At 53.3% G+C, this 69,347-nt stretch overlaps 2 protein-coding genes across 2 annotated transcripts; one reads left to right on the top strand and one right to left on the bottom strand.

The window, feature by feature from the left end:
- Positions 1 to 31,251: 31,251 nt before the first annotated feature.
- On the bottom strand, positions 31,252 to 39,176 carry TMIE (transmembrane inner ear). The gene is made up of 4 exons (XM_056129646.1): positions 39,065 to 39,176; positions 35,476 to 35,593; positions 31,983 to 32,132; positions 31,252 to 31,716 (listed from the first exon to the last, which is right to left on the bottom strand). Exons 1-4 carry the CDS (start codon positions 39,155 to 39,157, stop codon positions 31,613 to 31,615), a joined length of 465 nt encoding a protein of 154 aa, XP_055985621.1. The 5' UTR covers positions 39,158 to 39,176; the 3' UTR covers positions 31,252 to 31,612.
- A 5,689-nt stretch (positions 39,177 to 44,865) lies between these two features.
- ALS2CL (ALS2 C-terminal like) lies at positions 44,866 to 64,236 on the top strand. The gene is made up of 26 exons (XM_056129517.1): positions 44,866 to 44,925; positions 48,171 to 48,290; positions 49,119 to 49,317; positions 49,567 to 49,632; positions 49,914 to 50,082; positions 50,504 to 50,635; positions 51,577 to 51,696; positions 52,143 to 52,201; positions 52,309 to 52,375; positions 52,764 to 52,960; positions 53,708 to 53,773; positions 53,894 to 53,992; positions 54,073 to 54,234; positions 54,777 to 54,888; positions 55,933 to 56,010; positions 56,615 to 56,745; positions 58,186 to 58,359; positions 58,560 to 58,656; positions 58,793 to 58,950; positions 59,744 to 59,809; positions 60,796 to 60,969; positions 61,778 to 61,820; positions 62,509 to 62,570; positions 62,650 to 62,799; positions 63,477 to 63,573; positions 63,760 to 64,236. The coding sequence occupies exons 2-26, from the start codon at positions 48,188 to 48,190 to the stop codon at positions 63,838 to 63,840; spliced, it is 2,862 nt and encodes a 953-aa protein (XP_055985492.1). The 5' UTR covers positions 44,866 to 44,925; positions 48,171 to 48,187; the 3' UTR covers positions 63,841 to 64,236.
- Positions 64,237 to 69,347: the final 5,111 nt, after the last annotated feature.

Here is a 69,347-nt window from a genome sequence, read left to right as displayed (position 1 = left end):
CTCCATTGTGACACTTGTTACTGAATTTGGCATATCCAATACGTCACGAGTAGCTTGCCAGGGTTTGCTGTGCGGGCGAGATACTCTCAGTAGCTTGTTCGGGCTCCCCGAGAGGGGCAGAAGAATCGAACCTGGGTCAGCCGGGTCGGCCGCGTATGCTATCGCTCCAGCCCTTATGTATAATATAATATAACTATAATATAATATATGATACAATACAAAATAGAGACAAAATATAATCATATATACATATATGATGAATATATATATATATATATATAATGAAGATCCATGACAACTGCCACCATCTAAACTCATCAGCCCAACTCCACAGCTTCTCCTCTAATCTCTGAAGAGAGCAAGTCCAGCTGCTAAAATTTATGGGTACACTGTTCTTTCTTCTGGTTGAAAACTCTGGGGTGCTCTTGGGAGGAGAGTGAAGTCTCTACCCTACTGAACCCCCCTCTATACTCCCCCCAGAGTCACACCCACATTCCTAGGCATGTAAACTTATCACCCCAGTTTTATAGATCCTGGAGTTTCTGGAGCATGTACATACAGGGCAGTGTGACCCCTCTCATTCCACACTACTGACAGCCCAGTAGCAGCACAACAAATTAGATGGGAAAGTAGCACAGAAGCCAACTAAGCTCAATAAACAAAACGATAGCACAGAAGATTCAACTAGCAACAAACAGCTTAATAAACCCTCAGACAAGGACTTAATGACCCCTGGTGAGATATAAAAATTTTCATAAATTTTCTTTTACTAATGTACTTTTTGATAATTTCATTAGCTGTTTAATTATAAAAAGCTTTTTTTAAAAAAAAAAACGATCATGATCACGATCAGGATCATCCTGTTGTTCATCAGTTGCCTCAAGCAGGCACCAGTAACGTCTCCTTTGTCCTAGCCCTGAGATTCTAAAAAGTGCCACATTCAAGGCTCTTTCAGGGTTAGGAGAATGAGACCCATCATTGTTACTGGTACTTGGCATATTGGGTACGCCACGGGGAGTTTGCCAGACTGCCGTGTGGGCAGGTTATATTCGGTAGCCTGCCAGGTTGTCCAAAGCAAGAATGAGATAATAAGATGTCACGCAGCCACAAATGTGGTCACATGCTTCTGGGAGCTGGGTTTTATAGTCTCTGGGTCTTGGCCATTGATGGGATTACAGAGTCTCCTGCCCCCGCGCCTGGCTGTCCTCACCGGGGCCCCTTGGAGGGGGGTGGGTTGAGTTTCCCTCCCTGCCCCAAGCAGAGCTCCAGCAGCGAAGACCTCCAGAACCAGCCACCACCATGCTGAGACCACTCCACATGCATGACAGTACCGGCAGAGGAAGACAGGCATGCGGTTCCCGGGGCTGAGATCTCTAAGCCTGCTTGGATCAGGGCTGAGCATCCTCCACCCACATCCTCCATCTTCCAGTAGACGGGGGTCACACCCACCAACTGCCCCCTCCCCACCCCGCGCTGTGTAATCCCATAAAAAACCCCCAAGAAATAAAAAATAAATTATTTTGTGGAAATATGGGGACAAAGGGCTATGTGGGAAACTGGGGACAATGGTGGTGAGAAAGTCATACTGGTGGTAGTATTGGTGTTGGAACATTGAATGCCCAGAATAACTGTATTATGAACAAATTTGTAGACCACAGTGTTTAAATAAAGTTAGGAAAAAAAAGATCTCCCCTCAGGCCAGTGGTGCCTCCATCTCTAGAAGTTAATTTCTGCTAATATCCTTAAGTGAAATAACTTTATGATTTTTACAAATAAATAACATCTACACATATAACCAACATTTAGAAAAATCACATGCCTGAAAGCCTCTCTCAGTACCTAGAGCTGTTCCGGAGCATTCATTAGTGCATTGTTCCAGGGGGGGATGTGACATGTGTGTAGCATCTGCTTTGAGGCCGTTTCTGACTTGTCAGCACTGGCATGCACACAGTCCTGCATGCAAGGGTGGATGGGGGAAGACATAGAAGCATTTTGTCAGCTGTCTTTCTGGGAGTGGGCTGAGAAGGAGAGTCCAAAGAAACACAAACAAGCCATTTTTGATGGGTGCTATTAAATTCAGCCCTCCTAAAAGCCGCATCAGTTTACATTTACTCCTACAGTGGACAACAGTGAATGCTTCCTCTTCTGCTGAAATTTATTCATGTTTTAAAAATTTGCCTATCTAATCATATATCATTGTTTTAATTTACTTTTTTTTTCTTTGGGTGGTGGTTGAATTGAACCCAGAGCCCCACATATGCAAGTATTCTATTGCTGAGCCACATCCTCAGCTTTTTTTTTTTTTTTTTTTTTATTTATTTATTTATTGAATCACTGTGGGAAAGGTTACAAAGCTTTCAGGTTTATGTCTCAGTCATGCAAATATCAAACACATTTCCCTTTACCAATACTTATTTTTTCCCATGAAGAACCCCAATAAAACCCCACCCCCCACCCCTCCCCGTCCCTGTGAGGCAGATGAATTCTAGTTAACACTCTATCCGCTTTGATTAGATTGTTTCAATAAAAGATTCACCACTATTATTTAGAGTTTACCCCCCCCCCAAATCAGACATGCTGAAAAAGCATTGTGAAGTGATTTGCTTTCTCCAGCTGGGTTCAAGAATTAAATGTTGGTTTTGGATTTCTGCTATTTTACTTATTGACCCTGGAAGTATTTCTACTGAAAGTCAGATAGTTAAGAAATTGGTTTCTGTGTTCTGGAGTCGTGGCCGTGCTGGAGAGCCGCTCGTGGGGGGCAACTGGTGACCTCGGTAGGGCGTGAAGGACGGACCGGAACGCCCCCCGACCCATGAGGTTTTAGTCGCCCCCACTCCCCCGGCTCATACCTGCTGTCCACAAGGCTCCCATGTGGCCGCCATCTTTCTTTCCAGAGAGGAGAGGGCGAATGGGGCAACACCCTTTCCCCTCCGGCAGACTTGATGGCCTGGATCAATGCATAGTCCGTTCACTTTTCTGCTCCAAGCTGCTGGGTTCTGCATTAAGTCCTTGTGCTTCTGGGGCCGTGGCTGCGCTGGAGAGCCGCTCGTGGGGGGCAACTGGTGACCTCGGTAGGGCGTGAAGGACGGACCGGAACGCCCCCCTTCCCATGAAGTTTTAGTCGCCCCCACACCCCCGGCTCATACCTGCTGTCCACAAGGCTCCCATGTGGCCGCCATCTTTCTTTCCAGAGGGAGGAGGGCGGAAGGGAGCAACACCCTTTCCCCTCTGGGCAGAAATGATTGCCTGGATTAACGCATAGTCCTTTCACTTTTCTGCTCCAAGCTGCTGGGTTCTGCATTAAGCCCTTGTGCTTCTGGGGCTGTGGCCGTGCTGGAGAGCCGCTCGTGGGGGGCAACTGGTGACCTCGGTAGGGCGTGAAGGACGGACCGGAACGCCCCCCTTCCCATGAGGTTTTAGTCGCCCCCACACCCCTGGCTCATACCTGCTGTCCACAAGGCTCCCATGTGGCCGCCATCTTTCTTTCCAGAGAGGAGAGGGCGAATGGGGCAACACCCTTTCCCCTCCGGCAGACTTGATGGCCTGGGTCAATGCATAGTCCGTTCACTTTTCTGCTCCAAGCTGCTGGGTTCTGCATTAAGTCCTTGTGCTTCTGGGGCCGTGGCTGTGCTGGAGAGCCGCTCGTGGGGGGTGACTGGGCCACATCCTCAGCTTTAATTAATTTTTTTCTTTTCCTTTTTGTTTTTTGGGCCACATCCAACTGTGCTCAGGGTTGACCCCTGGCTCTGTGCTCGTGGATCACACTCAGGCCCAGGGGACCATATATGATGCTGGACAATGAAAAATGGTTGTATAACTGGGGTTAGCCACTACACTACCTCTCTGATCCTTACTTTGCATTTTTGATTGAAAATTGTCCTTTCAAGTGTGGTTATTTAAAAAAAAATCTTTTTCTCCAGTAAAAACTATTTGTATTCATTGTCTATTTAAAAAATTGACTTGCCCACATTTTCTGAACACTACGCTTTTGTCGTATTTCCTCTAGTGAACCATATCTCTTTGAGAAATATGTGCATTGGATGGATGATTTTTCCATAAATATTTCAAAAATTATTATAGTCAAAATTACCTGTCTTTCTTTACAGGTTTTGTGCCTTGCTTAAATGGATCTTCTCTATCTCCACATTATTTTTTTAAGTTATCTTCCCACATTTTTATTAATATTTTGATAATTTGTGTGTAATTCTGTAATCCATTTTCAATCTGTCTTTGTGTGGGGTAGGGTTGGAATCTATTTCTGATAGGAGAACTAATTCTGTTGACACCTGAGAGTTTCCAAGAAAATCATGTGGACGCGAGGGGGACTCACATGTTCGGTGGCCAAGAACCATTCCCCTGGCTGGCCCATGGTGACCAATGGACCAGAGGAATGGAGAAACAGGGAAACTGGGTCCCAGGCTGGTCAGTAGTCAATTTATTTCTCTCTCCTCCCTGACATAGTCCTATCTCTCCCCTTACAGCATAATCATAATTGTAGTTTTAATTGTAGTCCCAGTCATCTTTGAGACTTCGGGATTTTGAGGACCAGAAGGAGGACTAGTCTCTTCTTAGACCTCAAAGTCCTCTCTTTTGTTATTTCCTTTCTAGTCTCATGGTAGTCTCATAGTCCTCTACTCCCAGTCACCATGGGATGTGGCCCAAAAAACAAAGGTCATCTAGTCCTCCTTCTGGTCCTCAAAATCCCGAAGTCTCAAAGTCTCAGTTCTCATTTCTCTTTCCCCTTACAGCAATCTTATACAGGAATCATGAAGGGTGAGGGTACTCTTAGGTGGGGTTGAATATTGTCATAACAACAAACAGAGGTAAAACAACTCCTTTAGGAGATTAACTCAAGGACAAAATCTCATCTGAGGGTTCAGCACTCCAGATTAGTAGGAGATCATCTTAAGGGCAGATTCCATCTAGGGTGTATTGCTTCCTACTTTCCTCAACTAGTAATCCATTTAAATTAAGGTAAGGTAAAGGCCCTCCCGTTGATCGTCGATTTGCTGGAGCGGGCCCAGTAACGTCCATTGGAGACTTTGTTGTTACTGTGTCTGGCATATCGAATACTCTTGGTAGTTTGCCGGGCTCTCCGAGAGGGGAGGAGGAATCGAACTCGGGTCGGCCATGTTGGCCGCTTGTAAGGCGAACGCCCTACCCGCTGTGCTGGAGCGATAGCATAGTGGGTAGGGCGTCTGCCTTGCATGGCCGACCCGAGTTCGATTCCTCCTCCCCTCTCGGAGAGCCCGGCAAGCTACTGAGAGTATTCGATATGCCAGACACAGTAACAATCCATTTAAATAACCATAGTAAATTTACTTCTTATAATATTTCTAGTCATTTTGTATGAACACAGTAAGAGATATATTAAGCATAAAGTTTGGCTCTTCCTGGGGACATTTCAGTTTTCAGTCCTCAGGTCAGATTAGTCTTTCTGAATCCCAACAGAGTCCTTATTCAGTTACTACTTTTTGGGTCATGACAGAATTTGTCCATGACCATGCTCTTAACTTATTATACTTAATGGTGCTTAGCTTGTAGCCTGATGGTGCTTTCAGACTTTCTTATACCCTAAAATTGCCACTGTGCCTTTGGCCGAACCCCAACAACTTGAGGCTAAGTTTACCAGGAAATTAAATGGCCAAAAGTTAGGTATGTGGGAGCCACACCCACAAAACACGTCTGGCGCAGCTATACAAGCTCCTTTATTGGCCTTATTTCAGGGATCCATAAATCTCGAAAGAGATCAAAAGCTGCAGTTAGGCCTGGCGCGCTGCTGGCAGGCTAGCGGGCATGCCCTGCAGGGCATATGCCAATAGTATATTTCTCTGGAAAAAAATAGAAACAAGGGCCATGATCCAGAGACACACAAAAGAATCTCCAAACTGAGCAGCTCACTAGAGAGATACCTCCGGACTTTAAGTCAGGCCAACTTCACCAGGGTGCCTCAGACAGGGGGCAGGCGTCATCCTTCCACCTGCACTCTAAAGACCCTGGCAGCCATCAACTTCCAGAACCCAATGACAAGTGCAGGTACACAGGTTCAGTGATGGCAAACTCCAGGCCTCAAGCGATAGGGAATGGGCCGGTCCTTCTCATCCCCTTATCCCCCATGGGACCCTGGAGATCATGCCCACAAGCTGCCTCCAGCTGCTACTTAAGCTCCTTAATGGCCATGATCCAGAGATACACAAAAGAATCTGCAAACTGAGAAACTTGCTGCAGAGATTCTCCAGACCCTAATTATCTAAAATTTTAGAATTCCAGGACATCTTATGCTATTCATAACAAGCAATACAAATGAGAGTATGGGGGAGATTGTCATAGAGGCAGGGGAAGGAGTGAGTTGGTGGGGGAAACTTGGGTGGGAGATGTGTACTGGTGGACGCTTGGGTGATTGATCATTGTATGATTGAAACTCAAATAGGAAAGCCTTGTAACTGTATCTCACAGTGATTAAATAATAATAATAATAAAATTAAATTAACTTTCTGAATAAAAAAAAATAATGTGGAGTTCATGCCCAGTTCAATCAGCTTAATCAATGACTGAATAAATAGCAGTATCCTACATTTAAAAAAAAAGATAAAGAAAAATAAATACCTCAGGATGTCTTTAATTTCTGATATATCTTGAAAGCTCTTGTGGGGAATTAGGAGATACATTAAGTGATTCTTGGGCTGGCTGTGATGACCAATCAGATTCGTGTTCCCACCCAGGAATGTAGTGCTACTCAAGGATCACACCCAAAATTGCTCGGGGGATTGTGGAATACCAGGGATTGAACTCAAAGTCTCTTTGAGCTATCTCCCCATATTTCATAGCTGTATCATTACCATCCTAGCTTGGTGGGTGACTCCTTTTATTCCATTAAAGATCCAAAGCACAGACTTAATTCTTACTTCTGCTGTTGATTATGGTCAACATGTTATGTTGATTTTTGTACTTCTTTTCTAGAGATTTTCCTTGAGAGTTTTTTTCGTACCTTTGTGTTTCCAGATTTGAGTGTTTGATTAGTTTATTTGTATTTTTTGTTATTCAATGTCTTTGTGTTTAAGATCTGCTTGAACATACTCAATATATTATTAATGCATACTCTTAATCATTACCCAGTATTTTCTAAACAGCTTATAGATGTTTTTGTTTCCTTAAAAATATCTTTTTAAGTTTATTTTTAAAAATCCTTTGGTTTAGGGACTGGGAGAGGTAATACAGCAAGTAAGGTGCTTACCTTGCACATGGCCTACCTGGATTTGATCCCTGGCATCCCATGTGGTTCCCAGAGCACTGCCAGGAGTGATTCCCGAGTTCAGTTTATACCGTCTTGTGACTTGACAGTATGTTCCAGAGAGTCATGAGTTGTATTGTCACAGAGGTGTCTGTTTACGCTCTGCTTGATGCCTCCATTCTACCTCTGATGGCCGTGGGCTTGTTTCCAGCCAGGTTTCTGCCCCCAGGTGCTGTCTTTGCTGCTGACCCGCACATGCCCGCCTGACCATTCTAGGGCATACCATGCTGCAGGCGGCCTCTCCTGATTTTACTGAGACATCTCGGGCTGTTTTCCACAATGGAGGCCCCTGGTAGGGTCTGAGCCACACTTTCCTATGTCCACAGCATTGGCATCAAGGTGGAGCAAGATCAAGTTGACTCTGTGGACCGTGTGAAGACCGAGTTGTCTTTGCTTGAGGGAGCATCAGTGAAAATGTAGTTAGCTGGGGGTGGTGGTGTCCCAGGATTCATTTATTTGCTGCATCTTGATGGCTTAGTCGTGTGATGCTTCCTCTTTAGTCCTGTGTGATGCTTCCTCTCAGGAGACTCCCTGCACAGACCAAAATTACCTGGCCTCTCTGCCCAGCAGCTGTTTTCTTAAAAATAAAGACCCTCATGAAATTTATATACAAGTGGTACAACATGGAAAGTATCATGCTAAGCGAAATGAGTCAGAAAGAAAGGGATAGACATAGAAAGATTGCATTCATCTGGGGAATATAAAGAAACAAAATATGAGATTAATACCCAAGAATAGCTGAGATCAACACCAGGAGGATTACTCCATAGCTCAGAGGCCAGCCAGGCATTCTAGGGGAAAGGGCAGCTCAGATAGAGAAGGGAGCACCAAATAAAGGGTGTTTGGAGGATCCTCCCAGGAGGGGAGATGCATGTTGAAAGTAGACTATGGACTGAACATGTTTGCCACTCAAAGCCTCTTTTGCAGACCACAACACTCAAAAGGAGAGAGAGAACACAAGGGATTTCCCTGCCACAGAGGCAGGGTGAGATGGGAGGGATGGGGGTGGGAGGGAAAATATCCATGGTGGTGGAAAATGGGCACTGGTGGAGGGATGGCTATTTGATCATTGTATAATCGAAACTCAAGCACAAAAAATTGTAAATCTACAACTGTACCTCATGGTGTTTCACTAAAAATTAAAAAAAAAATTTAAAAAAATAAAGACTCTATGGGAAAGAGGAAAAACCGCAAGTCTGGTTCACTCACTGACCACAGGGCCTAACCCACTGCTCTCCTACTCCCAGAGGGCCTGGGTTCACGTGAGGGGCTTTGCAAAGGAGCTTGGATTGATATCTGTGCTGTCATTAGTTGGGTTTGGGACAGGGGACACTCTCAAGGCCTAGGCAGCCCAGCCATGGGCCAGACGCGAGTGTTCTCACAGGTTCAGGGCTTGGCACAGGAAAGCCAGACCTGGTGGGTGCCTGGCATTTGTGCCCCCATTGTGACCTAGTGTGGCCTTACTGTGATCACAGTCTCCTCTGCATCCTGCTGCTGCCCTAGCTGGACCAATCCTCAAGTCTAGGTCTGAGGCCCACACTTTCCCGAATAAACAAGTCATTGGTTCTAGAATTCTTACATAGCAGTGACCCCTGGTTTCCACTCTACCCCCCCCCCCACATTCTATTATGAGCACCCCCAAGGCTGGGCTTCTGTTCACCATGGCATGTGGACCACAAGATCTTCATGGCCCTTCACTATTTTTATCTGCCAGAGTTAGGGATTGCCTCTATGTCCACAGTAGGACCAGAAACATGGCAGATTGGGGGGAGAGGTCACTTCAGCTCGAACACCTCTGTCAGCTGTCCTAGTTCTAAGGACCCCCATCTGCCCATATCTGGCTGAGCACATCCACTCCAGGTGGTGCTGTGTCCAGGTCGCTGCAATGTGCAGGGCAACCTTGAATGCGAGCGGAGAGTCATGCCAGGTTGGGGAACACTCTCCCCCAGAGGAGGAGACAAGCCTGCTTATGTGGCCCACACCGCAGAACCAGGACAGTGATGGTGGCGTTGGAGTGGTTGCTCAGCCCGTGAGGCTCTTCCAGGACTGGAGCTTAGCGCCAGGAGCTGGGCTTTCCCGTGGCCTCTCCCTTGCACTCACTGGGAGACAGAGGCCAGAGCACTTCAGTTGGTGGGGTCAAGCTTCAATGCATTTTTCTGGAAAGTGAAAAAAGGGGAAAATTGTGGACCCCATGAAACTGGATGTCTCTGGGTTCCCACTCGGACCCATCTCATATACTCTTTGCTGGCTGCCTGGCTCCATGGGCTGTGTGGTCGAAAACGTGTTGACATGGTGGACAGTGACATCCTTTGTGTGGGGACTGGAGTCTCCCTCTTGGGGCAGTGTCTCCCACAGGTGTGGGTGCATGCGACCTCCTCCTCTCCTTTGCACTGCCCGCCGGCGTCTGTGCTGATTGAGGGTAGTGATTTGGAGCACTGCTATGCCCAGGAGGATGTGTGGGCAGGGCTGTGACCTTAGAGACACAGAGATCATGAGCTGATACTCATCTTCTGTGCCCACATGTGGCTTTAGAGGAGGGTTTGTGGAGCGGGTGCCCTCTGTCTTTGGGACTCCAGGAGTGTGGGTCAAGGCATGTGCAGACCAATCCTTTAAGCCAGGTGCCATGAAATAATGCCCCCGAGTCTACAACAGGGTCGATCTGCAGCACCTCACACCCACAAATCACCCACTTGAGCACCTTCCAAATTTATCTCCTGGACTTGGTGCTGACATCAGCAGGCTGAATCTGGGAAACTCAGACTTGGGTTTTGGAGAAGAACGTTGGAGTCCATTGTCCTGGACGTGAGTTCCAAGGAGTGCTGCTAATCTCTGAGACCCAGGGAACAGAAGCAAAGTCATAACTGAACCCCCCACGTCCGCACCCCAGAGCTGTCACTCTTCTGGGGGAGTGGGAGTGCCAGGGGTTGAATGTGGGGCCTCAGACATAAAAAACTAAAAGAGCTGTCATTTTTTTGTGCATGTGGGGGATTCATGGGGGCTACCAAGTAGTGGTCAGGTAGCCTGGGGGTACTCTTGTTTTTGTTTTATTTTTTAAATTTTTATTAATTGAGTCACCATGAGATACACAGTTATAAACCTGTTCATGATCAGGTTTCAGTCATACAATGATCCACCACCCACCCACCCCTCCACCAGTGTCTGTTTCCCACCATCAATGACCTGTTTCCCTCCCTCTACCCTCACCTCCCCCAGCCTCTATGGCTGTATGGTATTCTCCCTCCCTCCCTCTCATCCTCTCTCCCTCTCTCCTTTTTTCTCTGTCTGTCGCTCTCTGTCTGTCTGTCTGTCTATCTGTCTGTCTCTGTCTCTGTCTCTGTCTCTCTCTTTCTCTCTCTCCCTTCCCCCCAACCCTGGGTGCTATAGTCTGCAACACAGATACTGAGAGGTTATTATGTTTGTCCCTGTACCTACTTTCAGCACGCAGTTCCTGTCAAGGCTGATGGGGGCTACTCTTGGTCATGCCTGGCCAACTTGTCCAGGAGTTCAGTGCTAGAGCCTGAGGTTTCAGTGATGCTCAGGCCCTGAGGTACGGTAGATCACCAGGGCCACCCTGGTAGCGCCTAGAAGCCTCCAGGGCTACACAGACCATGTAGGTCTGAGAATTCAGCATGGGTGGTTGCCTACCTTCCCTAACTCCTGGACCATTTCTTCAGCCCCTAGAGCTATCACTTTTTAAAGTGGTGAAATTAGGGTTGCTAGGAACATTGGTGGTGGAGAATGGGCACTGGTGGAGGGATGGGTACTCAATCATTATATGACTGGAACATAATCACGAAAGTTTGTAAGTCTGTAACTGTATCTCATGGTGATTCATTAAAAAATAATAATAAAAAAATGAAAGAAAAAGTGATGAAATTCTGAACTCTGGCTCAGGGCCTCAGTGTTGTGTGAGAGAGAAAAGCTTCTGGGAGCACTCCTTTCTTCCCAACATGGAGCAGTCCTGAAGGGGACCGGATGTTGCTGACCAGCCTCTCTCCAACCTCCTGGTTAGATGGGCCCCTCGGGGGCCAACAGAAGACCATGAACATCACTATCTATTGTTTTCTGGCACAACTGAAGGGGACCCTCCTCATAACCCCCTCTCCTTGATTGACAACTCAACACTCTGATGACTTTCTCTTTGCTTCACTCCTCTAAACCATTTGCTGTGTGAACAGGGTTAGGGCATGTTTGTATTCTGTGTGATAGTCTGTAACAAACCTCAGAAAGGTTGTCTTCTGCTCCCCATTAATTGGTAGCTCTTTTGGGAGGGGGTTCCTCAGCTCAGAAGGTCAGAGAGCATCTCTGTCAATTCTTGGTCAAACAGGTTAAAGGCTCAATGCAAGAACCTGGGGATTTGATGCTGCTCAGACTTCAAGACACCAGCGATCCCCAGGGCCATGATGATGATGGTGCACAGGTGCTCTAGGGCTACACAGCGATAGTAAGGGGACCAGATGGTGTGGAGGATTGAGCTGAGTAGTTGCCTGCTTTCCCTAACCCCTGTACCATCTCTTTAGCCCCTAGAGCTGTCCCTTTTTAAGAGGTGAAATTCTGCTGAACCATATAGTACTGGGGATGCAGCAGTGCTGGGGTCCTCTAGGACACAAGCCATGATGCTCAGGGGATCATGTGGTGCTTGGAATCGAACCAGGGACAGGTGCATGCTAGGCATCTACCCCAGCCTCCTAGCTCCTTACTGGGTTTCTTGGTAACATGGAGCACCTGCTGCCTTGGGGCCTTTGGTTGTGTTTGGGGCCAGTGGGGAGGCCACATGTACCTGGTCAATTGTACCTGGTCAATTGTGATAGCCGGACAATGACTCTTTCTCTCTCAGCCTCCATGGTTTGCTGTGTGCGGAGCCTGAGAGCTGCTCTCAGCTTGAATGGGGTGATGCAGGTGGAGTTAAAGTTTTAACTGAATGGTGACTTTGGGTGCCCCATATGACTCAGCCTAGCGCAGAGTTCAGAGGCATCTTGACAACTTGCCGATTTCTTTTTATATTTATTTATGAGTCTCTGATCATGGCTGATTAATGATCATGGGTGTGACGGCCAGGCTTCTGGAAGTACAAGGAGATGGGGAGAGGTTGCCCATCTCCGACCCCATGAGAGCCTGGAGACTTCAGTCACAAAACCCACGTACTGGCTGTCAGCATGGCAGTGATTGTGGAGTGTGGAGGTTCTCAACTGCTGGGGCTCTATTTGGGTGGGTGAGCCCACCAATGTTATCACCTGCTCCCTGTTATTTTATTTTTTAATTATTTTTATTTCTTATAACACCATGACATAAGGTTGTTCCTAATACATTTATTTCAGGCAACATTTTGGCACTAATCCCCACCACTAGTGTGACCTTCCCTCCACAGTTTGTCTAGTTTCCCACCTACCACTCAAAACTACCCTTAGCGGGCACAGAATAATTTATTTTGTATTTCTTTTTAAAACAACGTGGTAAATGGAATGATTAAAAGATAGTCCAGGCGTGGCTGGAGCAATAGCACAGCAGGTAGGGCATTTGCCTTGCACGCAGCCAACCCAGTTTCAATTCCCAGCATCCCATATGTTCTCCTGAGCACCGCCAGCGGTAATTTCTGAGCACAGAGCCAGCATAACCTCTGTGCATTGCTTGGTGTGACCCAAAAAGCAAAAAAAAAAAAAAATAATAATAATAATAGTCCAGGAAAAGAAAATTTGTGAAAATTGTTATAAATAGCCATGGAATTAAAAAAAATTAATCACTGTAAACACCTTCCCAATAGCCAAGATCTGGAAACAACTCAAGTGCTGGAGAACAAATTACTGGTTAAGAAACTATGGTACATCTACACAGTGGAATACTATACAGCTGTTAGAAAAAAATGAAGTCATGAAATTTGCGTATAAATGGATGAACATGGAGAGTATCATGCTGAATGAAACGAGTCAGAGGGTCAGACAGAATGATGGCACTCATTTTGGGGATATCAAAAATCACAATGGGATTATTAAAGTCTTTGAGGATTTAGTGAGCTGTTTGTTGCTAGTAGAGCCTTCTGTGCTATTGTTTTGCCAAATGAGCTTAGTGAGCTTCTGTGCTACCTTCCCATCTTATTTGCTGTGCTCCTACTGGGCTGCAATTTTTGTGGAATTTGGAGGTGCGCACTGCAGGAGGTGTATGACTGGGACTCTAGGACTGGGCTTGGAGCCTTGGCTTAGAGCCTCTTGAGATTAGTTGGGAAGCTGTGAAGCTGTGAAGCTGGGCAGTTAATATGCTGGAGACTGTGGGGTGTGGGTGTGGTCGCTGGGACTTCGGCAGAGTGGAGACCCAGCCCACCCTCCTCCTGAGAAGGCCCTAGGGTTTTCAGCCAGTGTACCTGGAAGTTTCATCAGCTTGGGATCTCTTCCAAGATTAGTTGTGTAGCTGTATTATCTTTTGCTAAACAGCAATTTGTATTTATTTATTTATTTATTTATTTATTCTGGGCCACATCCTGGAGCGATAGTACAGCAGGTCAGGCTTTGCTTTGCACGCAGCTGGCCCAGGTTCGATTCCTCTGCCCCTCTGGGAGAGCCCGGCCAGCTACCTAGAGTATCTTGCCCGCATGAGAGAGCCTGGCAAGCTACTCGTTACATATTCGATATGCCAAAAACAGTAACAACAAATCTCACACTTTGTTGTGAGACGCTACTGGTGCCCGCTCGAGCAAATCAATGAACAATGGGAGGACAGCGCTACAGTGCTTTATTTATTTGTTTGTTTGTTTGTTTGTTTTTGTGTGTTTTTGGCCACAACAAGGAATGCTCAGAACTTACTCCAGGCTCTGTATTCAGGGATCACTCTTGGTAGTGCATGGGACCATATGAGGTACTAGGGATCGAACCCAGGTAGGTTGTGTGCAGGGCAAATGCCTTTACCCCTTTGCTATCTCTTTAGCTCCTCAAATGACAATTTAGGTTTTATTTTGCTAAGCATATGCCCACATTTTATTTTCTTATTCATGCTTTTTTTGTGTGTCTTATTTATTAAATCCTTCCTTTTTTCTGAGGATTGAGGTTTTTTTTTCCTTTTGGGTCATACCCAGCGATGCACAGGGGTCACTCCTGGCTCTGCACTCAGGAATTATCCCTGGTGATGCTCAGGGGACCATATGGGATGCTGGGAATCGAACCTGGGTTGGCCGCGTGCAAGGCAAACGCCTTACCCGCTGTGCTATCACTCCAGCCTGAGGATTGAGGATTAAGGATACATTTCTTTTTACTTTTCTAAAAGTTTGGAAATTTTGATTTTCTTTTTGTAAAAGTGTGAGATAAAAACCTTGAGATATATTTTATTTATTTTCCCCTGTGCAGTACCATTTGTACCAACGCCCTTTATAAAAACAACACAAAACAGCCCACCAAAAATATTTGCCGTACTGATTATCTCCAGTGTTCCTATAAAGCAAAACCCCATATGTATGGGGCCGACTTCTGAGTTAGGCAATCATTTTACCCCTTTTTCTTTTCAAACACAAGTATTTTATAGTTTGCATGTTTCTCTCTAGATATTGATTCAAGTTAATGCCACATCTTCTGATAGGTAACATTGTTATTGTTATCCACTTCTAAATATTTTATGTAATTACCATTTTTATTTCATTTTGAATCATGACTTATTTAGAAGGATTTAGTTTTTACATTTCCAAATACATGTTTGTCTCTCTTGGTTATTGATTCCCAGCTCTATTTTCCTATAGTCATAAAATTAGTTCCAGTGTAACACCAGTTATGTGCAACTGTTCTGATGCCAAATTGTTTAATGTTTATTTAATTACTTTCCGTTTCCATTACATTTTCTCTTGCTTCCCTTGGACTTGCTTTTCTTTTTCTTTTTCTTTCTTTTTTTTTTTTTTATGGTGGGGTACACATACTCAGCAATGTTCACCGGATCCTCCTTGCACAGTTTCAGGGGTCAGTTCTAGAGGTGCTTGGTGACCATGTGGTGGTGGGGACTGAAACTGGGCCTCCCGCACTCAAAACATGTGCTCAGCCCGTTGACCTAAATCCCCAGATCCTTGATTTCATTTTTTTTCCTGCCCTTTTGAGCAAAAGAGATGTGTTCATTCTGTTTTTTTTCCTGAAGTTTTAACCCTTTGTAAAATATTTATACTTTTACCCTTTGTTCCCTTTTTAAAATTTTATTTTTTAATAAAGTTATTTAAGATGATTTGGTACATTAAATCTTCCAACACCAATCCTACCACGATTGCATTTTACCACCACTGTTATTTCCAATTTTCCAACCACTCCTCAAGTCTGCCCCTACAGTAGGCCCCTGAAAACTTTATTTTATATTGCTTGTTATAATTAATTTGTTAAAAATGATTAAAGAGTGTTTTGTTAGAAGAAAGTATGTGAAGATTGTTGTATCTCCCCATGAAGCCATTAAGCCTTGTAGAAAGATTATTGACATGTTGTTCCATGTTAAACCTTGTGTGTTTATTTTTTCTTAATTGAGATAGGTTGCCTTCTACTTTACATTCCATCCAATGTGGTGTGCTACTCCTTGTACATTAGTGATATAGAGTTTGAGATGTTGCAAGGCCATGAATGCAGTAGTGTGCTCCAGGAATTCAAAAATTTTGAATGGGGTGATACAACTGATCAAACTTTTAACTGAATGGTGACTTTGGATGCCCCAGATGACTCGGTCTGGTGAAGGGTCTGGAAATTTCTTTACAACTTGTTGATCTCGTCTGTGATTTATATATGAGTCTCTGGATCATGGCTGGTTAATGAAGAGTTAGTGAGCTTATTTGGTGCTGAGGCAGTTCATGGGCATGTCTTCTAGGCTTCTGGAAGTACAGGGAGATGGGGGAGAGGTCCCCATCCTGACTCCATGAAAGCCTGAAGATTTCATTCACAAAGCCTGCATAACTGAGTTTTCCCACAGGTTAATTTCTGGATGAGGCTCATCCGAGCAGTGGGGTCTGGCCATGTGCATGGAGGTGACTATGGAATGTAGAGGTTTTCAGCTGCTGGAGCTCTTTTGTCAAGGTGCTGGGCTCACCTGCCCCTCTCTGGGGTGCCCTGACAACTCTGACTGGTGCAAGTTCTGGAAGCATCTCTTCTCTTTTACCTTATTTATTATCATTTACCTTTTCTTGGTTTGGGTTTTCCCCCTATCGAATTATGTGAAACTTTGATGTGCTCACATTATCATTATTTTTCTTGATCTTTGTAGTGTTTGTGTTGGGTTTAAAAGCATTTTCTCTGTACTGGAGAGATAGCACAACAGATAGGGTGTTTGCCTTGCACACAGCCAACCCGGGTTTGATCCCCGGCATTCCATATGGTCCCCTGAGCACCTTCAGGAGTAATTTCTGAGTGCAGAGCCAGGAGTAACCCCTGAGTATCACTAGGTGTAACCCCAAAAGTAAAGAAAAATAATAAAGTATCTTTTTCTCCCTCAAACCATAAATAATTTGCTTGTTCATGTTCTTAATTATTTACTTTCAATATTTAAATTTTGATTCATCTAGAATTTCATGTTGAGAGAGGGAATCCATTTTATTTTCCCCCAAATGTATCCAGTTATGTAAAAGATCTTTATTGAATACTTACGCTCTTTTTGGCAGTGGATGAGAAATACCCTCCTAATTATATTCTACATTCCCATTTTATTTTGGTCTGTCTCTGCTCTTACATTTCATCCCTTGCCACTACCCTGGTTTTTAAGATTAGTGTAGCTTTATAATTTATTTTTGTATGTTGTAAAGCAAGCTTGTCTCCATTATTCAATTTCTTTTAAGGAATTTACCTGACTCTTCTTCCATTTTGAATTTAATCCATCAATCAGTTTTTTGTTTTGTTTTGTTATCGGCTACACTTGAATATGCTCATGGCATACTCCTGGCTCTATGCTCAGGGATTACTCCTGGTGGGGCTTGGAGAGGGACCATATGAGATGCCGGGGATTGAACCAGGTCAGTGGCCTGCAAGGCAAATGCCTTAACCGCTGTACTATCTCTCTGGTCCTAATTGACTAATCTTAATAAAACAGCAAAAGTAAAATTGTGGCAATTTTTATGGATATTAATAGATTAATTCAGGGAAAATAAACTCTTAGAATTTTCTGTGTTTCTTTCAAGAGTATTTAGAACAGATGTGTGTGGCTTTCTCCAGGTCCATTCTACATTTGACTTCTAAAGTTGATTCCTAAGTGTTTTATTTTGCATCTCTTATGCGTAGTATGTTTCCTTTAACTGAATTTTTTTTCTTTCTTTGGGGGGTGGGGAGGGGTAAACATGGTGGTGTTCAGGGATTACTCCTGGCTCTGTGCTCAGGATCACTCCTGGTAGGGCTTGGGGCCCATGTGGGATCCCAGGGATTAAACTTGGTTGTATTTTCAGTTTGTATAATATATTGATATTTTGTCAGTTGGCTTTGTAATGAGGAAACCTCCAGGATTTAGTTATTTTCTTCAATTCAGTGAGCCCAGAGACAACATCTGCAAGCCAAGACATTTACCTCCTCTTCAAGGTTATGCTTCACATATATTTTTCCGGTTTTTTTCTTTTAATTTTTTTTAATTGAATCACCGTGAAATACATAGTTACAAAGTTGTTCATGATTGGGTTTTAGTCATAAAATGTTCCAACACCCATTCCTCCTTCTTCAGTGCACACATTTTCCACCAGCAATGTCTCAGTGTCTCCAGTTCTCCTCCCCCACTCCCCACCATCAACCATTGATCAGTCCTCCTGGACCCTGTTTCCCCTGGCCTTGGATATTAGTCTCATACTGTTTTTATATGAGGCTGGAGCAATAGCACAGCGGTAGGGCATTTGCTATGCACGTGGCCAGCCGGGCTGATTCCTCTGGCCCTCTCGGAGAGCCTGGCAAGCTACCAAGAGTCTCTCACCCACATGGCAAGCTACCCGTAACGTATTTGATATGCCAAACACAGTAACAACAAGTCTCACAATGGAGACGTTACTGGGCCCGCTAGAGCAAATCGATGAACAACAGGAAGACAGTCTTACAGTGCTACAGTGCTACTGTTTTTATATCTCACACAAATGAATGCAGTATTTCTATGTCTCTCCCTCTCCATCTGACTGATTTCACTCAGCGTGATACTCTCCATGTCCATACATTTATAGGCAAATTTTATGACTTCATGTTTTCCTAAAGCTGCATAGTGTTCCAATGTGTAGATGTACCATAATTTCTGTATCCAGTCGTCTGTTCTTGGGTACTTGGGTTGTTTCCAGATTCTGGCTAAAGTACTGCAACGAACATAGAAGTGCATATGGTGTTTATTTCTGCTGTGTTTTCTTTTTTTGGCCTCCAGAGTATATTCCCAGAAGTGGTATTGCTGGATCAAATGGGATATATATATATATATATATATATATATATATATATATATATATATATTACCTTTGGCAAGGATTCTATCCTCAGCACCTCATATAGTCCCCTGAATCCTCCAGAAGTGGTCCCTTAGTGCAGAACCATGAGTAACCCCTGAGTACCTCAGGGTGTGGCCCAAAAACAAACAAAAAAACTTTCTTTTGTTCACTCATTTTTTGTGTTGATTAGATTTTTCCACTTCACTTCCCTCCGTGGTAGCTTACAAGTCCTAGTTTTCTTTCATTCTGCCATTATGCTTTTTTTCACTCACATGTTAAAACTTGAACACTTTGAATAAATCTGTCTGCATCTTTCCCCTGAGTTGCAATAGATCCTTCTTCTTCCACTGTTGCTTATATCATCCCCTCCTGCCCCCGACACACTGGCTTATTCTCTCACTGAAAATATCTGGAAGCTTACGAAATGTTACTGTTATGTCTAAGAACTTTTATGGCATTCTCTGGGGCTTTGGGAGTCCATTCAAAGGAGCTGCAATTAGTAATCATTTCACTACTTCACTGTCCCTGATTTTTATTGATTTCATTGTTGTAGCTATGCTTCTTTCTCATTCCTTACCTTCAGGGAAGGTCTACTTCCCTTTCGCTCTGACACGTGGTGCTAATTTGGCATGCCAAGCTGTCTCTGACTATCTCGTGTGGCGTTTTATTTCAGGAATGAGTATGGGGCTTCATAAGACTTGCTTCCTAGGAGCTAATAGGTACCTCCGTGCTCCAGCCTGACATCCTCCTGATCTTGGTGTATTTTCATTTCATTCATCACTTGACTTCATATTTGCAATATTATTTTTTCAGAACATGTTTAATTAATTTATTCATCTCACAGACACCCTGTGCTGGGCCTGGAGCCAGGCATGTGACAATGCTGGTGCATGGCCCAAGCTAAGTGTGAGCCCAGACGTGAGCGGGCCTCTGCAGTGTCATCTATGCAGCCAAGCCCACCCAGCCTTTGGACTTAGTTGTTGAGTTCCTCTAGTGAGGCTGGGCTCCATTGTGAAGTCTCCTGGGGAAAGCATCTCCCCTGCCAAATAACAGAGCTAAGATTGTGCTTTGCTTGAAATATACTAGTCCATGTTCTGAAACATCTGAAAGGACATAGATGATTTGCTCCTCAAATATTTGATAGAAATTGCCTATGAAACCAGACCGGTCTGTTTTGCTTAGAGAGTGGCCTTGGGCAATAGTTTGAGTTGTTTTCACCACAATTATTGGATTTATGTGGTTTGCATTTTCTTAGAAATTATTCATTTCACGAGACCAAGAGATAGTACAGTGGGTAGAGTTCTTGCCTTGCATGCCGCAAACCTGGCTTTGATTCCTGACACTCCGTATAGTCCTTGGAATCCTCCAGAAGTTATCTCTAAGTGCAGAGATGGGAGAAAGCTCTGGTGTGGCCAGCACCCCCCTCCAACCATTCATTTTATCCAGAATATAACTCCATAAAGGAAATTAAAAACATTTTCCATGTTCTGAAATGGTCAATTTTTCTTGCATGTCAGTCTCAGTGACTCTTCTGCTTTCACCACCAAGTCTTTCCACTTTCCCTCTTTCCCTTTCCCTTTTCCTTTTCCCAAACTATTTCTATTCCCTTCTTTGGGGATCAGTGGGGCTCTCAGGATGGCCTCCACACATGCAATGGCACTGGGGCTTTTGCTCTGAGCCTCACATGTGCCTGGCAGGTGCTTTAAGTCACTGATCATCTTCCAGGTCCGGATATTTTTAAAGAACCGACCATTGATTTTATTTTCCAGTTCTATGATTTTAGCACAGCGGGTAGGGCATTTGCCTTGCACGCGGCTGACCAGGCCGACCCGAGTTTGATTCCTCCACCTCTCTCAGATAGCTCGGCAAGCTACCGAGAGTATCTCGTCCACACGAGAGAGCCTGGCAAGCTCCCCGTGGCATATTCAATATGCCAAACACAGTAACAACAAGTCTCACAATGGAGATGTTACTGGGCCCGATGAGCAAATCGGTGAACAATGGGAGGACAGTGCTACGGTGCAGTCCTAATGCATGAATTATCCATTTTTGTCTTTACTGATTCCTTTTCAAAAGTTTTAAGTTTAATGTGCAGTAATGGTAGTAATAAATCATTTCTTTTCATTGGCTGGAGAGATAGTACAACAGGCAGAGTGTTTGTCTTGCATGCAACCAACCCTGGCATCCCATAGGGTCCCCCAAGCACCACCAGTAGTGATTCCTGAGTGGAGAGCCAAGAATAATCCCTGAGCATTGCCAGGTGTGGCCCAAAAACCAAAAAACAAAACAAACCAAAAACTATTCAGATCAGTCCCTTTGGTGTACAGTTCAGGCCTACATCTTTGGTCACATGCAGTGTTTTTATCTTACTATATTGCATTAATTGTAGATTTATACTTTGGCTTAACATTTTTGCAAGTTAATTTTTCAATTTTTAATGGGGTCATTTACACATTGTTACTGGAGTCTGGTTTTGTTTCACTGTGGTAAGAGAATTTCCACATACAAGCTCTCTCATTCACTGTCTTTCTCCTCTTTTTTTTCTGGGTCCCAGAGTCCAGTTAATCTTCTCTGAGGCCAAGGGCTCTTATACTATCATAGTGCTAACTTGATCGTCACTGATATAATCTCCCCTTTCAAATCTACTATTTTTTCCCTGCAAAAAGTCATGTATTCAAGTATATGCATCTTTAAAGATGTCTCTTTGGGGGGTGCCGAGAATGGGTAGGGCACTTGCCTTGCATGTAGCCAACTTGGGTTCAATCTCTGTCATCCCATATGGCCCCTTGAACCTGCCAGAAGTGATTTCTGAGTACAGAACTAGGAGTAAGTCCTGAGCACTGCTGGGTGTGGCCTCAACCCATCTCCTCCCCCTGAAAAAGTCTGTATCTTTGGAAAATTTAGAGTTGCTATAATTGTCTAGGAGATATTATGTCATATATACTGACATTCTGTGTTTGTTGAGGAGTTTAAATTTGTCTGCATACCCTATGTCAAACTGCATACCCTATGTCAAATTCTCCTACCTCTTCCAAACATGATCTGGGGCAAGTTATGAAATGTTCTGTCTCACTCTAACAATCAAGCTGGTCAGTGCTAACTGGCAGGGGATACCCTCTAAATGAAATACCCCTTGAAGCTCTTCAACTCTCTCTCTCTCTCTCTCTCTTAACATCTCAGGGTTTCATTGGATGTGTTAGTGACCTTCAGATGCTTTTAGCCACAGCAAATGCCCTATCTTAATTCATCTTCTATCTCTCATGAGATTCAGGGCATTCTTTGAACAGATAGTCCCAACTTTAATGTAATGGCCTAACAGACCTATCAAATTGCAGGTTTGTAGATTTGAATCTTATTTTAAAACATATACTTCATCTCAAGTCATAAAATCGCAGTTCTACACATTTTTCACTTGCTTCTGTTGTCTTTATTTGTGGGGGAAGCAGGGGTTGAGGTTGCACTTGGCAGGGTGCACCAGGCTCAGGGTTTACTCCTGGCTCTGAGCTCAGAGATCACTCCTGCCGGGGACAGAACATATGTAGCGTTGGGGAATCAAACCCAGGTTGGCTGTGTGCAAGGCAAGCGCCCTATCTTGCTGGACTATCTCTGGCCTCTGCTTCTATCTTTTTAATTCTTCACATTCAGAGTTTGAATTCCTGCAGAGATTTGTTATGATAGGAGTCACCTTTATCATGTTTGCATTCTTGCAGACATGACACTTTCTGGAGAAGAGGCTATGCTTCCTCTCATGCAGGCAAGAGGTTGTTTCTCTGCCTCAACCTTTTCTGTTTCTCTTCCCATGCCAGTGCTACCATGTCCGTAATTAAAGTTTTGAACTATTCTGCCTTCTGAACAACTCTCTAGTTTGCTCTTTCTGTCATGGACTTTTACCAACCATTCACTATATTCCAAGAATTCATGGTACTGCAAGAACTCATGGACTATTACCTATCCTTCAGTCTACATTTTAAAATCAAATCGTCAAGGTCCTGAAAAAACCTGGCCAGCGCTTTATTTTGCATAGCCTGAATTTTGGAGATCAATATAAAGATAGTGGACATTATTATAATTTTTGTTTTTACTCTCTGTTGCATGAACAGAAAGGAATCTTTTAAAAACATGTACTGAGAATAAATAAAAATATAAGCAACACCTTTGTCCTTATCACTGACTCCACACACTAATTCCTTGTTAAAAACTTTGAAGCTTGCCTGTGTGAGTTCTTCTATGCTTGGATTCTGTTCTGATATTTTTTTGTTGCTGGCTGGCATTGGCTTGTGGGACATAAACTTCCCTGCATGCTGGGGTGATGTTATAGGATTGAGGACTTCACAGGATTTTCTTATGTTTTGGGTTAGGGGGAGGCCGCACCCAGCAATGCTCAGAAGTTAGTCCTGTGGTGCTCAGGAACCATATAGGATGCTGGGGATTGAACCGGGGTCAGCTGCATGCAAAGCAAGTGTCCTAACCGCTACACTATCTCTCCAGCCCCTTCTTCACAGCATTTTCTATGAGAAACTTCTGTAGCATGGCTCAAAAGATTAGACAGAATCCACCTTTACTTCTTTCTGGGGTCTAAGCTTCTGACCACCTCAGGATCCCTTTCAATACCAGTCATGGGGCAACTCAGGTCTTGGCCCCATGAAGTCCCATGAGGATGGTTTTCCCCAGTTCAGAAGGGAAAAGCTCTTTTGCAGGAGTTTCCCTTTTAGGGTCCCTATCCTGATCAGGTCCTGGGTTTTGTCCTTTGCTTTCTGTTCCCATGAGCGAGACTGTAGAAATCAAAGCTCAGCTTCACTTTGTGGCAAATGCCATCTGTGGACTTTGCCAGCCACTCTTGAGTTTCAGCTCTCTCTTGAGGAGCCCATTTTATTGCCAGATCACGCATACTGTCAGAACAATCCTTTAAAAGCCTCACATAGTGATCATCAGTGAGGTGGAAATGGCTTCTTCCCTATTGCAAAGAACCAAATGCTGCTGATGGACACACATTTAAACCTTACTGTAAGTCACCTCACTATCAACAGTGGCATTGCTACTCTACACTCATATAACATATAAATAGACATTAATATGTAATGTCTTTATTTATGCTCTTCATATAAGTGAACTCTCCCCCCCCCCGCCTTAAATGTCCTATATACTCTTCATGAAATGATATTCTCTTCAAAATAAGCAAAAAAACAAAAAAAACCCAAAGGTAGACACACAAAATGAGATTGTGTGTGAACTGTTTTTCTGACTTAGAACACTTTCCAATAATACAGACACGCCGAGAGAGAATTCTAAAAGACAGAAGAAACCCACCGTCAACAGAAATAAGAGCTCTCGTAGTTTGATGTCTGCTGTTGTAAATATTCTCATACTGCTGCTCTTTGCACAGTACAAAAGACGGAGAAATCTTGGCAATTCAAATAGTTCTCTCTGCAAGCAGGGTTGCAGAAAAAGAAGTAAGGGCATCCTTTAGGTTCCCACCAGGATTTGGGGAGAGGGAGCAGTCCGGAGAGCACAGGAAGTAAGAGAAGAGATTTAGCAGGAGAATGAAGGAGACAGGTGTGGTGCTGGAGCTGGGCCTGGCTCAGAACCTCTGTGATTTGAAGCAGATTCCAGGTCACCCTCGCTGCTGTGGACAGAACTAGACCTAACACAGCTCCTGCTAAGGGGTGGTCCCAATGAGGTCAGTCTGCTTCCTCCCTCATGCCTCCTTCTCTCCACAGGTTAACTCTGGCAGCCCCCTCGTCTGCCAGATGAACAGGACCTGGGTTCAGATGGGGGTGGTGAGCTGGAGCGTTAGCTGCTCCCACAGTAACTTTCCAGGCATCTATACCAGCACCTCCTACTTCACCCAGTAGATCAAGAAGCAGATCGGTGGCCTGGGGTTCATTAGCTGGGCCAGCTCTTCCTTCCTATGCCCTGTCTTCCTCACGAGCTACATCCTTTTGGTCTCGGGCTTCCTGTGACTCTTATGAGAGGTGTCTCCAGGGAGGTAGCATCTTCTCATGTGCCTCAGAGAAGAGTTCAGAGCCATAGGAACATAGTTTCTTTGGGGGAGAGTCCCAGAACCACTAATTTTTTCCCCCTTTCTTTTCAATAAAGACACCTTTAAACTTAGCTCGATCGAAAGCATCATTTTTCTTATTTGTTTTTGTTTGGGGGTCATTCCCGCAGGGCTCAGGGCTTACTCCTGGCTCTGTGCTCAGGGATCACTCTGGCGGGCTCCAGGACCATCTGGGGTGCCGGGGGTTGAATTTGGATCAGCCACAGGCAAGGCAAGCGCCCTACTACTGTACTATTGCTCCAGCCCAAATCATTTCTTCCTTGACTTTGCTCAGATTCTGTCAGAGGCTCCCTGGCATCTCCAAGCCCAGCTGTTCTCTCAGACAGAGCCTCCTGACAGTATTCCTGAGCTTGTTGTATTCCCCTCCTGGAATTCCACTCTCCTCCTTTGCCAAATGTCCCTGCTTGGGACCATCCCAGCACTCCGCCTTGGTCCAGTCCCTTATGCTGCTCCTTGCCCCCAACAGCCTCCTTCAGACCTTCAGTGAGAGTTGGCCTCTTCCCAAGAAACTCTGAAACCAGGCCCTGTTCCAGGACACGAGGGCCTCTGCCAACCTCGCAATCTCCCTAAGGGGGCTGCAGATCCTGACCAGCTGTTCTCCTCTCCTCTGCTGGAGCTGGGAGATGCGGGTGGCTAAAGGAAGAGTACCTACCAGGAGGGGTTGTGAGAAATAACTGCTCCCCCACCCTCTTCACTCCTGAGGTCCCAGTAGACTCAAGGCTGAGCTGTGTCCCTAAGTGGAGCTCATATTGGTCCTCTCAGTGGCTGGGCCTCAGGTTCAGAGTGGCCGCTACCTGCTCTTTCTCTGGGCAATAGATGGTAGCATATGTGATTCACAAGCTTTCTGGAGACTACAGTCCCGAGGGTTTCCCAGGACAGCAAGTTAGTGTCCTGGCTGCATTGCGTGTCCCCTCAACGGTGCTTAGGTTAGAACTTTTCAACAATGTTGAGAAAAAAACTTCTCATGGGTTCTCCCCACATGTCTTTTTTTAGTGTCCAGAGTCATCCCAGTGTCCCCCATTCCAATATAGAAGGTGATCTCTGGCCTTTGGAGAAGCCTAGAGCTTGCACTAGTCACCGTGAGGCAGGACGGCTCCTCTGCAGCATGGTGGCTAAGGGAGACAGTTCAAAGAGGACTGGGACGGTGGGGTCACCCTCCCCTGGGAGCCTGCAGTTTCCAGCTCTTCCTGTCAGGCTCTCAGCTCCCAGAGTTCCTGTCTCCCCAGGGCCTCAGTCATTCCCATGGCTGGGAGCCCAGGTTACTCTTGAGCCCTCAGGCCTAGAGCAGGGCCTGTGGCAGGATTCCCTTGAGCAGATAGGCTTGGAGTGTAGTTGTGGGCTCGGGTCTTCCTTTCCTCTCAGACAAGCTGAGGGGAGCTGGGTCTATGCCTGTAGATGCTCTCAGAAGACCTCACAAGGCAGGCTCAGGGTCGTTTGTACACAAAGCCTGGACTTACTCGGGGGCCCTTCATACCTCCTCCCTGCCCCTCACAGTGCCCACAGTCCTTGTCATCTCAACCCCCAAGAGCAGGAGGGTTGTCCAAGACCCCCTCTATGACTCCATGGCCGTGAAACCCAGGAGTCCCTTCAGGGACCCCCCAGTCCTTTTCCCACAAGAGAGCCGCCCTTCCCTTTGCCTGCATGGAGCCAGTTGGCCTGAAAACACCCACAGGATCTCCAGCTCAAGTGTGAGTGTGAGTGTGTGTGTGAATATGAGTGCGTATGTGAGTATGTGTATGAGTGTGTATGTGTGTGTGAGCATGAATGTGTGTGAGCATGCGTGTGTGACTGTGAATGTGTGAGAGTGTTTGTGTTGAGAGAGAGTATGAGTGTATGTGAGTGTGTATGAGTGTGTATGAGAGTATGTGTGAGCATGCGTCTGTGACTGTATGTGAGTTGTGAGTGTTGTGCTTGTGTGTGAGAGAATATGTGTGTATGAGTGTATGTGTGAGTGTGTATGTGTGAGTGTGTGTGAGCATGTGTTTGTGAGCATGCACATGTGAGTGTGAGTCCCACCATCCCATGGGAGCACTGTGATGACCCCTGTCTATTCTATGGATGTGTCAGGGACCTAGTGGGACATACGAGCATGAGGGTCTCAGCCCTCCAGAGGTAGAGTCCCATGTCTTCCTGCGTCTTTGATCCAGACTGGATCTGTATAAGAGAGAGAGAGAGAGAGAGAGAGAGAGAGCCAGAGAGAGAGAGCCAGAGAGAGAGAGAGAGTATGTGACTGTATGTGTGTGGGGGGTGGATTTTGGTTATCCCTGCTGTGAGGGTCTCCTGTCCTGACCCCAAAGTTTCAGGCTAGGGCTAGGGACCACAGGTGAAGGGGGGATTTGAGAGTAGGAGGGGAGAAAGGAGGGTCCTGGCCTTGAGGAGAGTCACAAGAAAGGAGGCATCTGGGGCGGCCGAGGCCATGGTGCTGAGGTGGGAAGTCTCTCTGGAAAGAAGGCCTCTGTGGCTGTCAGTGCCCAGGATTCCAGAGTGGGGCTCTTGGGGAAGATCAACTGGAGTGGCCAGTGGGCAGAGCCTGGACACTCCCCACGGCTGCTGCGTGGATGAATGGAGAGGAGCAAAGTGAAAACAAAGACCAGGCTGGTGGCAGCAGACACTGGAGCCCGAATCGTGCTGAACACAGTGCCCAGACCCAGCCCGGCATAAGAAAGTGGGCAACCAAATTCAAAAGAACAAAAGCAACCGATGCTGGCGTGGATGTGGCGAGAAAGGGACACTCCTTCACTGTTGGTGGGAATGTCCACTGGTTCAGCCCTTCTGGAAAACAGTATGGACGATTCTCAAAAAATTAGAAATTGGGACTATCTTAAACTAAGAAGCTTCTGCACCTCCAAAGAAACAGTGACCAAAATACAAAGACAGTCTACAGAATGGGAAAGGATATTCACCGAATACACATCTGACAAGGGGTTGATATCCAGGATATACAAAATACTGGTTAAACTCCACAAGAAGAAAACATCCAACCCCATCCAAAAATGGGGCAATGAAATGAACAGAAACTTTCTCAAAGAAGAAATCCGAATGGCAAAAAAGCACATGAGAAAATGCTCTACATCATTAATCATCAGGGACATGCAGATCAAAACCACAATGAGATACCATCTCACACCTCAGAGACTGGCCCAAATTCAAAAGAACAAAAGCAACCGATGCTGGCGTGGATGTGGCGAGAAAGGGACACTCCTTCACTGTTGGTGGGAATGTCCACTGGTTCAGCCCTTCTGGAAAACAGTATGGACGATTCTCAAAAAGTTAGAAATTGAGCTCCCATTTGACCCAGCAATACCACTCCTGGGAATATATCCCAGAGAGGCAAAAATGTATAGTCGAAGTGACATCTGCACTTGTTTGTTCATTGCAGCCCTCTTTACAATAGCCAGAAACTGGAAGAAACCTGAATGCCCAAGAACAGATGACTGGTTAAAGAAACTTTGGTACATCTACACAATGGAGTTCTATGTAGCTCTTAGAAAAGATGAAGTCATGAAATTTACATACAAGTGGTACAATATGGAAAGTATCATGCTAAGCGAAATGAGTCAGAAAGAGAGGGATAGACATAGAAAGATTGCATTCATCTGGGGGATATAAAGTAACAAAGTATGAGATTAATACCCAAGAATAGCTGAGATCAGCACCAGGAGGATTACTCCATAACTTAGAGGCCAGCCGGGTATCCTAGAGGAAAGGGCTATTCAGATAGAGAAGGGAGCACCAAATAAAGGATGTTTGGAGGATCCTCCCAGGAGGGGAGATGCATGTCGAAAGTAGACTATGGACTGAACATGTTTGCCACTCAATGCCTCTTTTGCAGACCACAACACCCAAAAGGAGAGAGAGAACACAGGGGATTGCCCTGCCACAGAGACGGGGGGATGGGGGGATGGGGGTGGGAGGGATATTATCCATGGTGGTGGAAAATGGGCACTGGTGGAGGGATGGGTATCTGATCATTGTATAATTGAAACCAAAGCACAAAAAATTGTAAATCTACAACTTAAAAAAAAATAAAATAAAATAAAGGGGGAAAAAAAAAAAAAAAAAAAAAGAAAGTGGGCAACACCCACAAGAACGAGAAATGGGACCGTTTCTATCACAGGGTCTTCAAAGTGCCCGCTCAGATACGGACCCCCACGCCCCAGGGGATCTGTGGGGGTGGGGTGGGGTGGGAGAGACATCTGCTGTGTCCACACCTCTTCTTGCTCACTCATCTCCAAGGGCACCCGGTCAGAAGTGGGGCAAGGGGACCCCAGGATAGGGACATGTCAGGGTTGCAGGGATAGAGAGGGGGAGATGGGGAGGCTGGGGAATGTGAGAGGGAGCCAGGGAGGAAGAACATGGGGACTGGGGGAGACGGGAATGCGGAGGGAGACTGAGAAGAGAAAGGTGAGGATCACTGACCAAGGGGCAGAGGAAAGCCTGGAGGGTCCCTTTCTGCGATGTCACAGGCTGGGCGTGATGTGGTGGGAGATGTTTGCAGTGTCTGGACTGGGCCATGTCTCCTCTGGCCTCCCTGTCCCCTTCCGCCCCACCCCACCCGATGGGAGCACTGTATTTACCCCCTGTCTATTCTGTGGATGTGTCGGGGACCTGGTGTGATGCACGAGCAGGGTCTCAACCCTGAGGGGTGCAGAGTTCCGCGTCTTCCTACGTCTCTGGTCCACACCGGGTCCAGAGTAGCCCCAAGTGTGGGGGGCTGTCCGCCCTGTCCAGAGCCTATTCCTGCTCCTGCTGCCCCTCAGCCTCCTGGTGTGCTTGGACCCTGACCTGCAGACCATCCTGGGTGTGCCCACCCTTGCCAGGGCCCCTGAGTGCTCTGGCTGCGGCTCCCACAGCCCCCTCACCCCAGGTAGTACCCAGTGAATTGTGCCTCTTTCCCATACCCTCTCATACCTGGGTCTATAGAGTGGAGATGAGTCCATCAGAGGCAGAGCAGGGAACGGGGGTGTTCCAGGAAGTTTATTCTGTAAAGTGTGAACCCCTGGACCTGCCTTTGCAAGGACCATGGCTGCAGGGGAAGGTGGAAGGACAGTGATGGGACTGTTTTGAGATCAGATGATGGGTCTAGAATGTTCCAGCGAGGCTGACCCTGGACCAGCCAGGACCTGGCGGGAGGTGAAGGTGAGGGGATGGTGTTGTGTTTGGGCTGGGGACCTGAGAACGTCCATTGGGGGACACTCTAGAGGGTCAGGTTCTCCTTAACTTTGGCTAGTGACCAGAAAGCTTTGCCCAGAGTGCTGAAGATGTGAATGTGGACCCTCTAGTACTGAGCCAAGAGCAGACAGCATTGGCATGGGACACTGCCCGCACTCAGCAGTCCTGTCGAGGAGAGAGCTGGCGGGGTGGGGTAGCCTGGACCTTGCAGTGACAAGTGACTTTAAGTGGCTCCCCCCACCCTGAGGGTCCCCCTCCCCCGAATGACAAGCCCAGGGGTTGGGCTCACTGTGCCCATCTTGGTGCCGAGTTCCCGGCTCTGTGCTGAGGTTTGGAGCCTGGTCTCCCCTCCTTGGACTATGACGACCTCCAAGAAGCAGAGTAACGAGACGCCTAGGATGGGTCTCCGGGACCAGGTGCCCAGCACTGGGCTGAGGCCACTGAAGGGGGAGGGGAGAGGGGGGAGGTGGAGTGGCCGCTCCCTCCCTGGTCCTCAGCCCACCCCACCACTGGCCGCAGCTGCTTGGCCACTGACTTGCATTCCAACTCATCCCCACTCAGGCTGGGAGGACAAGCCCAAGAGGAACTCAGCCTGGTCAGTGCCACCGGGCACCAGTGGCTGTCATGAAAGCTCTGGGGACGCCTCCTATCTCTGGCACAGGCCGGAGAGGCCCTCGGCTTCACTGATACCCGACTCTAAGATAGTGCCACCATGTCAGCAGCCCCTAGATGGGAGCCCTGGGACCCAGCGTCTCCCCCACCCCAGGACCATCCTCAGGAGTGTGTGTGTGTGTGTGTGTGTGTGTGTGTGTGTGTGTGTGTGTGTGCTGCCTCAGGCGCTGGCCTTGAGGGGGCAGAAGAGGGTTGCCTGTGCCTGGACTGTCTCCAGAGGAATGCTGATTGCTGCCTCTTCCACTTCTAGTCCCCGTGCTGATCCCCTAGGGTCCAGGTACTCCCCACTTCAGCCCAGTGCTCTTCTGGAGGTTCAAGAAGGGGCCCAGTCCCAGTTTCCTTTCTTTCTCTCTCTGGCCTGCTGGCCTCAGCCCTCGGCACCCTGAGCCTCCCTCCCCACCCGACTCTAGCTTCCAGCCCAGAGGCCTCTGTGGAGTCTCCCCACAGGCCCAGCTGCAAATCCATCTTCCAAACGAATGCTCTGCATTGCCCGGAACTGGTTCTGCTGGGCTGTGGGGCCTCCTGCCTAGGGTGTCTCCTTTGCTCACGTTCTTGGACCTGTGCCAGACTGGGGCCAGTCTCCGATCCCCAGGCTGCTGTTTGGCCAGACATGAGCAGCTTCTGCAACCCCAGTGCCCAGTGCCTCCTCCCCGTCATGGCCTGACCCCCGCCTCTGCCAGGACGAGCCTCGCCCTGGTCCCCTCTAGAGCTAAGGCCATTCCTCGAAGAAAGGTGGGGCAGAGGCAGGTCTGGGTGGGCATGGGGATGCTTGCGGGCCACAGAGGGACAGCGGCCGGAGGCCAGCCTTGCTGGGTAGTCACGAGGACAGGGGAAAAGAGGGGCATCTAGGCTGGGAGGCAGGACACGGGATGCAGCAATCTTGTCTCTGACATGACCATGGGCCTCATCCCCCCTCGGAGCAGGAAGATGGTGTAGCACCACCTCTGTGACCCAGGGTCCAGCTTGGAACCAAAGGTGCCTGGACTGTAGTCAGGATGTGTCCAGGGCCTGCCAGTCTGCTGCTGCCTCCAGGAAGCTCTCCTCACTTCTCTCCTTTCTTCTTCTTGGCCTCATTTTTCTCATCCTCCTCCACCTTGATGGCCACTGTGTCCACACTGTCCTTTTTCTTCTTCTTCTTCTTGTCCTCTACGAGGTGGGGGGGAGAGGAAAGAGGCCATGTGAGGTACCGCCCCCAGGGCTGAGGCCAACCTAGAACCTCCTGGAGCCAGCCCAGTTCTAGGCTTCCCTGGGTCCTCCTTCCACAAAGCTCCTTCCCTGCATTCTCCCCTTACACACACACACACACACACACACACACACACACACACACACACACACACACACAGAGCAGCGCCTGGTCTTCTGGCCTCACTCGGACCAATTTCTGGGGTTCTGGTCCCAGGGCCCCTCACCTCCGGGGATCTCTGTCAGTTCGTTGAGGGGTGGTACCGTCTCTAGCTTGTCTGTGTACATCTTGGCTGCCTTTCGCTGCAGATACCGAGCTTCAATCTCCTTACGGGTCCGTGGCACACGGCAGTTGAAGACACAGCACAGAGTGATTACTGCGGGGAGTAGAGAGCAGGCTGGACCAGGGCTGCCCCTCGGACACGCACCCTGCCTCCCCCGGGAGCCCAGCCACCAGCCTCCCTCCGGCAACCTCAGTGTGTGTGTGTGTTAGGGGCAGGAGGCCTGGGTTCAGGGGTTTCCAGAGTGGGGCAGGCCCAGAGGTGTGTAGTGCCCTTCTCTGAGGTGGCACGGGGTTAAGGGCTGTCGTGAATGTCTCAATTGGTTCTGAACAAGAGCCCTCCTCTGTCCACTTGGCACTGGCCCTTTTAGTGCTGTGCCGGACCTGGCCCCGAGGGTGTCCCTGGCTAGGCTGAGAGATCCCAGAGGATAGCGGCCGAGTGCCAAGGGCTGGGCCCGACTCAGTTGCTGTTTTCTGGGGCTGTCCTGTGCTTCATTACGACTCCTAGCCGTCACCTCAAGGCTCCCCAAAGGACCCAGACTGGGGAGCACCTCCCTCAGTCCCCCTGAGGACAAGCTGAACTCTTCCTGGCAGGACAGAGGCTGAGAGGCCCCAGCCTGGCCCAGGGGCATTCACCTCAGGTGGTTTTTGCAGGAGAGGTTTCCGGCGGGAGCAGCTGTGCCCACACGAGCCGGGCTGTGGCATGAAGCTGGCCTGTCCAGTGAGGGGCCGGGCAGGACTTTCAGGACCTGGCTGGACTGGGTTTTATTTTCCTAAGCCCCCACCCCATCACCCAGTCTGACCACTTGGGCTCCAGCCTGTAGGGAGGGGACAGAGCTGCTCCCTATTTTGAATCAGATGACCAGACATGACTTCCTGGCTGGCTTCTAGGGCAGGAGTGACAGGCAGGACAAGTCAAACTCTTTTTTTTTTCTGCTTTTTGGGTCATACAGAGCGATGCTCAGGGGTTCCTCCTGGCTCTGCACTCAGGAATTACTCCTGATGGTTCTTGGGAGACCATATGGAATGTGAAGGATGGTACCTGGGTCAGCAAGGCAAGCATCTTACCTGCTGTACTATTACTCCAGCCCAAGGTTTGGGTCGGGCTGGAGCGATGGCAAAGCAGTAGGGTGTTTGCCTTGCACGCAGCCAACATGGCCGACCCGAGTTCGATTCCTCCGCCCCTCTCGGAGAGCCCGGCAAGCTACCGAGAGTATTCGATATGCCAGACACAGTAACAACAAAGTCTCCAATGGAGACGTTACTGAGCCTGCTCGAGCAAATCGATGAACAACGGGAGGACTGTGACAGCAAGGTTTGGGTCATTTCCTCCAGCCACCTGCTCTGTCCCCACCCCAAGCCCACTTGGGCTCTCTGGCAAGGCTGGTGCCAGGCCCTAGGGGGCAGGACTAGTGAGCTTCCATATCCTGTCCCTCCCCCCACCCCCCGCCCCCGAGCCTAGGCCTGGCTGCTTCTCTCAACGGAGAGAAACGAACTGCTTTTTTTAATTGAGTTCCAGAACCAGGTGGAGCTTGGGATATAGCCCCTGAATTAGAAGGGACCCCTGTCCCCACCCTACCCCATGTTGTTCTTCTCCACAAAGTTTGGAGGTGATGCTTCATGGGAGGCCGGAGTCATCACCTGCCTGCCCAGGGCCTCTGCAGCCCTCTGCTCACGGACCTGGGACGAGCCCTCTTGGGGAGCGAGGCAGATACAGGAGATGATCTGCGTGGGGCTGTCTGGGCACTGCTCTGGGTGTGAGCTGCTGATTTCCTGTGTGCCCCAGGTACTGCCACCATCCAGAGCTGAGGAGAGGCAGAGGGAGGCTGCCGCGTGTCTGGCACCACCTGGTGCCCACCCCTGCTCCCCAGGCCTGACCCCTAGACTGTTCCGTAGGCCCTTGCAGGGTGGATGCCTCCCCCAACCCTGCCTCTCAGTGCTGGGGGTTACTCCCTGTCTGCACACCTGGGCTGGGCTGAATGTGTGTGTGCGCACGTGTGCGTGTATGTGTGTGTGTGCATGCATGTATGAGTGTGTGTATCTGTGTATGTATGTGTGTGCTTGTGTGTGAGTGTGTATGTGTGTATGTGTGTGTGCGTGCACGTGTGTGAGTGTGTGTATTCATGTGCATGCGTGTGTGTGAGTGTGTATGTGTGTATGCGTGTTTGTGTGAGTGTGTGCATGTGTGTATGCGTGTGTGTGAGTGTGTGTATATGTATGTGTGCATGCATGTGTGTATATATATGTGTGTATGCATGTTTGTGTGAGTGTGTGTGTGTGCGTGTTTGTGTGAGTATGTGTGTGAATGTGTGTGTGGTGTGTGTGTGCGTGCGTGTATGTGGGGCCTCTGCCCAGGCTCAGTCTGGCTGACACGCAGCCTCTTGCCCAGCCGTGAGGACATGGTGGCAGTGGTGTGATGTTTTCCTGTGGAGAGGACACTTCTGATGCCAGGAGACACACATGCAAATCAGATGGCCTTGTCCCCTGGGAGCCCCCACATCTGCTTGGCCCTCCCTCTGGGAGCTCATCCTGGAACATCCTGCACCAGGACTGTCATGCTGCTTTATCCCACTCCCCACCTACAAAAGGGTTACCTGAGACCCCTTCCCTCCCATGTCCTGCATTGCTGCCCAGAACTGCCAGCACCCACCCCCCCATCCTCCCACACTCCTCAGTTCCTCTCTGAAGCCCTCTCGGGCAGAATGAGTTTCTTTCCCTTCATTTCTTTCCCTTCACCCGTGCTCCCAACACATACACAAACCCCTTGGGACTCAGGAAGCTCCATCAGACTGTTGGGTGCTCTCAGTCAGCCTATCTCAGCCCCCCTTCCCCATCTCTAGACCCCCCACTCTGGAAGCCAGGAGAAAGGGTGCACATTAAGCTCATTTCTATTTCAACTTTGTGTCAAGCAACTCCCAGTCCCAAGAGAGGAGGGGTCGTCTGCTTTTAATTGAGGTGGGTGTGAGTCATTCCGGAAAAAACGGTATTTGACAAGGCTGAGTTGTAGCCACATCTGCTGGGCATCTGGGGAGCCTCCCGGCTGAGTGGTGGCCAAGGGTGGCCTTGCTGGGGCCCCTGGGTGTGGGTGCTTTAAGCTGGCCAGACTGCAGGAAAAGCATCGGGAGGCCAGAGATAGGGAGAAATGACACGTCCTCGTCCCGGTTCAGTGGTCCCCTGTAATTACCATAATTGCTGTGTGGCTGCGTCCCTGGTCGGCAGAATACTTCAGGTCACCGCCGGCCCGTCAGCCCTCCACAGGGACTCTGTGTGGATCAGGAGGTGCCAGAAACCACAGTGGGCCTCCTGCAGGCGCCTGGCCTGCTTGCACTGCCCGGAATTTGCCGTTCCGAGCCCCTGGGGGTAGTGCTGGGGGCGGGGGTGGGGAGGGTGAGGGGGGCTCCCGCTGCAGCGTGGCAGGGAGGCGGGGAGCAGCTACTCACTGATGGACAACACGAAGAGCGAGAAGATGCCCACCACGTGCCACAGACGCATGTCCCAGAATACCACTGTCTCCTTGGTCAGCGGGGGTGGCTTGGGCTTTGGTGGCGCTGTGCTGGGCTGCGAATCAGGAGAGAGGGAGTGAGCCCGGGCTAGACAGGGCAGAGGGAGGCTCAGGTCCCAGCGCAGAGTCAGTCCAAGAAGTTCAGATCTCTGAGAATCAAGACCGCCTATGACAGTCACTCCCTGCCCTGGACCTGGGGAGGGTCGCCTTGAAGAACATAAGAGGGCCAGAGTGACAGTTCAGGCCAGGTTTGATCTCCAGCGCCCCATAGGGTCCCCTGAGTCCTGCCAGGAGTCACCCCTGAGCGCAGAGTCAGAAGTAAGCCCTGAGCACTATGGGGTGTGGCCACACAAGAAAAACAAAAACAAAAACAAAAAAGAACATGAGATGAGAACAGAGCGCCCGTGCACCAGAGCCAGGGATATAGAGGTTGATGCTGGTGATGCTCGGGAAAGCAGAGCCTGGAAGGGAAACCACAGTGGCACATCCCGCCAGGTCCCGGGCCCTGGGCAGCCTCTCCTCGGGCTTCAGGCCCCTCTCAGGCACCGTGGTCTCTGCACCAAGGCTGGAGATGCGACCAGGCCTCGGGCGGTGTGGACTGTGAAGCTGGAGTCGGGACCGAAGTCGCCTGGCCGGGATCCCGACCAGGTGGCCTCAACAGTCGCTTGTCCTCCAGCGCCACCTCCGCTGACCAGCCATTAGCGAGCAGGACAGATAACCGAGTGTCTACAGGGCCACAGCGACATCTGGAGGCCAAACTCTGGAAGCGCAGCCAGAGCCCAGTCGCTTCCCATTTCCCAGTGGGACCCTAACCCTGGTGTGGAATGGAAGGGACACAAATTGACCTGGGCAAGAGCCACTATACAGCTGGGTGTTTGGCAACTCGGATTTGACCTTCAGCATCCCATACGGTCCCCCAAGCACCGCCAGGAGTGATTCCTGAGCCAGGAGTAACTCCTGAGCATCACCGAGTGTGGCCCCAAATCCAGCCTGCCCCCACCCCCAGTGCTAGCCTGGGTGTCTAGGAACATAGTCCTGCCAAGGGGGACTGCGGAGATGTGGTCCCTTGCCCCAAGGGCTTTGACCAAGTCCTACCCTAACGTGTGGGGCTCTGAGAGATGCTGTCCGCGGTGGACTGAGGTGCAGGGGCAGCTCTTGGTTCTCAGAGGGTCAGAGGACTCTGGCGCATGAGCAGGGAACTGTCCCAACAGTCCCAACCAGCACAGGCATGCAGAGTCCTGATGGTTCTCTGGGAAACAAAGGTAATCACAGTTCACCCCTCCAAGGCCAGCTACCTGCTCATGTGTGAGAGCAGGATGAAGCATTAGGTTCTTGTATGGGGTCAGGGCACATATGGGATCAGCGGACACATGGGGGTCAGGGCACATACGTGTTCAGAACACACATGGGGTCAAGGCACACATGAGGGGTCAGGGCACACACGGGGGCCAAGGCACACACAAGGGTCATTGTACACATGGGGGTCAGGGCACACATAAGGAGTCATCACATACACAGGGTTCAGGGTACACATGAGGGGGCAGGGCACACATGAGGGATCAGAGAACACACGGGGGTCAGGGTACACATGGGGGTAAGAGCACACATGAGGAGGCAGGGCACACCTGGCGGGTCAGGGCACACATGAAGGTCATTGTACACATGGGGGTCAGGGCACACATGGGGGTCAGGGCACACATAAGGAGTCATCACATACACGGGGTTCAGTGTACACATGAAGGGTCAGGGCACACATGAGGAGTCAGGGCACACACGGGGGTTGGGGTATACATGAGGGTCATTGTACATATGGGGGATCAGGGCATACAGAAGGTAAAGGGGACAGATCAGTCAGGGCACCATGGCAGGTCAGGTTGATGGGGGGGCTGAGCTTGTGGCTGGTGGAGGTGACTGAGGGTGTGCTTGGACGAGTGTCGGCAGCTTGGGGGCCAGGATCTGGGCAGAGGCGGGGTTCCCTGATTCTCTGGTTCAGCCCATTGACCCAGCCAGGGCCTTCTACACAGTAAAGGGCTGGGCAATGTGAGCTCATATCCCCATATTTGTGTTCCCACCTTCACCGAGGTGGCTGGTGGGGGTCTTCGGGGTCTGAAGCGGTCAGTGATGGGGAACGGTCCAGCTTCTCAGAGTGGGGACCTGGAGCCGCCAACCCGAGGAGAGGGGTGCTGCCTGAGGGGCAGTGGGGAAACTGCCCTGCACCCCAGCTCTGCCCTTCGCGGAGCCCCTGGGCTTGGCCAGGGCCTTGCTCGGCTGCCAGCTATGCTCCTCACGCAACCCCCTGCTGAACTATGGAGATACGCTCCTGGGAGTTGGGAGGAGAGTTTCTTGGCTCAGAACTGCCTCAGCGGCTCAGTTTCTGTGCCTGAGGGGTGCAGGCACACCCCAAGGTGCCAGCCTGGCTTCCCTTACAGGGACACCGGAGCTGACATCTGACTCCCGCCCAGCCTCCGGGCCCACGCCCTGGGCAGCAGCAGGCCCTGGCCTAGCACAGATGCTGGGCCTCGGACCCTGCGCGAATGGCTCTGTCCTCCCTCCTCCCTCACCCGCTGTGCTCCCTGCCTGGAGCACCGGCCCCCTGAAGGCCCTCACTGCTCTTGTGCCTGTCCCAGCTCCGGCCACTCGGCCTCTGTCCCCTCAGCGCCATCTTTTCCTTACTCCCGTCCAGAGCCCTGTCTACCTCCTGGGCCTCAGGATCTGAAACCTGGGTCTGGGCTGCCTCTTCACCTCTCCTTCCTGGACAGTAGGAAGAGGGCGTAGGCTGAGGGTGCCTTGGTCCTCCTCCACCCTAACACTTCCACATCCCAGACCCCCTCCTGACCATCCTGAACTCTCTCTACAGCAGCCCAGCTTCGCCCAACAGTCCCATCTTCTCATTATTCTCCTCCGGGTGCTGGACACAGCCCCACGCCCCTGCTCTGAAACCTTGTTTAGTGCCTCTTTGTTGCGCCAGGATGAAGGAAGACCCCGAGAGAAGGGGTGTGGGGTGGGGGAGGGGAGGATCTTCCTGCCTGCAGCTCCTGAACTGGGGGTTCTCTTCCAGGACCCAGGACCCCACCCCAGGTGAGTTCCACACCTGTGTGATGGGAGGGTCCCCTTCTGGTGTCATCCATCTGCCCAAACCTCTCCCACACCCCCACCAGACAGAAGGATTCTCGGAAGCTGCTTCCTCCAACAGCCCTTGAGGGCAGGTACCAGAGCACCCCCATCAGATGGGAGTCACAAAGATCCAGGACTAATCCCCCCCCCACACACACACACCTCTTAAATTAGGAAGGGTCTGAACGACCCCATCGTGGGCAAGGCGGTATGTCCTGGCTGCAGGCTCTAGAATCAGGGGGGGGGGGTCCTCCCCACATCAGACCAAAGTTTCTCAAGTCAGGGCTACGCTCTCGCCTCCAACCAGGGATCCCAAGACCCGGGGCTGAGCCTCTCCCGCAGCCTGGAAGCACTTCTTGGGGCTCAACTGCTCCTGACAGCCCCCCACAACCCCCGCGGGCCGCCCCTCTCACCTCCACCAGCTGCCCGGCGACCCCCGCGAGGCTCGCCCCCAGGGCGGTGGCGCCCAGCGCCCAGAGGGGCCCGGCGCCCCGTGGCCGGCCCATGTCCGCCCTGCTGCCCGCTGGCCGCCCGCTGGCCTCCCGCTGGCCGCCGCTCCCGCCCGCCCGCCCGCACGCGCGCCCCAGCGGTACGCGCAGGCTGTGAGCCGGCATCATTTATTCATCATCGTTGGTGTCTGGTTCCTGCTGCTGGAGCAGGGCCCGCCCCCCGGGGTGGGGGGGGAAGCTCAGACTGCAGACCCCCACGCATCCTCACCCCACCCATCGGCTCCACGAGCAGTGGTCCTTGAACAACAGGTCCACTGGCCCTCCCCTAGAAAGGCCTCAGTTTCTCCATCTGGGCAGCCCCAGGAGGGGCTGGAATCTGCTGATGGAGGAGGCCCTTCCCCTTGGATATACTGAATCTGAAAACCCAGGTGAGGGAGGGGGAAGAGGACCAGCAGGTTGCCATGGAGATGGGCGCTCAGGGATGTCCTGTGCTGGCTGGGCTGGCTTCCTGCCCAGAGGCAGCTCTGGTCACCCTGGACACCAGAGCTGGGGGGGAGGGGGAGCAGGGATCGGATGGTCAGAGCTCACAGCTGCTGTGCTGTGGAAAGTTCTGGAAGGAGCAGCATCTCTGGCCAGCTCGAGTCAGGGTGGACTTCCCTGGAAGGGCCAGAGGATAGTTAATCCTGATGCCCCCTCCTCAGCCTGACCCTTATCTTCTGCTGAACGTGTCCTCTGGGTGAGCTGCACAAGCCTTTAACCGAGAGAGGGAGGACGTGAGGGGCTGCGTGGGCCTGGAGGATGGGATGGTGGAAGCAGCAGGGAGGCTGGGCTAGGAAACATCTTTCTTCTCCTTCTCCATCTCTCCTTTTTCTCCTTCTTTCCTTGTTAGGAACCCTGGCCCCTGGGGACACAGCCGACTGGGGAACCCTGCATGCCTCATCAGCCAGGACATCAGAGTAAGGGGCCTTGAACCTTAGACACACACAAGAACAGGAGACCAGCAGATAGGGAGGGTGCTTGCCTGGTTCTTGCCCAACCAGGATTCGATCCCTGTCACCCTGTATGGTCTCTGAGTCTGCCAGCAGTGATCTCTGACAGCAGAGCCAGGAGTAAGACCTGAACACTGCTGGCTATACCACCAAAATCAAACAAACAAAACAGAGTGTTGTGGGTCTCCCTGCCTGGAGAAGCCCTGGATGGCAAGGAATGAGGTGGCTGCAGCAAGGCTGGGGACAGGGGGGCGGGAAGTCAAGGAAATGGGAGAGTCTCTGGTCCAGGATGGCCAGCTAGGAAGCCCACAAGTGTGGGTGGTAGTACCAGGGTAGATGGTACCACCTAGCAGGCTGGAGCACAGACTTTGTATGCAGGAGCCCTGGGGTTGATCCCCAGCACTGTATGGTCCCCTGAGCATTCAGACTAGGAGTCGTAGCTGTGCTCTTGAGCACTGTGAGGGAGATGTGACCCAATCCTCACCCTTCAAGAACAAAATCAAAAGACGGGTGGCAAACTCTGGAGGCTGGATCACCCCATTTGCTTTAAGTTTACCATGACCAGACAAATAGGATTTCCACCAAAACCCCAAAGCACAAGCTGTGGTTCTGTTCTCAACCTTTTTCATGCTATCATGGGCCTGCCTGGGAAAAGCCACACTGACTAATCCGGAAGGTCACCCCTGGGACATGAAGTCGGAGACACCTTGGCTGCACGAGGGTTGAGGTCAGGCTCCCTGACAACAGCTGAGGGTGCCTCTCAGCGCATCAACAGGGACAGCAAGTCTCATTCAGGGCTGGTGTGAGGGCTGCAGAAAGGAACAATTGTGGGCTGCGGGGTACAGGCTGGGCCTCCCTGACTGGGCAACTAGGCCCGGGAGGGGAGCTTGTCATTGTTTCCTGTGAAGTTCATCATCTTTCCATCCACGAAGTAGGGCAAGCCCAGGGAAGCAATCGGAAAAGGAATATAACCACATATGTCCCCAGCGTCCCCAGAGAGGGGCTCAGTGCCACATGTGCTCCACTTTTCTGTAGGCTTCTGAGACAGCACAGCTGAGGTCTCATTGGATGCTCCTTTCAGTCACCTTCTCCCCAAGACCGGCAGCTTGGGGACACCCTGCCCCAACACACACAGACACTGTCAAATACGACATGACACGCAGTCTTCCAAGTCCAGCTGCCTTGGAATAAGAGAACAGAACTTTAAACATCGGGTGCCCTGGGCCCCCTTATGCAGTTTCAGGCTTTGATGACTACAGAAGCCTAAGGCTACCGACGTGAAGGCTCACGACGGAAAAGTTAAATTGTTTGGATTTCTTCCGTGCTTCTGAAGCTGGCAAAGGGGGACGGAACAAAAAAATTAAAGCTGTTATTAAAAAATTCACAAAACTGAATTAGCCCAAAAAAAACTGAAATTGAATTTCAAAGTTCTTATAAAATTATGGCTTTCTACTATATCACTTCTGAAGTTTATAAAGCTTAAAACTAAGAATTCTGTGGGCTGGAGAGATAGTACAGTGGGTAAGGGGCTTACCTTGATTGCCCCCTGGCATGGGTTCAATCCCCGGCACCCCATAGGGTCCCCTGAGCTCCGAGTACAGAGCTAGGAGCAAGCCCTGAGAATTACTGGGTGTGGCCCTAAAACAATACAAAACCAAACCAGACCCAAAAAACCAAACCAACCCACCCAGAAAACAAAAACCCCAAAACCCAAACTTCTGCAGCACTGTTGTTTTGGCAGTGGTGAGCTCTCTGACCTTATTTCCTTCATCTGTAAAATGAGTATAGCTACAGTAGAACTGTTTTTCACGAGCTCTCAGTCATGCTCATTGCTAGGAAGGTTACTCACTTATGCTTGGTATTGTACCGTGTATGCTTGGTATTGTACTGTATAAGAACCCCACAATACCTTGTTTATTTGCTTCCCAGTTGTTGAATGTTTATATCTATTCCTTTCTCAGGCTGAGAGGAAAATTCATGAGCTGAAACCTTTTCCATTTTCCAGAGCTTACCTTTCCCTCCCAGTTAATCAGGTGGCATTGAGGCTCAGACTCAGCTCTACCCACGGTCCAGTACTGTTCCTATATCTTATGAGGTCTCCTTGTCCTCTGCACTCAAGTCCCAGTTGGCCCAGCAGATTTGGGGTGACAGACCTCTGAAGCCTGTCTCCTCCATGCCTGGTGGCATAAGGGCTGTCCTGCAGAACCCCGCTTGTCCCTGTGGGGCTATTTTTGGCTCTTGTGGGTTTCCTGTAGGGACTCTGTCCAGTCTCCAGGGCCTCTGGGCTGGAAGTCATGGACAGCGTAGTTGGCAACATTCAGGGACCTTGTATGATTCTCTCCTGAGATGGAAACCCCAGTACTGAAGGCTCAGCTCTTAGTAAGCCAGGGGTAAGGAGCAACCCCCCTCCCCACTCCCTACCTGTCCTAGAACCAGGAAACTGAAGGGGGGTGCTAGGGGGCTGGAGGCAATCTTGGAGTTTTCCTAGGCTGGGGTGCGGCTGGGCAGCCTAGGCCTGTGTGACACAGTGACTGGGGCTGCTGGGAGCTGGCAGAGTCTGACCTTGCTGGCCCCAGCCCAGGCCCGGAATAGCTGTGGGGCTGGGCTGGGGCTGGGTGGTGAGACCTGTATGTAAACACACCAGCCCTGTGTCCCAGGGCTCTAGAGCACGAAGAAGTGCATGGCACTCAGCTTCTGTGTGTCTCGTGTGAGGGCCATGCGGAGTGTGTGTCTGTTTACACGGTCATGAATGTGGTCTGCACACATGGGCCCACCTACGGAGCAGTTCCCAGAGCTCTGTAATGCAGAAGGCTCCAAAACAGACTGTGCAGGGGCTGTGGAGGTGACTAAAAAGGACTGGAGCAAGCACATGTTCTGCATGCTAGAGACCTGGGTTGATCCCCGGCACCACATGGTGTCCAGCGCTGTATGCTGGCAATAGCCTCTGAGCACTGCAGGTGTGACCTCAAAACAAACAAACAAAAAACTAGATTGTGTAACTCGCATGTGGCCCTGTATTCCCATGGTCTGTGCAATTGCATATACATGGGGTGAGGTGGGGGTGGGGCACATAGAGGTAGTGCTGCAGGGGAAAGGGCAGTGGATGAAATAGAGCCCACCTTAGGGCACCAGTAGGGGCCAGGGGCTCCACCTGGCCCAAGCCAAGGATGAACTAGGAGAGGGCTGGGCAGCAGGTCTTGCCCCACTTGGCAGATAACAGAACCGGGCTTGGCAGTGCCTATGAGGTGACTTAGTGAGTGGGACGAAGTGAAGGAGGGCTGGCGCCAGCCCAGAGCTCAACCAGCATTCCAAGTCCCTGGGTGTAGCTGGACAGGAAGACGGGGCTCTGGGGAGGAAGCTGAGCCGCCCTCTCCTTCCGGTGTGAGTCCAGGTAGCACTGACTGACCTCGGCCAGAGATACAGGTGAGAAAACTCAGGCTTGGAGAAGGGAAAGTCACCAGGGTCACCAGCACAAGCTCACAGCCCTCCAGCCGGGGCCCCTGCTCCACTGGCCCTGGTTGTTGCTAAGGGTGAGAAGTGACCCCTCCACCCCCACCCCAGACAGCCCTGCCCTTTCCATGTGGGCAAGGCCACTCAGGTCCAGCCCCTGACCAAAAGCCACATCCTCATTGCCAGCCCACTCCTATGTTCCAAGAGCTCCACAGGTTCCCCCAGATCAATATCTACAAAAAGTCCCTCAACCCGCAAACGCACCCCCTGCCCCACGCGGGGGAACACCTTAGTCTGCCATCAGGGAGCGAGCATCTGCAGCCCGCCCTCCCCCCAACTTCCTCTCTGCTTTCTTTCAAGCCTTCGGATGGGGGATGGGCTCTTCCCAGAGGTCTCAGCTGTGACAGGGCCAGACAGACCGGATGACTCCCTGGAACCTCATGCAAGAAATGATGGGGAAGTGAGGGGGCCCAGCCTGCAGGTGGGCCGGCCCCTTTGATACAGGTCCACCCCCTCCCGGTGCCTAGGCGGCTGTCACCTTTTCCAAGGTCACATGCCATGCGCTGGCACAGACAACCGCCAGGCTTCATGCTCCACCGGTCTCTGTGAGACTCGGGAGTGGGGGCAGGGGACTGAATACCTCCCCAAGGTCACACCTTGGGGAGTGGCCGCTGGCTGCGGGCACCGGGCAGCCTCGGTTGAACCCAGCCCCCACTCGGCTGGTGCTGGCCTCTGAGACTTGGTGTGGGTCGAGAAGGTCATAGGGCCGCAGCCCCGGCCTGCACGGCTTCAAAATCTCCTGTGTCGTGTGTGTGTGTGTGTGTGTGTGTGTGTGAGTGTGTGTGTGTGTGTGTGTGTGTGTGTGGTGTATGATTGTGGGTGGCTGCGTGCCTGCGTGTGTGCATGAGCGTGCATCTGTTTGCAATGCCCTGCGTGAGTGTGTGAGGGCACGACTGAGGGAGTGGGGCCTCAGTCTTCCCCCTGCCTCCTTCCCTTGATCCCAGGACCCTGAAGACGCCAGAGCCAAACTTCAGGAAAGCCGCCCAGGCTCTACCGCGAACTGACGCAGCGTCCCGCCGCCTCACAAGCTCCGCGTCCAAGCGGGGCTGTGGGCAGGGCTTGGGGGCGGGGCCTAGGTCTGGATGGGGCGGGGCCTAGGTCTAGAGGCGGGGATTCGGGGCTGGATGGGGCGGGGCCTGGGACTGGAGGCGGGCCGTTGGCGCCCGGGGGGCGTGTCAGCGGGCTATAGGGGCGGGTCATAGGAATCTAGGGGCGGGGCTGGGCGGCCGGGGGGCGGGGCTGAGGGAGCGGGCGCTGGGCCCCGCGCTTGCCCGCCAGGGAACTGCTGCGGTCGCACAGCGCGCGCGGGCCACCCGCTGGGCGCAGGTAAGGCTGCGTGAACGCCGCGCGTCTGGGCGGGCCCGTCGCTCCCGGTGGGACTTTCATCTCCGCACCCCTCACGCTGCTGTCTGTGCCTCCACGACTCCGAGTCCCCCGAGTTACGAGTCTGAAGGGGCCCTCTGTCCCATCGGGATTCGGCTTCAGGCTTCCTGCTCCCGGGTTAGCTCGTTCGGGTTTAGGGGCAGCGCAGAGACAGTCTGGAGGCCACTGTCAGGCGCTGGGTGCCAGCCTGGAGGCTGTCAGGAGGCGGTGACGCTGGTGTCTGCGAAGGAGACCCGCGGCACCCCAGGTTTGGGAAACTCCAGTGACGGGTGCGCCCGGGCAGAGGAAGGGAAGCTGTGGAATGTGCAACCAGAGACTGGAAGTGGGAGGCAGGGGGCTGGTGTTTCTAGGGGAGCCATGGAGGGACAGAGGAAGGGTGCAGGGGGGAGAGGCCAGGTGTAGACTGGAGGCTTCAGCTGTGACAGTGCAGTGTCCCCTTTCTGGGCAGCTCCTGGCCCCTCTGCCTGCATCTGGGCATGCTGGTGCATCTGGACGCTTGAAGCAACCTGGGACAAGCTCCCCTGCAAACAGAACTTCCGTGCCATCCAGACCAGGAAATTCCAGAGTGGGTGCCATAACAGGGTGCGGCCCCCAGGCCTGAGGGGCCCTGGAGAAGGCTGGGGAGGCCTTGGTGACCCTGCCCAGAAGGGCCCAGCGTGGACAGGGGCCAGGAATGCAGAGGGGGAAGCAGGTCTGACTGCTCCGTAGATCGCCACGGGGACAGAGTGTTGACTCACCTGGGCACGCCGAGACTGGCCAGTGGTGTCCTCGCCCTGCCCCCTGGTGAGCGTCAAGGCTGCCTGGAAAGGAGGCAGGCTGGGCTGGGCCAGGAGCTTGCTGTGTGCCCTCAGGTAAGTCACTCAGCCTCCCTGAATCACCTAGCCCAGGTGAGCCCAGTGGAGTGGGCCCTGAGCTGTGGGCCCTGCTATGTGGATGTCTACGTGCTCTGGGCCCTCCTGCTCCTCCTGGCCTCAGTTTCCCCATACGTGCATCCTATGTAGACTCTTACTGAGGGACTTTGAACCAGGTGGAGGAGAGGTAAAGAGACTGTGCCTGTGAGCAGAGCTCTGTGGTTTGAGAGCGGATTCATACGTGACCCTCCCCACCACCAAGTTCACGCTCAGCACCTCCTCCCCCCGCCCCCTATATACACATACGCACGGTCTCACCTCTGTCACACTCCCGCCCCTCGGCCTCACCTCTGTCCCACACTCTTGCCCCTCGCAGCCACTGTGACTGTGTGCTAGAGTTACAGATCACTTTGGGGCCCCAGGCTAGGGAGTCCTGCCTCGAGTCAGGCAGAGGACCAGGGCCCCCTGCCTGGAATAGCTCCCCTCCACCAGTTCCTGCTTTTTCGAGGAAACTGATTTCAAAGGTTCTGTCCCCCTTCGTGGACTTGGTCCCCACTTCTTAGGGGAGGTGACAAGGCTCAGAGAGGAGGAGGGTGATGGGTATGCCAGGGTTGGACAGCTGAGCCGGAGGCCAGACAGAGTCCTGTGGGATTGCCTGGGGAATGGACAGTGTGTCCAGGTGAGACACGCACGGGGGAGAGGGGCTTGAGGTGGAGCTTGTTGGGGGGAGCATTGGCTGCAGGTGGGCTACCTGGTCCCCAGGTGAATGTGGGGGTTGCCAAAGGTTCCCCAGAGTCGGGTGTTTACTTCTGCAAGTTCCCCCTGGCTCTCCTGTCTGGGTCCTCATCACACCTCCCATCTGGACCCCACCCTCCTCCCTCTAAGGTCCTTCCTTTCAGCCTAGACCCCCTGCTGATTGCCAGCTACTGGGGGAGAGTCACCCTGAAAAGGTCTTTACAGTGCAGCGCTCTCTGAGCTCTGGGTACCATGGGGTGGGCCCAGCTCACACTGGCCGCCTGCACCCCGACCCCTTCACTGAACTGGACCAGCCTGTCCCCTCAGCCCAAGAGCAGGGCCTGGGGTGGGTGGCAGGGCCCAGCGGGCGAGAAGGCCGCTGTCCCTAGCCGCTTCCCCTTCCTGCCCCTCCCTCCGCAGGCCTCTCCCTCCTGGAGTCTCAGCAGCAGGAAAGGTGGGGCTGGAATGCCTGGGCCGGCCTTTGGCTAGAGAGCACTCAGGCTCTGGCCCGTTGTGCCTCTCTCTGAGCCCGGCCCTTCCCCGGGAGGCAGGGACTCTGCCTGGGGTCCCGGATGCCTTGTGGCTGCCTCAAGGTGGGATGGAAGGCTGGGCCCCTTCCTCTTTGGCCCCTTAGGCCTACCTGGGTTCTTCGCCAATCCTTGGCTGTTTTGGTTTTGTCTTCAGTCCAGCCGAGAGGTGACAGTTCAGGAGAGGCAGAGTTCACGGCTCATGGACTAAGAAACCTTCTAACTCTCAGGCCTGAGGCATCTGGACACCTGCATGGGGATGGTGCTCAGGGGCCGTGTCAGACTAGAGGCTCCAATTGCCCTGACTGTGGAGGTTGGGTTTGAGCCCAGGCCCCCAGCTTCCGTGCTCGGTGGTCAGGAGGCCACACTGCCTGCCTGGCTCGCCCTGGGAGGGTTACTCCAGCAGGAAGCCCACGGCTCTGGCCTATCGGCCCCTGATGGCGTCCATGTGCTGAATGGGGCCTGCATGCGGGGTCACAGAGGCTGTGCCATGCTGACCACCCATTCCCCTCTCCCACTTTTTTCACCCAGGCCTTCTCCCTAGCTCTGAGTTCAAGTCCCCCCATTCTTCTGTGATTTCTCCGCTCTGCACTCAGGCACTTGTGGTGGATATTCATGGAACCTGGGCCCTCAGGCCCGTGAGCCACTGCTCTAAGCCTTGTCCACTTGCCCACTTCTTTCCTTCCTGTGCCTCCTTCCTGGCTCCAGACCTTTCCTTGCTTACAGCCTCTAGGGCCATAGGGTGTCCTGAGCTTGTTTCCAGGGTCACGAAGCAGAGGGCCTGGTCAGAGCGCCACTGGACACTACTCTGAACCCTTGGGCACTGTGGTGGGTGTTGGGAGCAGGAGGAGGTGTGGACCAGGGCTGGGCTGAGCACCTGCTTTCTGAATGGACAGTGGTCCTGAGCCTCCTTTAGGCTCCTTTTCACCAGGCGGGCAGTGGCGGCAGGGCTCTGAGGCCTGCCCGGAATCTCCCTGGCGAAGTAACCTGGGATCACTGTGCGATTTCCATGCCGAGGTGGCCCTTATTTCTGGGCCTGAGGGGGGCACTGACCTGTGTCCTCTCGCCTCTGCAGGCCCCGAGCCTTACGCCATGTGCAGCCCCCAGGAGACGGCCCTTTTGCGGCTGGAGGAAGTCTTCTCAGCCACCCTCTCCCGCATCAACAACCTCGTCCTCCAGCCCCTGCTCACGGCTGGTGAGTGTGGGCTCTGCAGAGCGGAGGGGAGGGGCCCAGGCAGGCCCTGAGGACAGGTCAGCTCCATCAGACCATCTGATCTGTGGCTCTCTCAGCTCCCAGCCTCAAGGAGGGCCGGAGACATGGGGTAGCAGCTGCTTCTGATGCTCCCGCTGCTCCCATCAAGGGCATCCCCAGGGGCCAAGCCCCGGGTCCTGTTCTAGCACACATGCAGTGCCTCCCTCCCAGGGCACAGGCCTCAGGGTGCTCTGCTCAAGTTTGAATCTTGAGAGCTAGTGAGGCGGCCCTGTGTCTTGGGAAGGTGCCGGGTGACACCCCTGTCAGTGCTCAGGGCTCACTCCTGGCTCCATGCTCAGGTTTCACTCTGGGAGGGACTTGGGCGGCCACATAGGGTGCCAGGGATTGAACCTGGGTCTGCCGCGGGCAAGGCAAGTGTCCTCCCCACCCTCCTAATTGCTTCCTTTCAATATGGATTTCACCTGTGACTCAAGGGACCGTGGGCAGGTCCCTTCTCAGTAATCTGTCATGCCTGTGTGAATGACAAGGGACTCTGGGACCCCAGGGACTCCACCTTCCAGTCTCATGGATGCCCAGAAATGGGGAGATGTAGTGTACCTGGCCCTGCTTAGGACGGGCTAAGGACCCTCATGTACGGTACCCTAGCCACTCCAGCCCGTCCTGTCTAAGCTCCCGTCCAGACCCACACACTGCAGGGATGCAGAGGCTGTCTGCGGCTCCAGGGCTGAAGGGTCTCACAGGCCCCCGGGGAGCGAGAGTAGCCCGACTGGCCCTCGCTCAACCTCACTGAGTGCTTGCTCGGCTGCCCAGCCCCAGAGCCCTCGGACCCAGCGGGCAGAGAATGTCTGCAGCTGCTGCAACAGCTGTACCAGAGCGCACAGCAGCTCTGGGAGGTGACGGAGGAGAGCCTGCATGCACTGCGGGAGCGGCTACAATGCCCAGCCACCAACGCCCTCGAGTCCCTGCCCCTGCTGCGCAGAGCTGACCGCATCCTGCAGGTCCACGTGGAGTAAGACTGCGGGGCAGGGGATTCTGGGGCTCTGTGGGCACTGGGGGGCCCAGCCAACAGAGGGTGGGATTCTGTCCCAGAGTGGCCTCTGTGGGCTGGGCCATGGAGGACAGGGAAAGGCCCAGACACCCAGACCTGAGTCCTGGCAAGGGAAAGTGGCCCAGTGGGAGCCCACCACACAGGGAGCAGAAGCGGAGGGGCTGGGATCTTGGCCGGGGCTGGCCTGAGGGTGTCTGGTGCCCACTGCAGGTACATCAATGCCTACACAAACTGCGTGGTAGCCCAGGCCTTCCAGAAGACAGCCAAGAGGAGGAGGTGAGCACGGGCCGCTGTGGGGCCTCGCTGTGGGGTCTCGAGAGACGGCGGGTGCCAGTGTCCCCCTCTAGACCACGCCCCACGGATCCAGCTCGGGAAAGAGGCAGAGCAGAAGCCCCACAACCACATATGGGAGGTGGGGGGTAGATACTCCTGCTGGGGAAGGGGCTGCAACCACACCCATCCAGCCCCCAATGAGCTGCTGTACTGAGCCTCCCTGTGCCGGCCAGACCTGGGCTTCGGGGAGTCGGGGAGTGAGGGGTCTCTGCTCCTCCCCACAGCCAGCTCTGGCGGGGCCAGCGGAAGATGCTGCGGCAGCTGGCGTGTGGGAGCGGCAGCTCGGAGGGTCCTGTGGGCTCGGCCCTGCTGCAGGCCCTGCGCCAGCCTCTCAGCCACCACGTGCAACAGTACGTCCTGCTTCTGCTCAGCCTTGGGGACACCATCGAGGAGGTAGGCAGCCGTGCAGGGGGCCCCTGGGGGCCGGGCTGGGGGGAGGAGGGGCGCTTCAGTCAGTGTGTTGGTCCAGTGGGGCTGGTCCAACCATTTCAGGGAGAGGAAGCAGGGTCCCAGAGGTGGGAAGAGCAGAGTGAGTGGGGTCCTAGATACAGGCAGGCCTCCAGCTTTCTTGGAGGAGAACCCAGTTTTGAAAAGATCAGTCCCTGCCTTGGGGGGTAGGAGGAGCCCCGGGCAGAGCAGACACAGAGCAGTGTCCTGGGCGGTGGGTCTCAGACACACAGCTCTCCTGGTGGAGCCCCGGGGGTGGGAACACAGACCAGAGACCCAGCTGGGGAGCCCCTCCCGCAAGGAGAGCGGAGCAGAGGGGCTCAGCCCCCACCTCCTGACAAGTGGCCGTTCCTGGCCCTCCCCGCAGTGTAACCCGGCCCGTGAGTGGGTGGTACATGCGGCCACCGCCTTCGGGAACCTCCAGTCCTTCATGAGGCAGGCGCTGGACCAGGCTGTGGCCACACAGACCCTCTGGCCCACACTGAGCAGCCGGGCAAGGGTGAGTCATTCCACCAAGCAAAGGATGCTTGGAGGGCTTGCTTGGAATGGGAGTTGCGTGCTGAAAGTAGGCTATGGACCAAACCTGATGGCCACTTAATACCTGTATTGCAAACCACAACACCCAAAAGGGGAGAGAGAGTAAGAGGGAATGTGTCTGCCACAGAGGTGGGGGGAGGTGGTGGGAGGGATACTGGGAACGGTGGTGGAGAATGGGCAGTGGTGGAGGAATGGGTACTCGACCATTGTATGACTGAAACATAAGTATGAAGTCTGTAATTGTATCTCACAATGTTTCGTTAAATTTTTTTTTTAAAAAAAATGACAAGTAGGCTTTGAACAGGGAAAATAAAGGGCAAGTCAGTGACCTGAGGGGCAGTGGGAAGGCGTTTCTGTGGGGCTGTGGGGTGCTTGGAACTGCTTGCCTTACAGATGCTCCCTGCCTCGGTTTCCCCACCCAGAAGGGGTAGAGGGTGTGACCTGGGCCAGGTGGCTGGAGGTCCATCAGGCCATCCTCCTTCCTTTGCTGAGCACTTCTGGGGCTGGCCATGAGCAGTCAGCAGGGATGTCACCTGGAGTCATGCCCTCCCCCCTGCCCCAAGCCCTTTGGCAGGTGCTGCCCCCAGGAGGGATGTCGTTAGTGCCCCGAGAGAATGCCAGCTCAGGCCCAAGGGCATAATTAGAATAGGTGACAGGGATAAGAGTTGACAGAGAGGCAAGGGTGGCAGTGCCCTGGTAAGAGCCAGAAGCCTGTTCCTGACTCTGGTGGGGTGGGAGGAGGAGGGACACTTTGGGAGGGCTGTCCTGTGGGAGTGGCTGGCAGTGGCCCTCTGGACCCAGCACTGACCAGAGTAGGCTCCAGGAGGGGTGAAGGGGACAGAGCTAGGGGCAGCAGGCCGGAAGGGCCAGGACAGGCGTGCTGAGCTCCACCCTCGCCCCCAGGAAGCCCTGTACAGTCCCACTCGCCGACTCCTGCAGGACAGCCATGAAGTGCCGGTGGCTGTCAGCCCGCTGCGGGTGGACCGTGTGCTGCTCTTCCACGATGCCCTCGTCCTCCTGCAGGTCTGTGAGCGGCTAACATAGGTCCTGGCACTGTGGCAGGGGGTGGCGAGGGGCTGGAATCTGGTAGAAGGAGGGGAAAGACATAAGCAGCTGGAAAGTGGTTCCACAGACCCTTCGAGAAGGAGGGATGTCCCGTGTGTTGGTCCAATGGGGCTGGTTCAGGCATCCCAGGCTGAGGGAGGATCAGGGCCCAGATGTAGGCAGAGGGGAGCCGGGGGGCCAAGCTGGAAGGCAGGAGGGTGAGGACAGTGTGGTTTGGGGGCTTTGTTGGTGGGGGGGAGGGTTCAGGAGGAGCTGCAAAGCATTTATCTGCAGGGCTGATGGGGCCACTGGCAATTGCCAGAAGACCCCTCTGGTGGCTCTGATGGGCCGGGTATGGGGAGAGGGGCCCCTCGTGGCTCTCAGCCAGGACTGTCTCCGGATGACGCCTGCGTCCCTTCCTCCAGGGCCACCATGTCCACTCCTTTGACCTGAAGCTGGTGTGGGTGGATCCTGGGCCGGACCGGTGAGCAACCCCCTGCTCTGACCTCCGACTCCCAGTCCAGTCTCCAGCACGCTCTCCCTGCCCCCCACCTGCCGAGGTGGGGCCTTCCCTCATGTCTGTCTGTCTAGGCACACGCTCCACCTCCTCACGCCCGAGGAAGAGTTCTTCTTCCAGGCCAAGGACCCACAGGGCCAGGTGCGGACCGTGAAATGGGGTCAGGGGAGCTCAGGGAGGCCATGGGAGCCGGGTGGGAGCTGCAAGGCTTCCATCCTGGAGGGTGCTGGGGACCAGGGTCTGGGTTGGTTGGAGAGAACCAGGATTGGCCTTGGGGTCAGGCCTCAGCCTACCACAAGTACTGCAGTAGGGAAGCCAGTATTGGGGACCCGGCGATCCCGTGTGGCCCCTTGGAAATGGCAGACTAGGATCTTAGGCCTGGATGGAGGCCCTATGGAGTAGCGGGCTGTCCCCCCAAGGGACACAGGGGTTGGGGAGAGGAGGGGTGGTCCTCAAGGTTTCAAAACCACCCCAGAAAGTTTCTTAGAGGGGTTACTTCCAGTGCCAGCAACCTTTCTGTCCCCTTCAGGCAGCCTGGCAGTGGAAGGTGACCCAGGCTGTATGCCAGGCTCTATGTGGGCAGAAGGACTTCCTGGTGCGGGGGGCAGGTGTGGAGCCCCCCGAGGCACCTGTCTGTCGCTGTGTGCCCTATACCTTCCGTGCTGAGGGCCGACTCTGCCAGGCCACCTACGAGGGAGAATGGTGCCAGGGCAAACCCCACGGCAAGTGAGTGATGGCTGCATGGGGGTCATGGCAGGCACCGCTGGGAGAATGGGTGCTGTGGGTGGGGTGAGGTGGGCATCCCCAGTGGCTTTGATGGTGCTACCTGGTGGCTGGGCCAAAGCAGCTGCTTCCTGGGGGTCTCCGGAAGGAGGGAGGGGAGTATTTCTGCTGTGTAGGCAGCATTTCTGGCACCGTGGGAACGGCACAGACATTCTGTCTCCTTTCGTCCTCTCCCGAGTGCACAGGCAGTGAGTTGAAGCCCAGAGACCAGCACAGCTCTCCCGAGGCCCCAGGACAAGTGACAGGCAGAGGCTGGCCTCGATGGCTGTTCTTCACAACCCCTCAGCCTGTGCTTTGGGGGAAACCAAGGCCTGGGCAGTTCAGGAGCTGGCCAAGGTTCTGCCTCCAAGCACACTCATTCATTTCCAAACCACCCAGAATGGGCTTGGGGAGTCTGTGGGTGAGAGCATGCAACATGCCCAGGTCAGGAGCAGGGCAGCACTGGCTTGCAGGATATTGGCTTGAGCCTGAGCTTCCTGCAGGCCAGAGGGGAGAGGGACCTTGGATGTTTCTAGGGCTCTCCCCATGGCAGGCAGTGTGTGCCCCCTCAGGCTGCCAGGACACTTGTGCCAGGGGTGAGGCGCCTCCCTACACCACTCCGGTCTTACGGCTCAGAGGTGAGGAGCTGCATCAGGCGAGTCTGAGGTCTGAGTGTTGAGGGGTGAGTCCTGCGGGTCGACTATCTTTCAGGGGCACCCTAAAGTGGCCGGATGGGCGGAACCATGTGGGGGACTTCTGCCGGGGCCTGGAGCATGGGTAAGGCTGGGCAATTGCTGGCGTGTGTGTTGGGATTGGAGGAGGGTCCGTGGGGTTGGGAGGCGGTCGGGTCAGAGCAATGTCCTGGTACTGCCTCCCACCCTGCCCACCCACCCACAGCTTTGGCATCCGCCTGGTGCCCCAGGCCTCCGAGGACAAGTTTGACTGTTACAAGTGCCACTGGCGGGAGGGCAGCATGGACGGCTATGGCATCTGTGAGTAAGTGCACCCTGGCCTGCTTGGGGTCGGGCCGCCCAGGAATGAGCTCTGTGAGGCAGTGCCAGTCTCCGTGCCCCCAGGTACAGCACTGATGAGGTGTACAAGGGCTACTTCCGAGAGGGCCTGAGGCACGGCTTCGGGGTTCTGGAGAGCGCCCCCCAGTCCCCTGAGCCCCACAGGTACACAGGCCACTGGGAGAGAGGCCAGAGGAGCGGCTATGGCGTGGAGGAGGACGGGCACAGGTGAGTGCGGGTGGGCAGACAGAGCCTCCCACACCCACCAGTCTCTGCCCTGCTGCCTGGGGTGAAGCCCCTCACTTCCTGTCCTCGCAAATCTGGGGAATCTCAGTTGGAGGGACCCCGGCTCCTCAATGGAGGAGCTCTGTGATCCTCAGGGCCCTCACCTGCACTGAGAGAAGGGTCGGACCCACACCTGGACCCACATCAGGTCTCCCCAAAGGTCTCAGTGGCTGACTCCAGGGCCCCGCCTCTGGTCACGCCCACCCCATGTGGCCAGGGCCTCCTCTGCTCTTCTAGTCTCCAGCGCATCCCCACAGACCTACCATTCACCACCCACTCTCTGATCTGCATGCGTGTGCGTGGCACTCCCCTCCTCACCCTTCCCAGTGTGCACCCCCCACCCCCACCCTGTTCCTCCCAGGGGTCCGAGTCCAGCGGATCCAGGCCATGGCAATGCCCCTTCCGCCTCCTCCCATGCCAGCAGAGCACATGGGAGGCGTATGGGGGCGATTCTGACTCAACTGGCCACGCTCTCCCTCCCCCAGGGGCGAGCGCTATATTGGCATGTGGCAAGTTGACCAGCGCCACGGCCCCGGCGTCATGGTCACCCAGGCTGGCGTCTGCTACCAGGGCACCTTCCAGGCAGATAAGATGGTGGTGAGTGGGGAAACCCCATGTGTTCTGGATGACTCCCCCTCCCTGTACCACGACTGGCATTCTGGAGCCCCCATAAGCTCAGCAGAGGCAGGGTGGATGGGGCAGGAAGCTGGGGTCCCCGGCGCTGGAAGGAGCCAGAACCCGAGCAGGAATCTTGTTCTCTGACTCACCCTCTATGGTCTTGGCCAAGGCCTGCTCCTCCCAGCCTCAGTTTCCCTATCCGCAATCCAGGCAATTGGCTTATTGTAAAGAGTCAAAGTATGACATAGCAGCCTCAGGGATACACTTGGCCACCCAGCATGGTTCCTAGGAACTGCCCCAGGAGCCCCGTGGGTCCTGCATCACCCCCAGTGTAGGGGTGACAAGTGTAACTCCTAGACTCAGAGAACAGCCCGTGTCTCATGAGACTGACAGACAGAGCTGAGACTCACAGGCAAGTGCTCTGAGCATGGGCATGCCCTGGCGCCGAGGAGGGGCAGGCAGCTTAGAACTCGGTGGGGCTCAGACAGTATTCTGCTCAGTGGTGAGCTTCCTGGTAGCCGCACAACACGGGAGCCAGATTGGTTCCACTGCTCTGCCCTGCCAGGTCAGCACCTCCTGACCTCCGGAAGGGGAAGTGGGTTCCCAGGAAGCTTTCTGAGAGAAGCTGCTGAGAAAGAGAGGGCAGGGGCTGAAGCGATAGCACAGTGGGTAGGGCGTTTGCCTTGCATGCGGCAGACCCGGGTTCGACTCCCAGCATCCGATATGGTCCCCCGAGCACCGCTAGGAGTAATTCCTGAGTGAAGAGCCAGGAGGAACCCCTGTGCATTGCCAGGTGTGATCCAAAAAGCAAAAAAAAAAAAAAAAAAGAGAGAAGGCACACCTGGGCCAGTCACCCCACCCTGGATCAATGCCTCCACCCAATACCCAGAGTTACCCCTGGATCAGCGCTCCCCACAGTCCTGGGGACGCCCCTGGATCTGTGCCCCTACTTCCCCTTCCCCCAGCCCTGGTCTCCGGCCCTTCGTAACCCCCACCCGCCTGCTCTCCTGGCCTCCTTCCCAGGGCACAGGCGTCCTCCTCTCTGAAGATGACTCCCTGTACGAGGGCACCTTCACCAGGGACCTGAGCCTCACGGGGAAGGTGAGGGTACTGCTGCCTTCTAGGACCTCAGCTGCCACCTGTCACGGTGCCTGGGACTTGGGGGTGTGGCCATGTGTGAAGGGAAGGTGATCCTCTCCCGCTGCATGTGAGCCAGGAGCGTGCCTGGGGGCAGACTGAACTGTGGCAGTGTTCACCCCACCTTTCACCACCACCCCCTGACTCCCTCTCCTGTGTGCATATGCCCTGAGCTGTCCCCACAGAAGGCTGGACAGTCTGGGCAGGAGACTTCCCCTGTGGCAGTGACACTGGGCACGGGGCATCTTGGGGAGAGTCCGGGACCTGCCTGCCCTAGGCCACTGCCAACCTCTGGATGAGCCCCCATAATGGGTTCTCCCCCTGCCTCTTGTGGGTCACCTCCCTCTCTGCCCATCTCCTCCCTCCAGGATGAGACCCTGGGCCGCAGGAATATGGCTGTTGGTGGGGGTCCTACAGGGATAGAGCATTAGGAGCCCCTTCAGGTGGGGTTGATGGGGGGTACAGGGCACTGATCAGTGGCTGGCTCTGGGAGCTGGAGCCACGAGCAGCTGGGAGGACAGCTGGACAGAGATAGTGGCCAGACTCACTGCCCCGTTTCGCCCTCCAGGGCAAGGTGACTTTCCCCAATGGCTTCACCCTGGAGGGCTCCTTCGACAGTGGGTCAGGGAGAGGACTGCATACTCAGGGAGTGCTGGACATGGCCGCCCTCCCGCCCGACCCCAGCGGCATCAGCAAGAGGTAAGGCCGTGAGCTCCCAAGGCTACCCCCGTCTCCACTTCAGGCCTCATCAGATGGCCTTCTCAGTACCTGCTCTGAGCTCTTGGGAGAACGGAGAGAACCCAGGACACCTGACCCACAGGGCAGAGATGGTCAGACTAGGGCAGCAGCTCACCTGCCTCGGAGTAGAGAAAAGCTTGGAGGCCTTGATTAGACCCCGCATTTTTCTAGGACATGTAGAAAACCATTTAGAACCCCAGGAAAATAAATAAGAATGAAGTAAAAAATAAAAAGCTTGGCATGGGTTTAAAAGAAAGAGGAGCTGGAGCGATAGCACAGTGGGTAGGGCGTTTGCCTTGCATGTGGCCGACTCAGGTTCGATTCCCAGTGTCCCATATGGTTCCCCGAGCACCGCCAGGAGGAATTCCTGAGTGCGTGAGCCAGGAATAACCCCTGTGCATCACCATGTGTGACCCAGGAAGAAAAATTTAAAAAAAAAAGAGAGGTGATAGGCTAGAGAGAGCACAGTGGGTAGATCATTGGCCATGCACGTGGCTAACTGGGTTCGATCCCAGGCCATCTGGTTCCCAAGGACTACCTAGAGTGATCCCCGAGTGCAAGGCCAGGAACAAGTCCTGAGCACCACCAGGTGAGATCCAAAAGCCAAAAAGGAAAAAAAAAGAAAGAAGGAAAGAAATTGAGTTGTCTCTGGGCCCTGCCGTGGTGACAGCTGAGCTTTCGCTTGGCTCTGAGCTCCCCAGCAGCCCCAGTGGGGAAGGAAGCACTCCACGTGTGAGGTGTGGGAGGATAGAATTCTACCCTCTGGGGACAAAGCTCTTCTTCGGAAGACCAGTGCAGGTGGTGATTTGCCAAGCCTGTGGGGGAAGACCTCATTTTGCACTGATGAGGGAGTGAGGTGGCAGGTGACTGTAATGGTCCTCAGCAGCATTTCAGATGTGGGAAGGCGGCAGTATTCACTGCCTGACCCATCATCCCTGGGTCAACAGCAGAAGTTGGATGCAGATGGCAAAGCCCAAGAGCACAAGGGCTGGCCTGAGTGGGGTGACGGGCAGACAGGCCGAGTGTGAGGAGGAGGCAGGGCTGTTAGACTGCAGGCCTTACCTGCACTGGCCATGGCAGGTCCCTGCTCTGCAGGAAGTGCAGTGGAAGAGGGGCAAGAGAGGCCTGTGGCAACAGAACCATGGGTCGTGGTTACTTTGCTCTCCATGTCCTATTTCCTTTGCAGGCCTCTTTGTGCATCTGTCTCTCTCTTCCCCTAAGGAGTAGCTTCTCTGCCTCCCTCTCTGCCTCTCTTTGCTTAACACCTCTTTGTCCCTTGATCTACCATTCCTGGGCCCTGGCTCTGGGCCTTGCTGGGTGTGTGTCCCGGTTACCCACTCCTCGCCTCTAATACCGCTACCCCTCCTATATCCATGCTGCTTCCCAACCTCTCCCTCGCAGGCAGCTGGGCCTGGGCGCCTTCCCTGTGGAGAGCCGCTGGCAGGGCGTCTATGGCCCCTTCCGGGACTTTGTGGGCGCCGGCTGCCCTGGGGAGCTGCAGGAGGCCCTGCTGGGCTTCCACATGCCCAGCTCGAGGGAGCTGCGCCAGTCTCAGGAGTATCTGAGCTGCGAGCGGTGAGTCTTGGTTGTCCATGCACACGAGTGTGTGTGTCTGTGTGTCTGTGTATGTATGTATGTATGTATGTGTATGCATGTATGTGTGCGTGTACACCCTTGTATGTGTGCATCCGGGGCTCAGAGTAGGCTTGGAGGAAATCTGGAAGAGACCATCTTGGACTGGGTGTGGGTAGAGACTGAGTGTGCTTTGTCCCTAGAACCTGCCCTGAGGACAGTGCAAGCAGGATGGAGGACTTCCTAGAGGAGCTGCTGCAACACCGGGAGCCTGAGGCCCTGCAGCAGTTGCTTAGGAAGGTGAGGCCCAGGGATAGCTGCCCCCTGCCTGCAGGGGACTCTGGGTTCCCTATGTGGGAAGACTGCTCTGAGCTCTGGGAGACACCTTGGGCGTCTTGCTGGACATGGTGTTGAACCCCTGGTTGTCTCCACATAGGCTCTGGGCAACTCGCTGCACCCCCTGGGGAAGCTGCTCCGGACCCTGATGCTGACCTTCCAGGCCACGTACGCAGGCATCGGGGCCAACAAGCATCTGCAGGGGCTGGCCCAGGAGGAGGTGAAGCAGCATGCCCGGGAGCTCTGGGCAGCCTACAGGTGAGCCGGGCTCGCTGGGACTCTGTTCTTGGGTGCCCGGGGTGGGAGGGCTCTGCTGCCTCTGCTCCGAGCGAAAGGCACCCAGAGGGCCGGTGGTGTGTGAGAGCAGAGCAGGTGACACTGATCCAGGGGCTGGGATGATCAGGGGTCGGCAGTCGCCTCAGGTACAGTTGACCAGCTGACCTCAGCTGACCCCTGAGGTCTAGGCTCCATGATTCTGGGGGTAGAGTCTCTGGGCCCTGGAGGTGGGGGTGTTGATGGTGGGGTACAGTTGGGGGGTGCTTTCTGCCTTTTCCCCCAGTAAGGTAGATTTCCAGGGCACCACTGAGTGATTTTTGTCCTGAAAAACAGGTGGTAGGTCCACTAAGTTGGAAGCTCTGGTTGGCGGGTGTGTGTGTCTGTGTGTCTGTGTGTGTGTCATGTGTGTGTGTGTCTGTGTGTCTGTGTGTGTCTGTGTGTGTCTGTCGGGGGAGATGATGGTAAGATCCAAAGGAAGCCAGAGTTCAAGTCCCAGCCAGGCCCTGGTCTGGCCCCTGGACCCCCATATCCAGTGCTGGCTGAGCTGTGACCTAAAGGCCCTCCACATGTCCCGTCCTGCACTTGTGGGGTGGAGAGTCCCAGGCTAACTTCTGTCCCCCCAGCTGACCCCTGAGCTCTAGGCTCCATGATTCTGGGAGTGGAGTCTCTGGGCCCTGGAGGTGGGGATGTTGATGGTGAGGACAGAGCTTCAGCTTCGAGTTATGGGTGGGGTGGGGTTGGTGGGCCCATGCCCACCTCTCTCCTTGGCTTGCAGGAGTCTGCTGCAAGTCGCCCTGAGGCGCAAGGGCCAGGTCCTGGAGGAAGAAGATGCAGAGACAAGGTGACTGTTCCTGGGCCCCCAGTGCCCACCCGGGTACAGGGCCCCCACCTGGAGCAGCCATCTCAGACCCCTGGAGGCCTCAAACCTTTGTTCCTATGGCCTTCCTTGGGGGAAATAAGTGCTTCTGGGGGTTCATGTGATTGACCAGACTTTGGTCATTGACTGGTTGAAGACCAGGATGACCTCTGACCTTTGTCTCTCAAGCAACCCAGGAGAGGGCATTGCCTCCCCTGTTAAAAGCATCTTTGCTTATTTTTTCCAGCGTCGGCCTCTTGGGAGCAGCTGCCCCCATACCCTCCTGCTCTCTGGACACTTGGGAAACAGGCCTCTGGGGATGGACCTGAGGTCGCACAGAGCAAGAGCTAAAGGGGCTTCCCCCAGGCCCCAAAGATCACAGAGGCCTTTTTTTGGGGGGGCGGGGGTCACACCCGGCTTTGCACAGGGGTTACTCCTGGCTCATGCACTTAGGATTTACTCCTGGTGGTGCTTGGGGGACCATGTGGGATGCTGGGAACTGAACCCAGGTCAGCTGTGAGCAATGCGAACACCCTACCCGCTGTGCTATTGCTCCAGCCCCTGCAGAGGCTTTTGTGTGGCTGTGGGAAAGGGGGCTGAACATTGGGGAGCACTTCCCCTGCAGTCCTGGGGAGCCCAGAAACGAGGCAGGATTCTCTGAGCAAGACAGTTGCTGAGCACGTTGCAGTGAGCCATGATGGCCCCTGTGCCCTGGTGTTTGCTTGCAATTAAATGGGGGGTGCGGATGCAGGCTGACTGGCCGCGTGGGCAAGTGCAGACCCACCGGCTACATGGGCAGAGTCAAAGGAGAGAACAAGGAGAGACCAGAGCCGTGGATGTGACAGAGAGAAGGGGCCTGGGAGGGTTACTAGCAGGTGGAGGCCGGGGGTCCTCTGTGTGGGGGGGGCTAAGGGGCTCTCTGGGCTCTGCGGGACAGGAGTGACCCCGCCTGTTCTGTGGCCCCCACGCAGGGACCAGCAAGTGCACAGATGCGTGCTGCCTCTCGTGCTGCCCAGCTTCTACTCGGAGCTCTTCACGCTCTACCTGCTCCTGCACGAGCGCGAGGACGGGCGCTACAGCCAGGGCATCGCCAGCCTCAGCCTCTTCCCCGACACCAAGCTGCTCGAGTTCCTGGACGTGCAGAAGTATGGCTGCCCCGCCCGCCGGGGTCAGAGTGTGCTGGCACCCCTCAGCCTGCCCTCCGTACAGAAAGCAGGGTGGTCCCGGGCCGGGGCTGCAACACTGCATCCTCTGAGCTGTGGCCCAGTGCCCCCTTTATCTCCCAGCACGGGTGCATCCTCCCTCCCCCCCCCCATCCAAATCCTTTTTCCACTTAAAAAATGACCAGTCACCAGCCTGGAGACGGGCTGGCCGACCACTTCCCCCTCGCTTCCCCACTCCACAGTTTCCATGTCACGAGATGTGGCGCCCTCAGATATCCCTGCTTGCCCACCCGCAATGGCTCCCCAAGCCTCAGGGGTGTGTGCTCCCTGCACCCTCTCCAGCCTGACCCCCCGGACTTGCTCATGCAGTGGCCCCTGTGTCCCATCCAGGTCCCTGTGATTGCAGACCGGAAGAAGGGCTGCTTTGGGGCTGGAGTGATAGCACAGCGGGTAGGGCGTTTGCCTTGCACGCGACCCGACCCTGGTTCGATCCCCAGCATCCCATATGGTCCCCTGAGCACGGCCAGGAGTAGTTCCTGGGTGCATGAACCAGGAGTAACCCCTGAGCATAGCCAGGTGTGACCCAAAAAGAAAAAAAAAAGAACTGCTTTCTGCTTGCGCCCCTTCTGGTATCTCCTTGGTGGGTCTTGGGCGGGTGCTCAGAATGCCCATGTGGCCAGTTCCTACGCTCCGCCCTCAGGGGGCAGGCCGTGGCCCCGGAATTGACCCTCTGATGGTAGGACCTGCTCTTCCCATGCCCCTACCTCCTGTCTCACTTCTTACATTTCAGGCACCTGTGGCCCCTCAAGGACCTCACTCTGACGACCAATCAGGTAAGAGTCTGGGCCCACCGGGGACCTGCCCCCCAGAATCAGACCTGAGCAGGGCACCCCAGGTGTCTCAGCTCTGACTGAGCACTCTCTGCCTCCTGATTGCTGGGGGGAACTGGTGTGGGCTGTGGTAGGGCGGGGGGGAGGGAGAAGCCACCTCCTCACACTGCTTCCAGGGACAGATAGTGACCAGCCTCACACATAGCGCCCACCCTTTTTCTGGCTGTATGATCACGGGCAAGATATTTGGTCTCTGTGCCTCAGTTTCCCCAGCTATAAGAGCCTCCCTGCTGTGGTTCCAGTGCTTCCAGTGGGGTGGGCGGGAGGAGGGAGCTGGCCGAGGAGTGGGTATTTTTTTACTGTGTCTGCAACAGTACCTAGAAAAGCAGTCGTTCTCAGGTAAAGCCTGGAGTGAGTCAGAAACTTGGAGAGGGGGCCGTTTACCCAGAGTTTGTTTCTCACAAGCCCTTGGGTCTGAGAGCCTCTGACATGGGCGCGCGGGGGCTGTGGGCGCCGTGGGCGCCGTGATTGCTTCTTGGGGCCCACTCCCCGCATCACTGTGGGTGCGTGGAGGCCCACGGCAGAGCTGCCAGTGATGGGGCAGTGGGGGTCAGGGGAGGGTCCATGGGAAGGAGGAGGCAGGGAGCGGAGGGCTGACACGTCCTCATCTGCTCTGCTCCCCTCCACGCAGAGACACTCCCTGGTGCGGGACAAGTGCTTCCTGTCAGCCACTGAGTGTCTGCAGAAGATCATGTGAGTACATGCCCGGGAGGGCGCCCGGCTGGGACTTGGAACCCCAGGGCCCTGCCTGAAATGGGCTGCCTTGCTGCAGGACCACTGTGGACCCCCGGGAGAAGCTGGAGGTGCTAGAGAGGACCTATGGGGAAATCGAGGCCACCGTGTCGCGGGTGCTGGGCCAGGAGCACAAACTGCCCATGGACGACCTGCTGCCTTTACTCATCTACGTGGTGTCGCGCGCCCGGTGAGCTGGGGGTGCTGCAGGGACCCCGCATACCCCGGCCTCCCTGAGCCCAGGGCTGGGGCCCCCTAGTGTACCCCAGTTTCCCTCAGCCTCGAGGCTGGGGGCCCCCCAGTGAACCCCAGCCTCCCTGAGCTCAGGGCTAGGGGTCTTTCAAGTGTACCCCAGCCTCCCTCATCCTTGGGGCCTAGGGTCCCCCCACTGTACCCCAGTCTCCCTTAGTCTCGGGGCTGGGGGTCCCCCAGTGTACCCCGACCTCCCTGAGCTCAGGGTTCGGGGTCCCCCCAATATACTCCAGGCTCCCTCAGCCTCAGGGCTGGGGGTGTTGCAGGGCCACCATGTACCCCAACGTTCGTGAGCTCAGAACTCAGGGTCCCCTCAGTGTACCATAACCTCCCTGAGCTCAGGGTTCGGGGTCCCCCCAGTGTACTTCAGCCTCCCTGAGCTCAGGGCTGGGGGTCGCCCCAGTGTACCACAACCTCCCTGAGTGCAGGGCTGGGATTCCTCCAATATATCCCAACCTCCCTCGGCCTCAGGGCTCAGGGCCACAGCTTTTCTGTGCACCAAGGCTGAAGTTGAGGCCCACAGAGGGGAGGGTGTCAGGAGCAGAGATGGGGACACGCCCCAGATGCCCCAAGGCCCGGCTGCTGGGCTGCCCCTTCTCATGGGCTCTTCTGCAGAATCCAGCATCTGGGAGCCGAGATCCATTTGATCCGTGACATGATGGACCCCATCCACACGGGGGGCCTGTACGACTTCCTGCTCACTGCCCTGGAGGTGAGGGGCTCGGCAGGGCAGGGGGTCCGGGTGCAGGGCAGACCGCTGCCTCCCACCCCAGGCACCCCTTATGGGGCGCGCTCCAGGGTCCTGCACTGGAAAAAGGGGTGAGGGAGGTGACAGTGGACCCCTGGGTGCCGGGTCCCTGTGGACCCCGCCGGCCTCAGCCCCGTGTCTCTCCCACAGTCCTGCTATGAGCACATCCAGAAGGAGGACATGCGGCTGCACCACCTGCCAGGTCGCTGGGGCTGCAAGGAGCTCTGGTAGCTCCGAGTTCCTGGACAAGCTGCAGGACCGAGGGGCCGCCGTGGAGTGTCCCAGGGCCCCGGCTGGCCTGGCCTCACAGCCGGTGGGGGAGTCCGAGGGCAACATGGACGCCTGGGCCTGCTCTTGCTGGAGCTGGGCAGGAGGCTTCTGGCAGCTCACGTCGCTGCTTCCCTGCCCTGAGTCCCGGGCGAGGGCTGTGGCCTCAGCTGCTGACTTCTTACCCTGGGTCGCCTCCCCTGTGACCTCTTCCTGAAGCATCTCCCAGCCCCTGGGGCTGGTGAAAAGTGCTGAGCCTTGTTCTTAAACTAATGGACCTCAAGTGGGCCCAGTGCGGCTATGTGTAACATGTTGGATGGGTTTGCCTCTATATAGACCTTCTTGGAAGAAACAAGTTGAATTCTGGCATTTTCTTGGCTTCTGACTATGTCTGTGGGGCTGTAACTGAAATCCTCAAGTCACACTGTTGGTGATGCTCTGTTTTGTGGGTGCCCCTACCTCTCCCAGGGTCTCTTGGGGACCTGCCTCCTTGCACCCCTCGGCCACAGGGTCTCAGAGCTGCAGGGCAGAAGCAGCTCCTGCCCATCCTGAGTGGCCGGGGTGGGGGTGGGGGGTGGAGGGGCGTTGCTGACCAAGCGCTCCCCTTGCTACACTTCAGGGCTGGGTTTGGAGGTTTGGAGGCCTTGAATAGCAGTCTCCAGACAGAAACGGGCTGTCACAGGGGTGGTGATGGAGCAATGGGGAGAAGCTGGGCAGGGAAGCTCACCCCAAACATTCCCCAAGGGGCTGGTAAATGGCACACAGTCACATTTGCGGGGCAGGCAGGAAGAACAGGGCCGGGCCTGTCCCTTGCCCACTTTACCCCTCTGGCTCAGCGTCCTGGAGGGGATAGGCAGAGGGGGGGAATTTAGGGGGAATGAAGAACTTTTTTTTTGTCCGGGGGGTGGCCCCCAGCTGATCTCAGGGCATCTGGGAGCTAGTTGGTACTGGAGACACTCAACCAGTTGGGCTGACTGGGTGATTGCTTGCTGCTCAGAGACCCCCCAGGCCACACATAGCAGTGCTTGGGAGGTCATGGGTGCCGGGAATCGAACAGGGGCCTCATGTAAGCATGGCACGCAGCCCCAACCGGTTGAGCTCTTCCCCTGCCCCTGAATGACTTCATCTAAAGGGTGGTTCTTAGGAAGGTCCAGCCTGGGTTGGCTGCTGCTCCCCGCACTGAGGGCTTGAGGCAGGTGACCTGCCAGGTCCAGGAAGGGCCTCCTGCCCTACCGGACATGGGTGACAACAGATGAGTGTGACTGTTCTAAGCGGCCAGGGGGAGGCATGGGGAGTGGGGGACTCAGGCAGGGCCCAGGCCTGGAAGACAAGCCAGGCACCACCTCCTTGTCCTGGACAGTGCGCAGATGTGGTGGCCTGGGCTCTGGGTGTGCTTCTACATCGAATGCTTGACTGCTGCCTGTGGAGGTCACGGCGTGCCCTCATCACCATACATCACTCACGGCCAGTAGTGACCCTCGAGCCCCAAGAGGTGTGGCCCCCAACCCCCCCCCCAAAAAAAAATCTCCGGAGCAGACAGGAAGTTGAAGCCCAAGTCTGAGGAGAAGGGTGAAAAAAGGACCTTCACCACCCATTTACGAGTTGCAGGCGAACCTCCAGCATACCAGAGGCTCTTCCCACACCTGGCCGGGGTCAGCACTGGTCCCACAATGGGTGCAGAAATGCCACATTCTGGCCAGAGTCCAGCTTAGGACATCTCCCTTTTGGCGCTGCGGCTTCCGGGGCACAGCCGCAACCACAGCCACAATCTCATGGCTGGCTTTGTTCCACCACATGCCGCTCAGTCTCTGGTCCTTGGTTCCTGGATAGCAGTGCCTTCAGGCCTCGTGGGTTCCGTGTTGTGGAGCAGTGAAACAGTCTCCCAGTTATACCCCTGGGGGTTGGGGATACAGCGAACCCACACAGATGCTGGCGGACTGTCATCAACACTGAGAACACCGGGGATGGCGGAGGGGGCGCCCCTCATCCCTGGTGTGCAAGAGAGTAGAACACTAAGCCAAGAGGGGCTGGTGACAGATGCAGTAAACATGAGTCACTCGGCCACTGGGGGAGGCCTCGGCCAATGACAGCTCCCAGTAGTGCGTGTGTGAGTGAGTTGTATGTGAACGTGTGTGTGTGTGATGTGTGTAGGTGATTGTGTGAGTGTACATGATATGTGAATGTGTGTATGTGTTTCTGTGTGAGAATGTGCATGTGAATGTGTGTAGGTGATTGTGTGAGTTACATGAGTATGTGAATGTGTGTATGTATTTCTGTGTGTGAGAATGTGCATGTGAATATGTGTAGATGATTGTGTGTATATAAGTGTGTAACTGTGATGGTCTATATGAGAGTGTCTGTATGAGTGTGTGAGTGCAATTGTGTGAGTGTGTCAGTGTATGTGTCCTGGTGTCCCCCTGCTCAGGTTCCCCAGGCCGCTGGAGACACAGCCTGAGGACACTGCCAGCCTATGTGGTAGGGCAGAAAGGGGGCTGCCCCTTTCTGCCCCTCCACGGGGTCTGGAGGAGCGATTTCCTGCTGTGGGAAAGCAGAGATGAAGGCTAGGCAGTGGGAGGAAGGGCCTGGCACGCCCAGGAAGCAGAGAGGGGAAGAGGAGAGGCCAGGCTGGGAGAGAGACCTTCAAGTCCCAGGAGAAGGTGAGGAGACGGCTTCAGGGAAATCTTGGGTTCAATTCCCAGTGCTGCATGCTCCCCCAGACCCACTAGGTATGCCTTTAGTGGCCCCTCAGCACTGCTCCCATCAAAAGTAAACCCAAACAGACAACACATACGAGAACTATATTTTTCCATTTTCTTTAATTTTGTTTGTTTGTTTGTTTGGGGTCACACCTGGTTGTGCTCAGGGCTGACTCCTGGCTCTGCTCAGGAATCACTCCTGGCTGTGTTTGGGGGATCACCTGGGGTGTCGGGGATCAAACTTGGGTTGACTGTATTCAAGGCAAGTGCCCTACCTGCTGTACTATTACACCAGCTGCATTTCTCTAATTTTTAGCATCGACTTCCCCTTCTGGAATGGCAGTTGTGAACCATGCACTCATTCTTTCACATTCTTCCTATCAAGGCCTGAGGGAAGAAGGCTCAGGTGCTCCTGGCCCCTGGCTTGTCCTGGGCAGTGCTCCCTCTGTGTGCTTCTGTGCACTTTAACCTCCTTCTGAGATGTGTGACCCTCCTCTGACCTGCCAGAGAGAGGAGAGAGAGGAGACAAAGAGACATGGGGAGTGAGGAGGCGTTGGAGGAAGAGAGACAGAGGGACAGGCCAGCGAGCTGGAGAGAGGGAGGGAGGCAGACAGGCACAAGATGAATTCATCCAGCTGATCTAATTCAACTGGAACTGGATCCAGTTCGTGTCTCCCTGCCCAGTCAGTGAAGGAGCTGGAGAGAGGAGCAGCCTCCATGTCCTTTGAACAGACCAATGGGGGCACCCACAGGGGCCACTGTCTAACTGAGACCTGCCAACTCCAGGTTCATGAGCAAAGTAAATAACCACTTTTGATAAGTCACTGTCTAGGGGTGGTATTTAAACAATTTTTTTTGCTTTTTGGGGTCACACCCAGCAATGCTCGGGGGTTACTCCTAACTCTGCACTCAGGAATTACTCCTGGTGGTGCTTGGGGGACCATATGGGATGCCGGGGATCAAACCCAGGTCGGCCGTGTGCAAGGCAAACGCCCTTCCCGCTGTACTATCTTTCAGACCCCTAAACAATTTTTTTAATGAGAACACCATGATTAACCAAGTTGTTCACAATACAGTTATTTCAGGCATTCAATGTTCTCACACCAATCCCACCACCACTGTGACCTTCCCTCTACCAGTGTCCCCAGTTACCCACCCACCATCCCAGCCTGCACCCTTGCAGGCACGCATAAACTCACTTTCTACTATTTGTTACAACACAAAGACGAATGGAATTATCAAAACCTAGATCAAAACGAGTCAATTTGTGATAATTGTTCTATCTCACAATGATGTTACTAAAGTCATTGTCTGAGGATCTACTGTGCTGGTTAGTGCTAGTTGAGCCTCTATGTTATTGTTTAGATTCATTGAACTTGGTGGGATTCTATGCAACCTTCCAATCAGATTTGCTGTGATCCCACTAGACTGATAGTACTATGAAATTTTTAGGTGCTGCACAACCACATATGTGACCCCACAGTCCAGAAACTATAAATCTGAAACAATTTGGTGGCTCTGTATTTTGTCTCTCTCTCTCTCTCTCTCTCTCTTTCTCTCTCTCTCTCTTTACTTTTGGGCATTATGGTTGAGGAACACTCTTCTACCACTGATTTTAGCCCAAGGAGAGCCACATGGAGTGTCTGACCTACAGAACAGAGAGCACCCACTGATGTTACTTTGAGCTACTAATGTGCGAGTGCTTCTACAGCAATAGAAAACACATGCTCTGGTTGACTTACTAATTTCTCTGGTGCTGAGAGAGCTCAGCAGGTCTGAGAGCATCTTTCAGATGCAGAAGCCCTGGGCTTGATCCTGGATTCCTCATGGGCCCCCCAAACACTACCAGGATGACCACTGAGCACAGAGCAGGGAATAATCGCCAGTACTGCCAGGTCTGGATCTCACATCCTCCCACGCCAGTTCTCTATATTAATATGATGGGTGTGGTATTATTCATCACCTCTTATCTTCTGCTGAGAGGGTCCTTACAGATGCTAGAACCTCTCCAGACTTTCTCCTCGCAGGACAACATGGTGCTAATTCATCCCGGATTAATGCCCAGGACCCAGAGGAAAGGTTAATACAGGAACTAGAGAAGAAAAGTTTTCTTTTCTTTATTTTTTTCATTTTTCATTTCATCATCCTGTTATTCGTCGATTGCCTCGAGCAGGCCCCAGTAACGTCTCTTTCATTCTAGCCCTGAGATTATATTCAAGGCTATTTAGGAGAATGAGACCCATCATTGTTACTGGTATCTGGCATATTTGGTATGCCACGGGGAGTTTGCCAGACTCTGCCCTGTGGGCAGGCTACATTCGATAGCCTGCAAGTTTGTTCTTTATTTTAAAATTTAATTAATTAATTAATTTGCTTTTTGGGTCACACCTGGCAATGCACAGGGGTTACTCCTGGCTCTGCACTCAGGAATTACTCCTGACAGTGCTCATGGGACCATATGGAATTCTGGGAATCGAACCGTGTCAGCCGTGTGCAAAGCAAATGCCCTAACCGCTGTGCTATCGCTCCAGCCCCCAAGAAATGTTTTCTAAGGAAGGTACTGACCACTGGTGGGTTTGGTTCAGCTAGTGAACCCCAGAGCGGGGAGTGGGGGGTTGGGGGGGGCGCCAGTGACTGTAGTCAATATTGCAGGTGGCTATACTCTGAATTCCTGTTCACAAAAGACCTGATCAAATGCTATTTGAGTCAAACTAAATGCATTTGGCCCCAGTCTATGCCAATCAGAAGAATCAAAGTGGCTTTAGGGACAGTCAC

The sequence above is a fragment of the Sorex fumeus genome, unplaced genomic scaffold (genome assembly GCF_029834395.1).
Source record: "Sorex fumeus unplaced genomic scaffold, SorFum_2.1 ptg000072l, whole genome shotgun sequence".
Classification (NCBI taxonomy): Eukaryota; Metazoa; Chordata; class Mammalia; order Eulipotyphla; family Soricidae; genus Sorex; species Sorex fumeus.
Note: the sequence above shows the minus strand (reverse complement) of the source record. Positions and strands in the feature narration are given on the sequence as shown.

Excerpts from the sequence above, each read along its gene's own strand:
- TMIE (XM_056129646.1), bottom strand. The coding sequence starts at position 39,157 with ATGGGCCGGCCACGGGGCGCCGGGCCCCTCTGGGCGCTGGGCGCCACC. Across the intron at positions 32,133-35,475 it reads GCTCTTCGTGTTGTCCATCA|TAATCACTCTGTGCTGTGTC; the intron begins GTGAGTAGCTGC and ends TACTCCCCGCAG. Across the intron at positions 31,717-31,982 it reads ACTGACAGAGATCCCCGGAG|AGGACAAGAAGAAGAAGAAG; the intron begins GTGAGGGGCCCT and ends CCCACCTCGTAG.
- ALS2CL (XM_056129517.1), top strand. The coding sequence starts at position 48,188 with ATGTGCAGCCCCCAGGAGACGGCCCTTTTGCGGCTGGAGGAAGTCTTC. Across the intron at positions 52,376-52,763 it reads CCAAGGACCCACAGGGCCAG|GCAGCCTGGCAGTGGAAGGT; the intron begins GTGCGGACCGTG and ends TGTCCCCTTCAG. Across the intron at positions 59,810-60,795 it reads GAAGAAGATGCAGAGACAAG|GGACCAGCAAGTGCACAGAT; the intron begins GTGACTGTTCCT and ends GCCCCCACGCAG.